Raw genomic sequence first — 67,734 nt, forward strand, 5'->3', positions numbered from 1 at the left:
AGGCATATCCCCCAGTGGGGCTGGTGTCCAGGATCTGCTGAGATTGGAGGCCCGGCCTAGTGGTGGTTTCAGGAATGCAGGACTTCAAGAAAGTGTGCTCTCCCTTTGGGATCATGGACTGGAATGAGCTTAAAAAAAAATATGAAAAAGAAGCTTCTGGTATGTCACGAGGGCTGGGAATATCCTGGAATGTTGTTCCAAGTTCAGTGTCAAGCTATACTAGAGGGGCGAGCTACCACAGAGTGTTTGGGGTAAGCTGGGGGGGTTGTCTGAATATGCAACCAGCCAAAGCTTATAGCCTGCCTTAAACTGAAGAGATCAGACTCAGTCACACACAGACAGTAAAAACCCATTTGTTGCTGAGTATTTCATTATTTCATTAGGGCCGAGTTTAAGCTTTTCAGCAAAACCTGCCCTCCTACTGAACAGAGACACACGCACGATCAGCTCTTTGCTTTAGAAGATGGGTGACTTCACAGCAGTGATGACTTTTCAAACCAGGGGCTGTTTGCTATTTAACCTCTGGCACAGGTGGGTGCTGGTGACGGCTCCCTCCCGCCAGCCGGCGCCCTCGCACACATCGCTGCAGCTCTCTGTTTGGAACTTCTTAACACGGGGCAATTTCGGCTTCCTGACCCGCCAATCTCGGTTGGTTTTACCCCAAACTGAGTTAACCTCTGTCAGCTGACATTCAAGCAAGGCCAGGTAACTTCCTGGTGGACTACTTTTCCCTGGACTACTTTTAGGTTTCTAGTTTAATTGCTAGGGATGGATTAAAACAGTCCTAAAATTAACTGTGATACTGTTCCTCCATCTGTTAAAACCCATTTGTCTATCTCCTCATGGATAAATGATTTGTCAAGAACACTTCATTTAAAAATGTGTCTCTTATAGCCTTTTTGTCTTTTTAATGTTTCTGATTGTCTCCTAAATTTAGTGAATTATATTTTTATTATGATTTACTGCTGCAAAGATTTTATCTGTCTTCAGTGTCAAAACAAACTATACAAATGAGATAAAAACTTCAGCAGTCACGACTGCTTCTTAGAAGATATCTAAAGAGCTTTTAACACTTGGGGTTTTGGGTGGCACAGAAAAAGACTTAACTTCATTAAGAGCTTTTGCAATGTGCTGGCTTTTGACACCGGCTCTTAATCAACTACAGTTTTTGCAACTAAGACTATTTTTACATTACATAGCTGTTTTTTATGACTTTGTCTTAGCAAAAGAACTTTTCCCATGTATTATTAATACAATCCCCCAACTTATTACTTATTGTTATTAAAAACACTCTGAACTCTATTCAATTATAATCAATTAAGTTTTCTAAACTGTATCAGTAAGTTGGACATACACAATGAATCTTCTCTGAACATACTAAACTGCAGTGCAGAAAATAAGAAGATAGAAATCACTAACACAGAAATTAGTGAATGGGAATACCTTGCCACCATGACTGAAGAACAAAGTTGGGACTTTGCTGGTTAGGTACAGTTGGTTACACATAGATAAGATGAGCAATAGATCTCTCTTGAACACATGACAAAGTCATAAAAAGAGAGCATTTAAAACCAAAAAACATCAGTTGTACTGACAGTGCTTTAAGAATTAAAGCCTCATTCTTGGCACTCTAGTTCAATGCAAAACTCATAATCCACATGCCAGAACTATAAGCCTAAAGAGTATAGAACCAGAAAAGGTAATCCATAACTGTACTTTTCAAGAAAAAAGCTTTATTTTTTTAAATTACTATATGCCTGAGAAAAATTTTCATTGGAACAACATTCTTAATGATATTTCTGCAGTGCTAGTGAGTTTGATATACATTTATATCACATGTGCAAAGAAGGCATTGGGGTACGTGAAAAATTTAAAAGCTTCCATCTTGAAAAAAGGAGCTTTGTCTGAATCAAATATAAAACACTAAGTACTGCCTGAAATTAAACAAAAATTAAATCATACTGTCCTCAAAATGGTTTTACTTTTAGCTTTATAAATATGTCTGTAAACAGAAATAGCTTGTGTTTTAAATAATCTGATTACAAAACGCAGAGTTAAATATTTTTATTGCTAAATGCAGCCACTTGTTCTCCTGTTTACCACTGTCACTTCAAGCGCCATGCAAACCAGCAGTCCTTCCACACACACAGAAAAACGTAATTCTCTGTGCATTAAAAGTTACTCAGTAATTTAAATTAATTATTTCGATTCAACATCTTCCATGACAAGCTAATATACTCTTAATTTACCTTTGCTGCTAAGCTGTATTGCACCAAAAATATTTAAATCTGTTTTGTCTAGACCAGGGATAGTGAAGAAACAGACGGCCTGTAGTAGTTTATCTGAAAAATGTTAATACTTTTTGTAAACTTATTTCAGCAAAGCTATTGCCAACTGACCCGTTTATCTTGGAGACACTTCTTTATCACAAGAATGTACAACTCCCAAAATGATATAACAAGTGATGACTAAAAGTGTATTATCTACTGTACCATCAAGATATTTCCCATTATATATATAAAATGTAAAATATATTTTTATATATATAATTAACACAGTCTAAATAAAATCAGTATACCAAGTAGCATGAACTCTGTTACTGAAGACAAAGACATGCATTAAATTCTAAAGATTAAAAATGTATGCAACTACAAGAAAAAAAGAGCAGCAAGTTTTAAATGTGCATAGGCTGTCAAAACAAGTTAGAATTCAAACAGTCCAGGTAAAGACCCACTTCAACCTATGCAAGTCTGCAGAGTTCATACATCCCTCTTATAGACATGAACTATATGCATGCAACCAATACAATTTAACTTCTTAAAGTTCATAAACCTTTTTAAGGCTCTCGAGATCTTCCAAAGAGTACTGATCATTCTGGTTTTCTGAAAGTAAGTCAAACAGTTGCTGAACCTGTTCTTTTTCATTTTTGCTAAGAAGGGCCAGCACCACCTGAAAGAACAGATTAAATTATAATTAGCACAGGTTGATTGACAATCACAGTATTTGACAGAGATACAAAATCATTGTATCATTTCCTTTTAAGATATGAAAATTTCCTTTAGGTTTCTGTGCAACTTAAGTACACATTCAATCTAGAAACTTACCTTAAATCTTTTGGCTTTGCTCAAGTAGAAAAGGTGTTGATATACAAGGCCAGGATCTTTTCTGACTATGTAACACTCCAACGACTGGATAAAAATCAAAAAGATTTCTCCTTCAAGTTTGTTACTTAGCAGCACCGGCAATTTTTTTGGATTGGTAATTGTTAAAAGATCTGCACAAGCAGCTTTATCCTTGTTGGTATTCACTGCATTTATAGTCTGACCAAAGTCATAGGCATTAGATGGTTCAGAAATAAGCAGTTTCTCAGAGGTCTTCAGTGGCACACTCTTTTCAACTGCTTCCTTAGGAGTAACATGATCAGTCACAACATCTACTGACGTAGCAAACTGTCGGTCTTCCTCATCATCAGATTCAGCCACCTTCACAAAGAAAATGGCAACAAATTATTTTAATGTGGACATATAGATAACCTGAAGCTTCATAAACTGCATGCATATATCCATCAACAATGTCATTAAATTAAATATAGCATTTTACTCTTGGTAAAAGAAAGGCACCTATGTTCTTTTATGTCCTACTTCCCACCAGAATAGTACCTCTCTAATCCATCTTTGAAGGTTTGTAGTCAAAAGTGTGTATTTTACATTTCCTTTCACTGCTTGGCACTCCACCGTAGAAAGACAACTGAAGACCACTGGGAGAAAGCTAAGGAGGACTGTATATACATATATATATAAAATGTGAAGTTGCAGAAGACAAGCAGAACTGAAGTCAAGTCTCCAGATGCTCATGTTTCACTCGGCTGCTGTGCCTTCAGAATAGTACAAGTACACGGCAGCTGCTGTTTGGAGTCTCACTGTGGAAGGAGAAAGCTCAGCATGGTCTAACTGCCTGAATACCCACTTAACTCCTCCTGAGTTTGCAGCCTGTATTGTGTTTCACGAATCAATTCCTAGAAAATTAACCATGGGTTCAACTACATTTGCTAAAATCTATTTCAAGCTATCAAGAGTTGTGGAATTAGTATAAACTGACTAAAACTCATCACAGGTCTCTTCACAGGATGCCAAGTTTTTCATGAAGTCTGAAGATACTGCATTGCACGGTACAGGGGAGCTAGCTTAGCCATTTTTGGAAAATACTACATTTGGCTTATTGGCATTTTGTTCTATTTTTCAACAAACCTTAGTATCGGAGAACTCTTAGCTGTCTTTTATGTAACTATAGCTTGATTAAAATGGAATAATGATAAACCTGTTTCTAATTTTCCTTACTATTCTTTGCAGTCTGTTTTCACAGAACTACCTCGTACTACAGCAGATAAGACAGGGTAGGCCCCCTGTGGGGGCAGCTGTAATTAGGGTAACATTATGATGGCAAACATAAATGCTTCCTGCCCCGCCCCTGGAAAAATTACCACTGCCAGTAATGTAGTTAGCCGGTCTCTGAACAATGCGGTCACTTCCCAAACCTCTTCTAAACATTCTCCAGGTCTCTGTCACAACTCTGAGTTTAACTAACACTACACCCAGCTTACGCCAGTTATATAAAATCCCATGAACTTGTGACAATGTGAAGTGTTTCTAAAAAACATATTGTTTCCATATTAATAGCTGCAGTTTCCATTATACCACTATTTTGAAATTACATTATCACAGTGTCACTGTACAGACTGGTAACTATGTATTTTAACTATATATTTTCAAATGAAAAGGGAAAAAAACCCCAAAACATCTTAAACGACCAGCAACACTACAATCTAAAAGTACCAGACACTGAGAAAATCCTTTCATCACCTAGTTATACCCAGAACTCTTCAAGGCTAACATTTTGATCCACTACATAACACTGCATCACGTATTTCTTTTATAAGATCCTACAGATGTTTTACCCATACTCTTGATCTTTTAAGGTGGGATTTCATTCTTCAGACCAGTAGCTCTACTACTAGCACGGGCACAGCCTGCACACCTGCTGACATGGAACCTTTGCCAGCACAGCCTCAGAGGCTTCCTGGCTGGTGCAGACTTTAAAAGCTAAACTGCTATCTGACAGCCGCATTCTGCAGAACAGGTATTTCAAAGTAAGCAGTTTTTGTTTACAAGAAGCATATCCTCAAGTTTAGTTCCACCTAAGTGTACCTTTCCCACTTCTGCTGTAGTTCTACATACACTTCAAAGCTGTTCAAGCTTTACTACAGAATGTAATGGACACCGAACATCAGATGCAAGCGTCCTCCAATGTATCCTCAAAATAGCATGAAAAATACAAGCCCACCCCAAAAAAAGGTAGAGCTAAGAAATGCAAAACAAATGCTTTAATATTATCTCTTCAAATGTGTGGCTTCTGTACTGCCTGCTTTTAAAAGTGAACAGGTATACCTCTTGTATGGTTATTTTCTTCCTTTGCTTCTGTTGACCGCCAGCTACACCACTGCTGTCAAGGTTAAGCAGTTGGGTTACCTCCTCTAGTTCCTTTTTTGCTTCAAGAACATTTGGATCTATTAGAAGTACTCTGTTGAAATCATCAACACTGGCTTGATAATTCTGTAAGAAGAAGTGAAAATAATTTTTTCATAAGCACTACACTAGAAAAGTAAATTTGGACTACCATACTGTCCTTTACAATTAATAAAAATAAAAATGCTAGGATCTTGACATTAAGTAGACAAAAATAAACTAAATACAGACAGTGTAAATTCATTAGAGGGGAAAAAAGGAAACTAAGGATGAATCTGAATCAGTGTTTTGTGACTAAATACTTCCGTATTTAATATGCAAAATGAAATCATTTGTTCTGATAAACATATTCCCTGCATCAGAGAATAGATTATTGAAGATTGTTGCTTTTAAGCATAATTGCTTACAGCATAACACTTCTTCAAGATTAATATAACGTGAGTCCATCCAGTTTGTGAACTTGCTTTGCCAATGAAAGAGAGATACACTAAACTTAGATTAAAAATACACCTAATCTTCCTGGGCTTCAATCCAAAAGACTGCCTCTTTCAGTTTCAGAAGAGAAATTTTTGGTAATACTTGAGAGGATTGGGATTATGCTATGAACTCTGGGATAAATAGGATTAGAAGGACAAACACACCAATAGAGTGGCATTAGGACAAAGTTCCTCAATAATCAGTCTTGTCATGTAATGTTTTTATTTAAAATGTTGACATTAGGAATTATGATTTTTTTAGACTACATTTTCTGGAGAGACAAAGTTAATGGCATCAATTCTGAGGAAGACTGGAATATCACATAGAAAAATCAAGACTCCCTGAGGGCTGAACTATCAAAAATAAGGATGAAACGTAGCAGTACACAGCAAAAGACCATGCAGACAGTACAAGATCAACATAATTTCTTCATGTGAGGGACCTAATATTTCTTCTTTTCCCAAGCGGTACCATAAGTCATTCATATTATCATAAAAAAATCCTCATGTACCAGCTGAGGTACTTCACCAGCCTTTCAACTGTAATAAAAGCACTATTGTACAAGTCACTCATACTGTCTTTCCTACATGGAGTATTTTGTTCAATACCGATGACCAGTATTCAAGGTGCAGAGACACTGCAGTAAGACTGTAAGTGAACTGAAATCTGCTACATCATGAAAGAACAATAAGAGAACCAGAATTAGTTAGCCTTCAGAAATTAATGCAGAAAGGGGGCAGATTGCTTTCATCAGAAAATGGCTACTGATTAAGCTAAACCATTTGAATTACAGGTGTAAAGATTCCCAACTACAGAGAAATGAGTTTCTGGAACAGACTTCTGAAAACTATCACAGGGGTCAGCAACCAGTCCTCCTGGACTTAAAATTGCAGCCTGCCAAACTTCTCAACAAAAATCATGCAAGATGTTTGTGCCCAAAGCAAGAGACCTGACTATCAGCTATAGGAGATGCACTCTGGGGTCCTGTGTCCTATGTTACAGGCCTTATTCATCACACAAGCATGATTTTTTTCCCAATCTTCCCGTAACTACATCTCAGTAAATCTATAAGAAAATCCCCTTATTTACTACATTAAATTCCACTGCAGCTTTTGTGGTTAAGTATCTGGCTATTTATATACAAATAAAACTTCCCAGCTTAGTTAAGTCTTTGCCAAACTACATGCTTTTAGCTCTTAACATTTTTCATTACAGAGTCATTTGTCAACCTCAACTCACTTTTGTTACTTTCTCTGGTTTTATGAATTACTCACATTCCTGGAGTTAGCAATAATGAAGGCATTAAATCCAACCACAACAAAACACTGGGAGTCCCCAGTTCAGACTGTTCTGAAGGAACCCATGAACAGTTTGTTTCAGGTTATGTCTTCAATAATACAAAAATTGTTTTTTTTTTCTAGGATATTCCAAAAAGCCGAAGTTATTTCTCTAATACTTGACATTCTTCACTAGTGTGTAATTCCCCTTTTTTGACTGGTAGAATCACAATATACCTTTGCTCATATTTATACTACTTTTTCATCAAATTCAATAACCTAAGGTTACAGATGATTAATACCAGGTAGCTTGGTACAGTTACATAAAAGATTTTACACAAAATTAAGACTTTTCACCTTCTTTGAAAATGAAAACAAATTTTCAAAATTTCATAGCTACTGTAACAGAAGAACAAATTTATCACAAACAAAAGATCCCATGGTTCCTATGACCTGCATTTGGAATTTTAACATGGCATGAGAATAGGCTAGTATACCGCTAAGCACAAACAGGTTGTCCTCAGGTGATCTGTAAGCTGAGAGACAATCATAATTTTTTGTTAAGCCATCAAACATAATGGAGGTCTGAGGTAAGCATTCATTTGATAGACACTACTGAAACTTGGTGGACACTAGTGAAACTTGGTGGGTGCTTGGAGTGATCACCTCCAGTTACAAAGAGCAATGTGGGAGAAAGCACTTAAGATGCTTGCTTAAACACACTTGTAAAATTTAATACAAGGTAGATGATGATAGCTACCATCATGAGCCAACAGAAGCAAGAAGCTGATAATTCAATACCAGGTAAGAGCTAACAGGTAGGGTAAGGATTGCTACGAAAGAACTATGAAGTGTAAAGGCTAATTAACATCACTGAAGGAGGAGAACCGACAGAGGGATGGACAAAAGGATCAACATGGCTCAAGTGATGGAACACGAGATTTGCAGTAACATTCAGGATTGGTCCGAGCAATATAAGTCTGCATTTATGATGATCAGGTACAAGAATGCTCAAAAAACTGTGTGCAGGACGAGGACAGTACAGACAACACCACCACTGTGTAGATGGAAGCGAAAAGTCTGAGCACCGACACTGTCCAGAGTGAGAAAGTAGATTACTGACAAAAGTTTGTAATGTGTTTGGGGAAGGAAGAGAGTGAGAATGAAGATAATTAAATCTCTGGTTTAATATGACAAGCACTCAGATATGAGCAGATGCCAAAAGACAGTTTGATATTTTGCTATGGACAGATAAATACAGACTTGGAGAGAATCCATTTGTCATCAGCAAAGACAGAGTAAACACCTTGACAGAAAAAAATAGACTGGGATACCCAGAAGAATATTAGAACATTAGAACATAGTTGAAACTTGTTTAACCAATCTCCTGTCAAACCTTATTTATTCCAATATTCTTGTATTTTCTCAAATAATTACAAGTCAACACGAAAGTTTTCTGTTGAAAAAATACGTATATAATATTTTTTTTGTATGCCTAACACTCTACAAAGTAATAAATCATCAGCATTGCATACTTTGTTTGTATTCACCCACTGACTACAACTACCTGATTGCCTTTGAAGAGGATAAGCAAGTTTAGAAGTGCTTAAGAATACCTGCCATGTTCTTTTTTCCTCACCTGTAATCCTTTGTACGCTAGTGCTCTTCTATAAAAAGCCTTAATATTAGAATCTTCTATCTGAAGAACATGATCACAATCCTGCTTAGCCTCTTCATATTTATACAGTTTCAAGTAACAGAGAGCTCTAACACAGAAAAACAGAATACACTGCAATATAAGTAAATTCTACAGTGCTGTAGTGCCAACAGTATCTGACTCATAAATGGTAATTACAGTACTTCACACAATTCAGTCTCAATGTGGTATTTTTTTAAAGTACACCAAAACCAGTAAGTATTAATAACATCACTGGATGGATTTAGAGAGGATCAATTCCTGTAATAGAAGCCAAAATTCAAGTATGACTAATGCTTTAAGTTAGGCAGATATGCAAGTATTTTAAAAGCAGGGTCTGTGTTAGTATATGATATGATAGTAAAGTAGCTGACGTAGTATGGATTTTATAGAGCCATTCTGGGTAAAAAAGTGGTCTAGATTAAATAAGCAATACTGCACCTAATTATTATGTGGAAGTCTACTCAAGTACTGGCCTAATCAAATCCTTCTTAGTTTGTGAAAGCTGATAAGATTACACATAAAGAATTATGCTGCAGAATTGGGTCAACCTTTAAAATAATACTGTTGTATGACTGTACTTTTATTTTCTCAAAATGTACATTTTCTGCATTATTACTCTTCATATTTGAGATACTGCTACTGCACATTAGTTTTTCATTAAAAACACAGCGGTATTCTCAAAAAATGCTGCAAAATGCAGTGCTAATTATAACTTTCAGTATTGCTTACTCTACTTTTATAAAGATTTCAAGATATGTATCAGTGACATTAATACTTGCTCCCCTTGGAAAATAATGCAGTTTAACAAAAAAAAAATATAAAAAATTTTTATTAGAAACACTCATTGAGTAGGAAGAAAAGTAATCCTTTTTTTTTTTCACAACAGTGACTGAAAGGATGCAAAATGCCTATTTGCAGTGAGAAAATATAACTATTGTCATCCCACAAAGCGGGGTTAGATTTTGGACCTTTACCTGTTAGTGTAGATCGCACATTCCTTGGTATTTAACTTCATGCATTCACTGTATTTATTTACAGCTTCTTCATATTTACCCTTTTTTACAAAATCATTCCCTTCATTTTTTAATGCCTTGAATTTCTCCTCAGCTTTCTCACCTACATTACAAAAGGATCACAGTGTTACATAAGAAGGTCAGTTCATTAAGGGTAGTTGAATAATCTACCCAGACTAAGAATAAATGACTTGCAACTGGAGTACCTTTATCAGTCTGCACATTGTCATTTTTGTCCTAGATCTCCCTGCTGCTCTAAGAAAGCCATAAACTACCATATCTACCTTTGGCACAACACATACTTCCCCATGCACCAGGGTAACTATTTTGATGAAAATAATGGGAATGCCACAGAAAGCTCTATGCTTTCGCCTCTTTCCGTCTACCCCTTCTGTGTGGTAGAGAGGGACTATGTATCTCCACTGAGATACCAGTTTCATTTACAGTGGTGGAGATTTAACCAGCAGGATTGAAGGCCCCCTAGATCTCCACCATCACACCAAGGCAGCCATAATTTTATCTAATATTCTTCCTGCAAGCATCTATCTATCACAATTACTGTGCTAAACTGACTGACAAATAAATCATCACATCAGTAGGGGTTAGTGATACATAAGTAATATTCCATTAACAACCATTTATAAAAGATGCTTTGAGGAATCTGAAAACCTAACTACTCTTTAAAATTAATATTGTGTTCTTCCACAATTGTCTTTCCTTCTAAACTCCACATCATTTGTTGCATATGCTTCTGGGTTAGACTACATTTTTTAGCTGTGTTTGCAGTGGAAAACCAATCCTGACTGCAGTTTCATGCCTCTGATGTGAGGAAACAATAATTAGTAACATAGCTCTAAATAAATCGTAACAGAAAAATCTACCTTTTGTACCTTGATAAAGAAGAATATGAGCCCCTTGCCAAACTTCAGGTTTTAAACACTGCACATAACCAGGTAATTTTAACCAGCAATTAAACTCAGTGTGTTCTTTTATGAAAACACAGCAGTTTGCTATGCCAGAGAACTACATGTGGACTTGGGAAAAAATTAAGTAACAACGTGAAACCTGAACAGACTTATGCAAGAAACAGAACTAAATTATAACTCAATTTGTAGGACACAAATACCAACAGACAATTGTTGCAACAAAGTGTCAGCCAACAGTAAGGTTTTACTACTGACTAAATATTATTGCTGGCATGCTTCTGGCACCAGCTATCACTGTCAGGTCCCACTGATTTAGTACAGGCCCAAGAAGGCAACCACTACCTTAGAGTCAGCCTTCACTGAAGAAAGTTATTACAGTTTTCATTTAATATTTCTAAAAACAAAGCCTAAACAAAGCCCACTCTATTTGAAATAGATTGAGTTTGTGCTTTGCATCAAAATGCCGCAGAGCACACTACATGAAGGCAGTGATGGCCAGTTTCGTTAACTTCCATAACGAGCTAAACATGAGCACTAGTGTTCTCAAAAGCCACTTATCTGTGTGCTCTTCACGATGATGATCTTGAAATCCTCCCTCTTAACAAAATTACGCAAGGTTATATAGGTCCAAATTTACTACTTCAAAGTTTTAAATAGGTTGGTTATACATTGAAATGAAAATTCAACAAGTTGTATTCTTTAGTAACAGAAAAAGCCTGGAGTAGAATCAGTACAACAAAAAGCACTTTCAAGCTCAGCATTTATGTTTAATAGCAACAATTGTGCAAGACAGCAGTTTTCTACTCCATTTAAAAAACCCAAAAGTTAAACCGAATTGCTGCCCAATCCTTAGGAGTGACGAATCAATAATGACATGCACTGACATGAACTGTAAATACTTGTCTGTGGACATTTTAAAAAGTATAGCAAAGTTTTTATCAATTTAATTGAGCTTATATTTTACATCAATATGCCTCACATTTCTTAAATGGGAAAGAATTTTCTGTAGCATTACTGAAGTCTAGTATGTACTTCTAATCAAATCATATATTAATTACACTATTATAAATTTCTAGAACTATATCTTATTCTGAAGAAATATGTCTAATTCTCATAAACACAGGTATTTGTAAGTTGTTTGCTACTTTACAACAGGTACAAATAAATTCAGTGCTATCTGAAAGATCATTTTCAGGTCACTAAATGTGTAGTGCCCAAAAGTACAGATTATTTGAGGACATGCAGTATCACAGTAATGCATTATGGAGAGATAACCCTATCACTGCTACGGATTTGGCCAGCAGTTTTGCATTGCAGCCTCCCCTGTGTTAATCAAGGAGAGACTATCTTCAGCACTACTTTTCTCTATATTGAAATAAGCTCGAAGGGGAACCAATTACTAGTCAAGTAAAAAAACCATACAGTTAAGGCCTTCGCAAAAAGAATGTTTAATGTCAATAAAAACTCAGTCAGAAAAGTTCCTTCACCTGATTTCTGGAGGAGAAAAATGGAAACCACAATGAAGAGAAAAAAAAAAAAAAAAACAGGAGGAAGAAAGTGTCCTAAAGGAGTTAAGCACGCAGCCCTTATGTGTAAACAAGTCCAGAACTAACATCTTTGAAAGGTAACTACTACATGGCTGCTGTCAAAGTCAGAATCCATTGTAAAAAACAAAACTAAACAAAAAAAAAACCACAAACCAGGAATGTTCTTCTATAGCCCATTTCACTAACTACTTGCCACCTACAAGTCTACTCTTTCTATTCTGAAGAGCTAAATAATGCTTTCATGAACAATTACATGACAGCTACAGATTATGCAACTGATTATGTTACTGAGTTCAGGTGTTCCTTTGGGTGGTGTTTTCTGAGGGGAAAACTGTGTTATAAATGCAGTATGGTGTCAAGGAAACTACTTGTATTTGTGATAGGACTCAATATACTGCTGGTAAGTATTTTTGCCCTATTTTCTTTTATTTGATATAACTTCAGAAATTACATGCTGTAAACTACATCACTTGGCTTAAAAAAAAAAATTATCATAACAGTGGCTCCATAAAGCACATTAAAACCAATCATGTAAATGACCATCATCTAACTTGGCTTTTCACAAGAGTCTCTGATAAATATTTCCTAAAGTAGTTTCTCTGACATTATTAAATCTTATGCCTTTTTTAAATTAAAAATATTTTTTAATATATTTTTGCATTAACTATACATACGATTTATCTGCAACTGTTCTTCTCTGTTGGTATCTGTAGTACTTCTTGGCTTATTCTCTGAAGTAAAGTTTCCTCCATCCCACCTGTGTAGTTGAGCAGCAACTGGGACAACTGGAATTGGTGGCAGTTTCTCCCTCCAACCGGGACCATCCTGGTCTATTAAAGTCTTTGTTATTCTGAAAGAGAAAAGCCCCACCAACATGACTTTTCATATATTTAACTCACACTAATAACTTACATGCGAACTAAGTAATGCAATGCTCCAATTTGTCAACAAAACAGCTGAACAAGACTAATTTATTAAAAGATTGTCACAGCAGCCAATGGTATTGCACTCATTTAAGATTTAGACTTTTTCCACTTTTTAGAGTATTTATGCTAGTATTTAGAAGACAAGAAGCTGACTTCAGCATGATTCATAAATATTTAAGCAAATGACTGATTTTGCAACTAAGCTCTAAATGCTGCCTATCACATGAAATAAAGAAATAGGAAAAAAAAATTGGTGTATTTATTTTGTGTACTTTTCTCAGCTGTTCAGAGGTGTTATTTGTAAAAAGTGTAGATTACAATATCCTCAGACAAAGTGCGGTACCTAAATTTGCCAATGTCAAATTAAATCTCTTGCACAACAATTCTCTAAACAACCAATGAAGGTCACAAAGTAGGTATTAAGTTGCATTTTATAGAACAGTCAGAAATTTGTCAATGAATCATTCTTTACCCCCATTTAAAAATGCAAATAAAATATGTAAGAACTGTTTAGCATTTCTTAACCAATATATAAAAAGGTCAGATATTTCCATACATGAGAGGTTTAATTCAAAAACCATTCAGGCAGAGGTTTCCCATTGCTGTGATACCTTTTGGAGAAAGACCTAAGTAAACATAACAAGTAAAGCCATACAAGACTTCATGGTTCCATTATAATTTTTGTAGGTTTGTTTTTTTTTTTTAAAAACAAACAAATATTCATTATAAGAATAATAGTGAGGTGTCTTCTAATCTCAACATGAGCTTAAGAGTCAAGTACAACCAATTATAAGTCTAATATATTTTAACAAATGAAAATTCTGAATTCAGTAGCAAAGTAAGTCACAGTGATACTATAAACCAATAAACCTGAATTTTGTATAGTAGGTGTACTGTCATCTAATACACGAATAAAAAACATACATGAGTAGACATCCAAAAAACAATAATTAAGAAGCTTGAATGTGACATGAAGAATGAGATAAAATGAGCATAAATTACCCAGGCAAGTTTTCTTGATTAGTTTTGTTCTTTTAAAATATCTGAATAACAGCTTTTTAAAAAAGAAAAAAAAAAAAAAAGCACCTCAGTATAATACTATTGCAGAGTCAAAGCACCCAGGACCAAATTCTTTTCCCTTTAGGATCTGATAGAAAAAACAATACAAGAAGTAGCACCTGTTCTAATCTTCCTTATTGTAAACCAGAAATTACCAAAATATTTTAAAGAACGATGTAGACCAAAAATGCTGTTTGTAGAGCTATATAATGTGTGATTTGTATGTATTACATAAAGCTGCATGAAACATACCATTTCTTATATTTTTGAATTTAAAGTAAATTTCTTCATACACAGAATAACACATTTTGTAATATTATCTAGTTATCTAGTTGCTTTATTTGTTTTCTAAGTGAGTAAGAATATTTTTTGGTGTGTTACCTGTATATGCCCTTCCAAGGGTACTCCTCTACCTGCATCCCTCCTAAGCAGTATTTTATAGGACATACCAACAAAGCAGCTTGTCCAAGTTCTGTTTTGCTCTAATTTTACCAAAACTTTAGGTTTTTAATGATAGCCTGAATTCAATTGTTAAGAAAAATGTGGCACACCATCATAAACTAAAACAGCCCCAAGATTTACTCAGGTTATTTTATTAGAGAACAAAACTGTATACTTCATATTAAAAAGTCAATTAATTACATTTAGATATTTCCCATAGAAAGTAACAGAATAATTCTACAGTAAACCACAGTCCTGTTGGCTTCCTGTTTATTTTTTTCTCCATTTATCATGACGGGCTTAAAAAGTTGGAGAGAAAAAAAACCTGATCTAATTCATCAAAATCAACAGAAAGAATCCTGCAGTATTTGATGATCAAGTAACTTCTTGTAATATAGTGATCTAAGCATAGTCTTTTGCAAAAATGCATACCTGTGTGACATCGTTTGTTTAAAAAGCATAGGTATCTCATGAAAAAGCTGGGACAAATACTCTATCTTGACCCAACGGTCCTGCAGTTTTGGAGCTTGTCACAAAGTTACTTGTACAGTACAATCCCCATATCGGACTTTGTAATAAAAGCTTCCAAGCTATTTAATGCAATTTGCTAACTGATATCAAAGGCATTGAGACAACTGGAATGAATCTTCAATTTAGTAAATGGAAATGCATAAACATATTGCTCCACATTAGAGCTTCTGTATTTCTAACAGTGAACAGCAAATAATAAAACACTGACTCAAGAGAAAATTAATATACACAAAGTAGGAAATTCACGGATGTTCTCAAAGGTAGGAAAATACCACTGATTAAAAGCGTGCTTGAAATGCATTTTCCTGTGACTCGGCACACACCATTAAAAGAAACAGTCCTTCCAATTTATCTAAAAATCACCTCAGGATAGCCAATTAAAGACACAATTCAACATCATCTAACCAATATGATAAACACTCAGATAACTGTTCATGCTTGTTTTCAGTTGACTATTCATAAAAATATGTACTGACACACTTAATTATTTCCTTCTGACTTCAAATTTATCAGGTAATGGATTTCTATTACCAGTTAAAGGCTTTAGATTTAAAATTCTACCTGTTTTTTATGTAAGAATTATTAGAAATATCAGACTGAACACCTATTTGATTCTAAGATTTTTGGAAAGCCTGATTAGTTAGACAAGTACAGAAAACCAAGCCATAACATGATTTATCAAATCCACCCCCTGACACAGGTAGGATGATGAGTTTTTCCTGTCAGCTTCCTAAAGCATCACCATCCACTTTTCCACAGGAACTTAAAAACAGAGAAATCCTCCAATAACAGCAGGTTGTTAAGACCTGATATTTAGAAAAATAAATAAATTACATTTTGGGGTTGTCCCTTTAAACTAAAAGGCAGTAGAGGAATTACCATTTTTTGTTAAAATTAATTTTATAAAAGGTCTGTTACTCTGGAAATGAAAAATTAATACTTTGGTAAACAATTTCAGTTTAATTCATAAATGATAATATATTTAAAAATAAATTATAGTAAAAATTCAATTATGCAGGAGGTCTATGCTTTAGAAACTAAGATTTGCAAGCAAAAATGAATTACCAGCCGAAGAGAAGAAGGAAGCAGCTGAAATAAGGTGATGGGTTGCCAGGGAGGAAAGAGTAATGAGCAGTGAAGCTAAAAACATAAGGAGGGCCTAGAGAGGAAAAAAGGAAGAGTGTTAAGGGAAAAAGGGGAAATAAGCTTATTATTAAGCAAGTTACAAGTCAAGGAGAAATACGAAAAGAGTATCTGCAGATAAAATAAGCCAAGAAGATTAAAGAAAAAGTATAATAATCACACAGATACCAGGATGAGCAGTTACCTCACCAATCTAAGTGTTCTATTATCAGTGTAGATACAAGAGATCAGTAACAATTTGTTGTGTTATCAAAAATAAGACTTCTAAGAGGAGATGATAAAGTGTCATGATCTCCTTTGGCCACCTCTGGTCAAATAGGCAGAATTTAAAGATATGGACTTTTTAATGAATAATGTAAGTTCTCATGGCCTTACCTTGAAGAAAAAAAAATCAAGGTATTAGATTACATTGGTAAAAGTCCCATGCATGTGGGGGCCTGCTCAATGATTAATGGCTGTTCTGCTTTCATAAATACTCTTTTTGCCCATTAAAAGAAAAATGGGAAGAAAAGGAAAGGAAAATCATTCACGCACTTAAGTATATACTATATGTTAATGACAGCACAATTAAATAGTGTGTATACACTATTTTTACACCATTAAAATATAATTATAGAAATTAAGACATCTCTATTGGCAGCAAGAATTAATGTTGGAAGTATTAACACTCAAGTTAAAATAACAGTCAATTGTATTTTTTACACCTCTAAGCTTTGTAGCCAATCACTGTATCAAGCTATGTCAGTGTTTCCACAACTGCAGCATACTGAAGGATTCCCACTTAACAAAAATCTCCAACTGCCACAGGAAGACTGCTAAAATGAAAAGGAAACAGAAATATCAGAGAAAATGTATGGATCTTAAAGTAAATAACTTTACGTGGTATCAAATACAAGTTAGGAAAGAAAACAAGTTGAAGCACCAGTAAAAAAAAAGCCTTTAAAACACTGTATTTTTAAAACAGCCTACTGCCGGCAGAGGAAAGCTGTGAAGCTACGGGAAAACAACTAAATGAAACGGCCACTCCTCTAGTTATAACGCACTAGTTGTGATGATACTGCCTCTGAGGGATACAAAACAGAGGGAGCATGTAAAACAAACAAAATTGAATTCTAGTTTTCTATTTGGACTGATATCAGAAAATTTGTAAGTGGAGTTACCTATTAGCACTATCATTTGCTGCTTGGATGCTGCTGTCTATTTGTAGGACTATTTTGTAATCAATGTATGCCTGTCGATACCGCTCCATAGACTCATTTGCCATTGCTCGTCGTAGAAGAGGCTTAAGGGAAAATGGCTGAAGCTCCAGAGCTCTGGAAAAAAAAAAAAACAGAACAAAAAAAAATATGCAGAATTGAAACAGAATAACTGAAACAATATTAATAAAACTATTTTATGTTATACACAACTATACAAAACAACTTTGTGAAAAGTAACATAACCAAGGAAAATGGGACTAAGTGGGTTATATTAATACCCTAAATGACATGCAGTTATAAAATTGTTAGTGCTTTTACTACAACTTACTCTACTCAAATCCCTATCTTCCATCTGAAAAACTGCTTTCATCACCAAAAAAAGATTAATGTAATGGCTGCTGTTTAAGAGCAAAAGCTATTTTTCAAGTCATGCCTAGATCTATGGGGATTTCAAGTAAATGGTGCTTTTGCCTATGTCATTTTCAATTCTTCCTCCTTACATGGATGTATGCAAGTAAAAAATACATTTATTAAGACATAAATATACACCTGTCTTTTTTGTGCTTTTACGTTTTTACCTGACTTTTGTCTGTTTACTCTTCCGATTGTGTGCATGGTCAACAAGCTCAACCCAACACTCTGCAATCAGAACTCCTTCCAAACACCATTCACTTTTGCAGCAATATAAAGAAGCAGTCTACAAAGGCTTTATTTATTACCGACTACTTTTTAGAAATCAATGGTTCTTGCTAAAGAGAAAGAGAGATAAACTTTGAAATACTCAAATTAAGATAAGTCTAGCCAATTAGATTTTATGGAATCATAGATTAATTCAGGTTGAGAGGTCCCTACTCCAACCTTCTGTTACAGGTAGGGTCAGCTCTGAGATCGGACAAGGTTGCTCAGGGCTTTATCCAGTCGGGCTATGAGAACCTCCAAGGGAGTCTCTGTACAACACCTCTGGGGAACCTGTTGAAACATCCCCTACAGTTCAAGGGGAAAAGGTTTTTTTCTAATACCCAGTCTGAACGTTGTGTGATTCAATTTTTGCCTGTCGCCTCTTGTCTTCCCACAATGGACTGCCAGTAAGAGCTAGGACATCTGGAAGCCATTCTCCTCTAAGCTGAACATACCCAGCTCCCTCAGCCTCTCCTCTCCCGGCAAGTGCTCCAGAGCTCACAAGTACCTCAGTGACAACTGACTGAATTCACTCCAGTTGATCACTGTCTTTCTTGTATTGGGGAAGCTGAAAACTGACACAGTTATCACAGGTGTTGTCTAACAAGTGCTGAGTACAAGGGGATAATCGCCTCCCTAAATCCACTGGCTGTGCTCCTGTTTATAAACCCAGAAGGCTGTTGGCCTTCTTTGCTGTAAACTGGCTTTGCACCATAACTCCTCCTAAAGCTAGAGAAACACTTATTTCTGGAATAAACATTTCCAATTTCCATTTCGTAAATATTTCCAATGTTCCATTTCTCTGTATGCTGCGAAATGCATTTGAAAAAGACAACAGTGCACAACATCATCCATACAAAACCTCTGCAAAAATGCTTGACATTCTGTAATTTAGAAGAGTATTAACTCAATTTCAGGTTCCTAACATCAAGACTGAAGGAAAAAATTACCATAAATAAATTAAGAGGAAGACGACACTGCTTGAAGAATAGCATCAGTGGGAATGGAAAATTACATTTCCAGGGTCAAATGCAAAGATAATACAGTCAGGGACCAAATCACACTACAGTGCTAAGTAAAATAACATAAGCCCTATTCTACTCTCTGTTACAAGAATCAAAGGCATTCCAAATCAGAGTCCTGAGACAAAGAAAGATCCAATCAAAGGGGTTTTTATACATTACTAAGCTCTAAATAGCTATAACTTAATAAAAGATAAATGTTCAATATTTATCTTTATATCATGAATATAAGCACTACAACATTTTTCATTTTGAAATCAAGTAATCTATTCGTAGATCATCCTTAAATGTTGTGTTGCCTAGACAGTATTTAATTGACATTGCCTAATTCATGCACATTTGCAGTTTCGCAGTTCTGCTTCCCAGTCACTGAATTATTTCTACCTCTGCTGTGTTCACTAAGCATCATGGATCCTTGGGTATCCAGCACATATACAGGACATTAAGGACACTATCATTAAGTAGTAAGAAAATAAGCTTCCAAATGGTAAGAATACAAACCCCAAAACCTTTGTATTACTGATTTCAGTTAAGTCTTACATAATTCAAAACTCCTGAATAGAAAAATATGATGGCTCTTAAGTATGCCATTTTGTTTTATCAGCCAGATGGTCCTGCATCTATTTTAACAAAATATTGTTAACAAGTCATTTTTTTTCAGAAAACTCTTCTGTCAGGTAAAATACATACACTAAGTAAAATATCTAGTTAATACAAAGGTACATGCATATTTTATTTTTAGTGGTGGGTTGTGCTGTAAAAAAAACCCCAACTGATTAATTAATATAATTTCTAATTGTCTAGGGATCCTTTTTTGCACCTAAAGCCTCAGTCTTACTAACCCCATATATGAAAATATTTAAAAATACATTTAGAAATACAGTAATAATTTAGCAGAATGCAGTGTTTGGAAGCTATTGACAGTGTCTGATCTTCTCTAACTCCTGTATCCTTAAAGGTCACAAATAGCAGAAAGGATTTTAGCTCAATTTGTGAACAGCAGCAATTACTGTTTACAACTATGCCAGGTATGTATTAAAAAAAAAAAAAAAAACAAAACAAAACAACAAACCAAACACAAAGAACACACACATATATATCATACACATGCCTGAGAACAATATCCAACACTGTGATAAGCACCTGGCTTAACAAAGATTTTACATTTAAGTTACTACAGAACATCACTGAAGTAAACCTGCTTTTATACTAAAAATTTTAATCCTGCTATGCATTTCTGTGTACACAAGATGCCTAACAACTGCCCTCATATAGTAAGATAAAGTTACTCCTTCCCTAGATTCCATGTGATTGTTTACATAACTGACAAAGATACCTGTCATTTAGAGAGGGAATCAGACTTTATTGAAGGTTGTTGTAAGTCAAACTGCAGTAACAATGTATCAGTTAAGATGTTTAATCATCATCAGGAATGTTGATCTACATGGGAGGTTGCAATTTACCTGTTACAATCCTGAACGCAGTCACTGCAGTTCCCTTCTTTGAGGTAACACGCTGCTCTGTTTGAGTACAAGATACTTAAATCATCTGGAATTTGTTCTCCTAAAAGAAGTTACAATTAAAATCAAAGACCATCACTAAAATGACATTCAAGAATTAAAGACTTGCATACTGTAAGTTGCACTGCAGTGATGCAGTTTGCTGACAGTGCAAACCTGTAAGGAGCTTTCCTTTATCATGTCATCTACAGTATGTATTTATTCAAACACATAAATAAATGCAAACAGCTCTGCCCCAAGAAAGTTAAAATATTATTTCACTCATCCTCCTATATTTTGTGTCACGTTAATTGTCCCCTGCTGAAATTACAAAGAATTTACTGCACAATAACTCATGCCAAAAATCCACGGACAGGCTAGGTTAGTTCAATTTGTAGTTCCTTTAAATAATCTAACCAACAATCCTAGATATAAGGTATTACACTCACCTAGACCAATGACATATTCAATTGCTTCGGAGTATTTGAGCACAGCTTCTCCAAACTGTCCACTCTTAAATAACTCATTTCCTTCACTTTTTAGTTTTGCTGCAGTAGGAGGAAGTGAAGTAGAACTGCCACCAGCAGCCGACTGCGACCCTGCTTTGTGCGATCTGGAGAGCTCAGCTTCAGGGCTTTCACTCCTTTGATCACTGTGTAAATAGCCATTAACTTCACCTTCATGGTCTGACAGATGCTTTTGTGGTTTTTTCTCTGATGTGCCTTTTTTTAATCCGCTCTCAGTGGATTCCTTCTGTTTCTGTGTCTCTCTGTCCTCCGCCTTACCACTGCCTCCTTTGCTATGAAACTTTCTCTGCACGTTCCCCATCGCAGCCTCCTCTCCTCTCACTGGCACGCCAATTTCTACAAGGAAGTTAATGAGCTGAGTTAAAGCTTGCATCATCAGAAGAAACTATCGTCCTGGCAAAAGAGGGGTGTACAGCGAAACAACACGGTACCAAGTCCTTCAGGCATCCTAATGTTATCAAGATTTGCATCAGAAAACACTTCCAAGAACACGAATTCTTACTTACACTAACTTGCAATTATCATTGAGAAGGTATTACTATGAAATCTCATTTCTCCTTGCTGGGCACATTGTGAACCCCTGTTCTGTAGCGACAGAATGGTACAGAGTTCACCTTGAAATTAACTCTTTAAATACTGGCCATTACAATACTGATACTTTTGATTGCCCATGACCAAACTGAAATGCTTGCATGTTAAAACTAGTAAATTTAATACCATACAGGCAGAGAAACTAGAAGGATTTAATACAAAGGAAAAAGAGGTGCTTTGATGCCTCAATACCAAATGTCAGCATACCAAACCAACAATCTCAAGGTGCACAAAGCAGGACACATAAAAAAAAAAAAAAAAAAACAAAAACCAAACAATATATATATATATCCTGAATTGAGAAAAAGGTCTCATCCAGAAGAATAATATTCTCTTCACCTCTAAAGTACAATAAATAAACCATGCACAAAGAAAAGACTCTCTAGGCAACATCTTTTCCCATGGAACACAGCTCACAACACAGTTTTGTCTGTTATGAGGTTTCTTGTATGTGCTCGAAGTCCATCTTCTAAAGAGATATCTGTTGTCAACTTCAACAATAACAGCTTGAAAAATAATAATTTTAAAGCTAACTTAGATTGTGTTTAAATGCACTCCTCCTTTTTATGAATATTTGCTAAATTTCAGAACTGTTTACTATGATTTTTTAAAATTATTGTAATAGATCTAGTAAATACCACACAATTCAGCAAATTTTTATGAATTAAATTGGGCTATTTAAAAAATATTTATCTTTAAACCATATTTATCACTTGAGATTAGAACTTCTATAAACATGTCAAAATACCAGACACTTTGTGAGGTACATAATTTTTAGTTTTTACAGCACCTAGATACTAGTTTTAAGACTCTAGGACATAAGCAATTTTCTGTTACTACTGTACAGAAAGGATTTAATTTGCTTTTGCTTTCAGTTACATAGATGATGAAGATAGACTACACTATTTAGACTGTTTAGTTCTAAGCTGATAATTCAACTCTTCAGAGCTAAAGAAAACAAAAAAGATTTTGTTGGTTTTCTTCCAATCTCTAAATTATAAATTTAGTAGGAATGCATGAGGCTTACCAACTAGAACGTGAAATAAATGTGACTACATGGACTACTGGACTGACTTGTGAGTACATGACTAGACTAGTATAGAAAAGCAGTGCAAGATGCTCAGTCTACTTATTGCTGTTAGGTTCACAGAACATACCGTATTTATTCAATAACTGAACTGACTTCATATTTGTTTTCAGTTGTACTTGAAAACACAGAGTAATCTATGAAGCTGCTTGCCTCCTAAATCTCAGAAATACTTACGGATATCACGTGAACACATGTGACACTGACGTCAGTTGACAACCTTCCCTATATTTAAAAGCCTAACCTTTCATCAATGGAACAGCGAGTCTTCCTATCAAGCTAGAAGGCATTTAGTCATCTGAATGCTCTCTATGGAAAGAAACCTCAATTTAACTGATGCTTAAGGCTAGAAACGTGATCCATCCTTTCTTCCAGGGTTTTAGCTGAGGAGACTTAGTGGATACCTACTAATTTTGAAAAATGTGTTTTCCTTAAATTTATGTGCAAATAATGCATTATTGACATGTACAGCCTAATATTCACAATTAAGTTGGAAAGCCCACAGATTGATTCAATTTCCAGATAAAGACCTACATAGGCCATGGAAAATGCAAAAGTCACAGTTGTCATGCTACATTGCCTTAAAGAACCAACAGAAAGGAGAAAGGGTGGAAATCAACCTAAGGATGTTATTCTGTTCCAGGTTGGAGCCCAGACTCGCAGCTGAATCTAAAAGCAATCTGCCAGTGCAAGCCTCGGTAGCCCCTGCTGTTGACCCAAAAGCGGGGTTGTTTACCTGCTGTGCAATATGCCAGTAGACACAGACAGCAAAGGTATTTTCTTTCTTTCACGTTTTCGCAAAGAGGTGATAATTCTACAAAACTGGCACATTGCACGAAAGAACTTCAGTGTATTCATACTCTTCAGACTACACAAATACACATTTACTGTAATGACTATTGGTTAGTTTCTTGTCACTTTGTCCTTCATGGGTTAGTTATATTTAAATTAGCCACACTTGCTATGTAAATTAGCACACATGCTCCTTACAGGTGTTGCGGAGACAAGTCTTTTTGGTCTTGAATTGAGTCAGTGGTCATGATCTCCTCCTGACGCCTTTACCTTTCCCCCAGTTATCGTAGATTTTTGCTGACCTTCTGTTTCTTTGATAATTACTCAACTTTCAGCACCTTCTGTGCAGGATGTTCCCTTTTTAGCTACCTTTTAGCTCCTCTTCAAGGGTATAATCATTAGCAAGGCCCACATCGTTTATACAAAGTATCAGGCTTATACAAGAGTCAATATTTAGTGGTCCTCCTTAGAAGACTTAAATGCAGTATATCTAATTCAAACTTGAATAGTGTCACTATAACCTAGGAACTTACTCAACTACACAGTTTTACACAGGTAACACTGCTGTCTCACTGATTCCTACAAGTCACGTACTCTGATTATGCCAGCAGCTTCATCTCAGCAGTCTTGCAGCAAGTGACACATGAATCCAGGAATGGGAGCTGCACTTCAACTGCTTGTAAACTACATACATTACAAGAATTACACGTTGTTTAACTCCCATAGACACTTTTGGAGCACACAGATGATCTCTTACATTAAAAACAAACAAAAAAATATTGATAATTTTCAAAACAAACAACATCCAAGAAATCAAATCACATGCCACTTTATCATTTTTACACCCTTTGACCCAATCAAGGGAGGAAAAACATGGAAGAAAAATGTGATGGTGAGAAGGCAGAAAAGCTGTGTGAGAGAAATCTGAGAAACACAAAATGTTCTCTAGCACCAGAAGAAATTCCTGAGTCCACATCTAAGGATAGGTATAAAATTACACAGGACACAGGGAACTGGGTGATTTATAGCAACACTTTCCATCTGTCTCTGTTATACCCTTTCTAGAAATAATTCCAAAGATGCATAATAATCTTAATTCTACATTTCACACTCAGATCAATTCCAATCAATAGTGTATGTAATTTTTGTTTTTAAACAGGTAAAATTATTTGCAAGCAAATATGAATGAATTGTGTGAATACACATTGCAATATCAAGGGCTATGATTTTTTCCTCAAGTTAAAAATAAATAGGAAATGACACTACATTACTTTTATCTCCACTGCTTCTTTCACATTCTTCTGTATTCTCCCCTTTTTCTCCATCACCTTCTGAATCCTCTATATCTTGAATAAATATTCTTTTTCCTTTGTCTCGAGTCTCAGATACAGGCTTTAAACCTTTCAGTTCCTTTTTAATCTCTAGCAGATTTTTCTGCAATAGAAAAAAACCAGCAATAGAAGAGGCCTTTCCTTATAGGTATATAAATTATAATTTATATACAGAAAATACATTGTTAAATAATCCACATAAGATCTTTAAGAACTATCAAGATAAATATTACAAATATAAGAAAAGAAAAAATAAACATGATTTTTCCAAGAGTCAGTATCAAAACAAAGATTAACATTCCATTTCTGTCTCTTAGAAACTCTAAAGATATCACAAAAATAAGTACGTACATTTCTTGAATTAATTCCTTAATAAAAAAACAAAATTAGATTAAAGGGAAAAAAAAAGAAGATTGTACTATTGTGGTATCTGGCATGGTCTGCTCAGAGAAGACATGTGGAAAACAGGCTCCTTCCAGAATCTGCAAAAAAGCCTAAAATCAGTTTATCAAAAGTTTATCAAAATTTATGTATGGAGAATTTGGTGTCTGATGGATATCTGATGGAGGAGTGTAACTGACAGAACTAGAACTAAGAGACAATTTCTTAGCAGTGTAGCAGAAGGAAGCTGTTGAATAATGAAAAGGTTTGGTCCTTTTGTAAGAACTGCAAATTGGATGATCAAACAGCCTCTAATTCCATAAATATCTTGTGATTACTCAAAAAATATACAAATGCCCTTTATAGTCCCAGACCAGAGTAAGACACACCCAACATTACGCACTATTTTGAATTTAATTTAATGCTGTACAAGGAAGTGCCATTTCAGTACTCACTTCTTCAAGATAAACAAGGACAGGAATAAGCAAAGATTCACATGGACAAAGTACCTTGAAGAATTCCAGCTACTGACAACCAATTTACCTTTATATTAGTGGCTCTGCACATAAACATTCACTCTGCATGTGTTCCATACATTCATATTTATCTCAAGAGGGTTTTGAGGATTCGCCAAGCAAAAAATGGCTCAAAAAATGAGAATTTATAATATCAAGCTGAAGTGAGGACAGAACACAGGTCCTCTCCTTTTGGGTTACCTTTACCACTACAACAGTAAAAGCTTGGCATCTCTTTAAAATTTTTTCTTGTGAACTGTGTATCAAACTTAAGTACACCCGTCCCAACAGATCTTTCTGAGAGAAATTTTCAAATAACTTTGATCAGCTAAGATACTAATACTGTAAGGAAGTTCAACAGCAAAATTTTAGGCACTTAATAGAGAAAACTTGGGTGCCTACAGGTTCTCACAATTAAGTAGTGAACAGATCTGGTCCCATTCAAGTACCTAATTTCCACTACAGGCACCTATGTAGTCTTGGGAAACTGATCACTGGCACAGTAGATCGAGGTGTCCTCCAAACTCATATTCAAATCAAACAATATACACTGTATTCACTTTATGCTACAGCTACATACAATCTCTTTCTAGTCATATTCAACTCATTTATCTTTACCTTAGCTACAGCATTTTCTGGTTCAAAACATAATACTTTGTTCAGATCCTCTATAGCTGTCTGGTAATTCTGCAGCTGACTGTGTACAGTGGCACGGCGCATCAGAGCTACAAAGGAACAAAGTGTATTATTTATGTATTTAAAGCATAAAGCAGGTAAAAATACACTGTTTTTTCTGGATTTATTAAGTGTAAAGCAGTTTTTAAAATTCTGCATTTACTTCATAATGACTCTACCAGTAATAAGTGTTCTCTTTTAATGATGCAATTTCACACAGCACCTTTCGAGATAGCGGTCATGAATTGTGAAGCATTTTTTCATATTTTTTCCAACTTTTCCCCTCCTCCCATGTAATTGTATTTAACCACACTCAAGCCCTTGCCTTCTGAAAGGATTAAATCAGCAACTTTAATTGTTTTCAAGTTGCTTTTAAGGTAATTAGTGCGGGTATTATGGAAACAATGCACTGCACAAATACAAGAGGGCTTATAGTCGTCACATGAAAAACAAGAGTTAGCCCCATGATACCACATAAGAGTACCCATTACAGATCAACAGGATGAACTGCATAAAACTTCCCTGATCCCAGAAATACTGTTGAAGTTTCTTTGGGGAGCTACTCTGTTTCCTTATTTGTACTTAGACCTAATCTAAAGCTCAGTTAAGTCAACTAGTAACAGGAATGGATATGTACCATTTTGTTTGCTAGAAATAAAATCACACATAGAAGGGCAAGTTTATGTTCTACTTTACCTTTTACGTTGCCAGGTTCCATATCTAGTACCTTCTCACAATCCTGCAAAGCACTGTCCCAGTCCTGAAGTTTAATTTCTGCTTGAGCTTTGTTATTATATGCAGCTACAGTGGGCATTACTGATATACTCCTAAAAAAAGGGAATATTGACCATGGTAGGCTAATAATTAGAAAACCTGAATGTAGAAGCACTTCACTACTGGAAGCTGAAAACAGTATTATAACAATATTAATACTGATATTCCAACCACAGTAGTGGTTAGAAACTCTCTTCTGCAAGACCAGAGGCAACCATCCACCAACTAGATTTACTGTCTTCAGAGGTCTGTTGCTTGCAGGGCTTTGATCCGAGATGTTGCAGAGAAGATGTCACTTAAACTATTACCACTTGCTGCCATCCATGAAGACTCAAACGAAACTGCCAAATGAAACATTTGAGAGTATCAAGAGTAACTACAGAGCTCTGGAGGTTATGATGAAGAGCATGGGGGACCACATGGGCTTCTCATTGATCTTGCTTATAAAAGGGAAGGAGTTAGGTAGCAGTGGATGAATTGTCCAGGTCAATGTCCAGGTCAAGCAAGGCTTTAGCTTCTATAAAAAGAGGATCATCTCTGAGCAATAAGGACAACTGGGATGCACATGACAAAGTGGTGCAATAGTATCTTTGCCAACACTCTTGCTAACCTAGCAAGAAGGACTCTAAACTATGTTCACTGGGAAGAGGGGGCAATAGGGAAGTGCTGGGGGGACAGAATACTAGAAGAGACTTTTCCTTGTGAAAAAAGCATGGCTGCAGGACAGTCTCAAGGGTTTGTGCACAAATGCACAAAGCATGTGAAACAGAAAAGAATAAAAGGTCTGTGCAGCTATGATCTCAGTGGGTAAGAGAGATATGGTGGGATACTCTGTGTGGCTGGAGTGCTGTGATAGAGCATGCAGGCTCTTTAGAAAGACTAGGAAGGTGAGGAGGAGGGAGGAGATGTGTTCTAGTCTAAGCAGTGAGTAAGTATGTGGAAGGTTTGTCTTGGAACAGGCAAGAGACTGACAAGCCAGTCAAGAGAGTTGATGGGTCAGACTGACATGGTGACATCATGGTAAGCACCTGCTTCAGACTCTCTGATGAAGAACAGCAGATGAAGTCTTCTTCAGGCAACTAGAGGAAGCCTCACAATTACAGGCTTTGGTTCCCACGGGGGACCTGTGTCACCCTGGTATGCTGGAAGGGCAAAATGAGAAGGCACAAGAAATCTATCAGATTTCTGGAGCGTATTGAAGACAATTTCTTGAAACAATCAACAAGCTGACGAGGGTGAATGCTGTGCTGGAATCATTACTCACAACCAAGAAGTAGTTGTGAATGCAAAAGTTGACAACAACCTTGGCTGCAGCATGAGATTGTAGAGTTTAAGATTCTGGGAGAAATGAGCAAGATGAACCCTAGCTCTGGACTTCAGAAAGCAAGATTTTGGCCTGTGAGGGAATCCACTTGGCAGGATTACATGGAGAATGCCCTGTAGGGCAAAGCATGCTGAGAAAGCTGGACGATCTTCAAAGCCAACTGCCTCAAGGCACAAGAATGATCCTTTCCAATGTGCAGGAAGTCAAGCAAGCATAGAAGGGATGAACAGAGAACTCTTGACAGATGTCAGTGATGGGCTATGCAGAAGGAATATAGAGACACTGGCTAAAAGCAAGTGATGGAGTTAAGAAAGCAAAAGCTTAGCTGAAGTTGAAAGTAGAAAAGGGATGTGAGGAGCAACAAGAAAAGGTTTTGGGTTTTGTTTTAAAGGTCTACGAGCAGCAAAAAAAGATTAAGGAAACTGTGGGCCCACTGACCAATGCAGCAGAGGACCCAGTGACAAAGGACACAGACAAGTTTAAGGTACTCAGTGGCTTCCTTGGCTCAGTCATCATTTGTAAGGTTTGCCCTCAGGCTTCCCAGATCCCTGAGTCTCAAGGCAGATTCTGTAGGAGTGAAGCAGTATCCACAATAGAGGAAGATACAAAACCACTTCAGAAAATAGTATATACACAAGTTCCAGATGGGGTGTTCAGGAAGGTGGCCAATGTTACTGTAAGACTGCTCTATATACTATCTTTGAAAAGTCATGGTGATTGAGAGAGGTTCCTGGTGACTGGTAAAGGCAAATGTCACATATATCTTCAAGAATGGCAAGGTGGAGGACCTGGGAAACTACAGGCCGATCAGTCTAAGCTCAGTTCTCAGGAGTATGGAGCAAGTCTTCCTGAATTCCTGTCCAGGTACCTGAAGAATAAGAAGGTGACTGGCAACAGACAGCATGGATTTACCAAAGGCAAACCATACCAATACCAACTTGATAGCCTTCTTTGCTTAGTGGCTCAGTGAAGGAAGGAAGAACAGAGGATATTGCTTACCTTGACTGCAGCAAAGCCTTTGACATGATCTCCCATAGTATTCTTATAGCCAAATAGATAAAACATGGACTAGATAAGTGGAGAGTAAGGCAGGCAGAAAACTAACTGGACTACTGGGCTCAAAGAACTGAGCCATACAAAGTCCAACTGGTGACCAGTTACTAGTGGTCCCCCTTTGTGATCAACACTTCTTAACATCTTTATTGGGGAGTATAAGATGGAATAGAAGTCACCCCAGGAAGTCTGTCAGTGATACAGAGCTGTGGGGGACCAGTTGATAATACACTGGACAGCACAACTCCAGTCAAAGGGACTTTAACAGACCAGAGGAATGGGCTGGCAGACTTCTCACGGAGTTCAAAAAAGGCAAGCACAAAATTTTCCACCTGAAACTGAATGGCTCGAGCAGCAGCACAGGCTGAGTTCCAACTAGCTGGAAAGTGGCTTTGCAGGAAAGAACCCAAGGGCTCTGGGAGACAATAAATGGAACAGGAGTTAACAGCGTGCTCTCAAGGCAAAGAAGGCATATGGCATGCTAGGTGATATTAGCAAGACTGTAGCTAGGAAGTAGCTAGAAGTGATTCTTCCCCACTCTTCAGCACCTGTGAGACAATAAGTGGAGCACCTGTGTTCAGACTGGGGCTCTCCTGTGTGCAAAAGGAACCAACAGACTGGAGCAAGTCTAGCACGTCACAGGGATAGTTAGGGAACTGGAGTACATGCAACACTTATGAGGAGAGTCTGAGATAACTAGGTTTGTTCAGCCAGAAGCAAAGGCTCAGGGGAGGTCTTGTAGCTATTTTCAATTACTCAATGGGAAGGTATGGAGAAGACAGAGCCACATCCTTCTCAGAAGTGCGCACTGACAGGACAAAAGGCAACAGACCCAAGCTGCAAAAACAGAATTTCTGGTGACATTTTAGGAAAAGCATTTACTGTAAGGGCAGTTAAACACTGCAACAGGCTGCCCAGAGAGGTTATGAAATCTCCATCCTTAGAGATATTAAAAACTTAATTGAACAAAGCCCTGAGTAACCTGATCTAACTTGGCCCTGCTTTAAGAGGCAATTTGCCCAAAATACCATTCAGAGGTCACTTCCAACCTAAATTATTCTATGATTCTGCAGTATAAATGAAATGAATAAGCACAGTGATTTCACTACCTGTATGTAGAAAAATAGGCAAGATCCATTTTAAAATCACATCAGCACAACAGAATTATGTCTGAGCATGTCCTCTGCAGAAGTTTTGAATCTCTTTAGAAACGAGATGTTTGGTTTTTTTTAAATAGAAAATACTCTTTACATTCAGCCTAGAATAGTAAGCCTCATTACAAGACAAACTGAATAAATCTACCTTGCTTATTTTTATATGGAGCTCTACTCTTTTTCCATTTTAGCCATATACAAATAACCCCTTCAGACTATTATCAATTCACTCCAAAATATATCTTATTTAAATATTTCTATATGTAAGAAAATGGGAATTTTCAGATGGTATTAGAAAAGTGCCCAGTTACAACACCATGCAGTGTCAATATCGTGTATTTCAGGTGTACAATGCCCCATGGGGTTCGAATATGGAAAGACTCTCCATTAGGAAGGATTCTGCCCATCCTTACTAATACCTTATTTATGCCACAAGAGCAGAGATTTTTACTTGTTTTTATATTATGGATTTGTAATTTATTTATTGTATATGAAATAAAGCTATGAATGTTTTTTATATTCATGTTCATGTATTTTTTAAAAAATCAAGAAAGATGATAAGGCTGCAAGTCAAGAGCAACGAAAAATACGCATCAGATGCTGCAGTTTAAACAGCCTGTGCATTATGAATATCAATGCCTTTGTGCACAGATATACATAAAAAAATCTCCAGGTAAATTTTTATAAGCTGTTCTACAAAACTCTGCCTCCTTCAGTGACAGTATGAATGATGCTTCCTAAACATAAATCTGTTCAATATTTATTTTATCGCTGTTGCACACAATTTATTCCTAGTCATTATTTTCTCCATACTGGTCTGCACTGACCACAAACACATTAACTTCCTCATAAATTTTTTTTGAGGCTATTCTACTATAATATCACAGCCCATGAATTATTTCACAGCAGTGCCATATCATTACCCCCAGTTTTCACTAGTAATTAATACCCCAAGACTCCTATATGATCTCAATTTTTGAGTGACAACTTTGACACTCCTAGGCTTTGTGGTTTTTTTAAACCCCCTATCATTTCAAAGCATGGGATTAAACACAAAATTGAGTTTCCTTTAGCATTAGTATAATGTGTGAGCAGTCAGCACTTTTGCAAGTCAGACCTCTAAGTGTCTTAAGATGGGTCATCTGCAAATGAGAAACAAACGGTCTTGTGAAAATCCTGGTTTGTATAAATGGCACCATGTTTGGACACTGTGAAAAAGGTAGAGAAAAAAAAATCTAGTTCTCCCTAGGTAGTATTCAGATACCTTAACTGAAACACTATCCTTCTCTTCCTGTTGTGCCCAAATCCATTCACCTTGAACTTTTCTACTTTTCAAACAAATACAACAGAGGTCTTGTAGCAACAATGTCTATTTATATAAATAAAGCCAAAGTCTGAATGTAGTCCACTGAGCTCTAAATCAGGCTAGCAACCTGTAAGAGTCTCATTTTTTTTAACCCTGTGCTTACATATTTTTTCCTACTACTAATTACAGTGTTATGATGAAGCTGCATTCAGTGATTTTTCCTTCTTCTAGAAAGAGGTTATTAAATCAATTTAGTTATTAGCAATTAAGACAATCCTACCAATACAATTAATTAGAACTTGTCATTACTTTAGTTTCTCAACACACTGCTTATTCTTTTATTTTGGCAAACTGGCCCTTGAACCTCAATGGTTCTGAAAAATCTGAAAAAGTTTGTGATACCTGCAGATTGCATCACATCACTATTTATCCACTTCTCTTCCTGATAAATAAAAATTATTATCAGGAAGCAACAGTGCTTTAAGTATTCTTCTGTCAAATCCTTTTGCCCTTTGTAGATAATCTAACTGTTACTAGTTGCTTCAGTAAGAAGCTGCTTTAATTACATTGCTCTAAAAATAATATTCATAAGTGACAGTCATCAAAGAACATGATAGTATTTACTCACCGAGTGTAATATGTCACTGCTTCCACATAATCGCCAATAGCAAAGGCTTCATTGCCCTTTTCTTTTTCACGAGTAGCAATAAAAATCTTCTCTCTCTCTGTCATGCCTAGAAAAAAATATTTATACATGAAAACAACTAACAACTTGCACAGATACAATCAAAATACTGTCAGCTGAAACACTTTGAATGTCATAATCTGTGTATCTTTTTTAAAAGAGCATGGGTTATTGAAAGACAAATTTGTATTTTATTTTCTATAATAAAAACATAGTCTTTTAATGGGCATACAATTCAGAGTACAAGATGAAAACTGTTGGTTAACCTCTACCATTGGTTTATAACAGCAAATGTATGCTTTACTTCTTTACCTAGTACTCTCAGTCTAAACACAACATAAATACTTTAAGTGATTATTAACACCAAAACTAGATTTTTTTTCAAACATGGCTTGAAGCTCAGCTGATCTAACAACTTTTAGCATCTGGAGGGGCTGAACAACAAGGACACTTTTAACTCTGTAATATGCTTCTTCAATTTGTATTCACATTCTACAACATGGTATTAAAATTAAAGAGAAACTACATGTTTCTAACACATTACCAGTTGTGTCTATTTTCTTTTCAATTATAGGTGGACTTGGCCTACTAAAGAATCTTGCTTTTGAGTTACTTTCTTCACAGCCTTCATCAATTTTAGAACACTCCTTTTCCACATCGAACCTTAAATTAATAAAAATAACAAATTCAATAGTGCTGCATAGCAAGACTCCTCTGCTAATAAAAAAGCATACATAAACCAAAGGAAAAGAAACATAAATGCTGTGATCAATTATCCATGACTAGTTAGGAAAAAGTTGTTTAGTTTTATCTCCTTTCCTTGTTTTGTGTTTTTTCTTATATACTACCTTCCCTCTTCATCTTCCCTCTGGTTAAAATCAACCAAACCAAGAAAAATGTCTGCCTCACCTCCTCTCTGCCTCCCCAGAATAGACAAGTAAATTTTAAGAAACAGTATCATCAGGCTCAATCCTAGCCCTATCAAACATTTCTATCAACCTTTGCCAGGATACCTAGGGAACAGCTTCAAAGCAGTTAGTACAGTAAATCTGAGAGATTTAAAAACAGTCTCAGACATTGCCAAGGCTACTCTGAAGCAGCTTTTGAAAAGAGTGTTTAGGAATTTATATCACAAATATTGCTGCCACAGTCTTAGAAAGCATAGTCCTATAAAAACACAGTAATAACCAATTCCTACGCTATTTAGAAACACTACACTCATTGTTTTTTTGTGTAGGGCAATGAAAAACAGTCTTTGGTTTCCACAATAATGACAATATGAATAATTTCTATCTGAAATGGATATATGATTTTGAAAATTTATCCAATTCAAAACCTTTTCAGGTAAGACTAATTGCTCTCCATTTTGATTCTGATCTTTTGCTAGTGTACTTTTACCTTTCCATTATACATTAATCACATTTCAAAGTAAGTGCTTTTAAAACATGAAGTGAAACACTTTGTTCAGAAATAGCCTGTACAATTATTTGAAGGTTCTGAAATTATCCTCAAAATGTTTTATAAACACAACGTGCCTCAAATTGGAAAATTTATTTCAAACAACTTCTGTTTCAGTATATTCATATCATCCAAAATAAATATATTATAAGGGAAAATTCACAAACTGCAGTATTTAGCACGCTAAAGCACTTAAAGTTTAGAGGTCAGTGGGGCTCAGTGTAGGAATAAGGATTCATCAGGTTTGTTTTTAATTCATAATTGTGGCTTTAGATACACAGAAGATAAATTACCTATAAATAAATAACCCTATAAGTGCTTTCAACAACTGATAAATTAAGCTAATTGTAATTTCTTGCTTTTATGTACCTCCATAAATTTTATATCTCAGATGTTGAAAGGAAAAATGATATCTGAAACAAAACCACTTTTTATTTATATTTTCTGCTGACTTGCTGTATTTCACACAGCTTGTACAAAAGTATAGATTAAGTTGTTCTCAGCTGTTAGCACCACAGCACATCATTTGCATTTTAACAGAACATCTATGATGAAAAACTTAAGTTTCACCGAAGTGTTCTAATTCCCTGAAATGTTGACCTTAACACTATATTTCTGGAAAATACTTTTAAAAAAAATGGTGTTCCATTATTAAACAAATAAATAAGAATTAATTAAAAAAATAAATATAAAGGATTTAACATACTTGTCCCATTCACTGTAATCCCGTGGTATGCTTTTCTTGTTTCTTTGTTTATTTTGTAATTTTTTGTTCTGAAAGAGAAACAACCAGCCTGTAAGACAGTTTTTTGAAGCGGAAATTCACAGCCTTTTTTGTTTAGTTTTGTTTCTGCAATACACACTGCTAGTAACTAACACTATTCATGACTAATCTCACTATAGTGTTGAAAACTTGGTCTTGCTTTAAAGAAAATCTTCATGTATTTCACGTATCACTGTAATCTGAGGAGCTCTTCAGTCTCAGACTTTCTCTCCATTGCCCTGTTACATGTCACAGAGGCACCAAGTAAAACTTTCAGACAGGAAACTGCCCTTCCTAATTAGTATCTTGTGCTGCCATCTTCCAAATAATCCTTTCAACATAGCAAGGTAGAACTCAGTCTTCGGAAAACCCAGCCCTGTGATGAGGTGGCTTGACACTGAGATTGAATCAGAAGCCTCATTTTACACTCGCTATTCCCAAGAGAATGCAATACACAGATTCTGATAGTCTCTGGAATCCTCACAACAAACTTACAAATGTTTGACTTCAAAATAGTGTCTGGATTCCTTTTGACTATTTCACACTCCACTCAAGATAATTCCCAATATGATTTACACTCATTCTAGCTCTTAAACAAGCTCCATCACTGAGGCTTGCCTTTCCTAAAATTTATCCTTGGGGCCTTCCTGCAATAATCAGTCCCAGTAAGATTTGACAGACTTGTTATCACAACCCATCTCCTACACTAATGGAACCTATTTCCATAGCTGACTCCTTTGGCATCTCTTCTACCTCTGTAATGAGACTGTATTTCTGATATGGCCTTCCCTGCTTGTTGACTTAAACAATACTTAATGGCAAGGTGTGGTTCCAAACAGGTATTTCACAGTGGAACAGCCAGTTCAAAATATTCCCATCTACTCTGTCCTGGCCCTTCAGCCCTCCTCTTACCTTGTAATCCATCATTCACTGAGTTAGACCAATGTAATTGTTTGTAGAGTTGCAGATTTACAATTACCTGGGTTCAAATTAACAACTTTCTTGAGATTACAGTACAATCACTAAATATCTGTACTGGTTCAACTGAGCATGTCATAAACTGGGCCAAAGAAACAAGCAGCAACCTCTTAAACTAGCTTTACCAGTGATGACACTGTAACGAGGAAATACTTCTGCAGTTGAATGTAAACACCTCAATTTGCATAATGCAAATGTGACCCTTCCTGTAAACACTTCTGACTATCTATAATGTTAGGTTACACAAACTTTTATAGTACATAACTTCAAAATTACTCTTAATGTTCTCAGTCTTTCAAGAAGCTAGACAAAATGACAAATACATTCAATGATCAGCACATGTTTGGAGGAGGTAACTCCTAAATATGGCTTCCTGAAATATGAGTTATAATTATGGATGCATCCTGGTATATATTACAAACTTAATAATTTAATAAATACCACATCTTTTTTCAAATCAGAAGTCCTTAACTTAAATGAACACAAAAATAGTGAAACTCTCAGAAGAAAACTCATAAGGTATTTACAATAATGCAACTTTCATTTAGGAAGAGAACTGCAGCATGTCCTTTTAAGCAGAAAGACCAAAGTGTTGACTCAAAAATGAACAACTGTTAAAATTCTAGGTCTCGTATTCTCGAAACCATTGTAACCAAGTTGCAGCTCCAGCAGAGTCAGGAATGTCTCAATCGGTAGTATTTCAGAGCATCTCATCCAACAGGTTTTGATGAAAAATGTATGTTTGCATGCTGTGAAACTAAAAAAAAAAAAAAAAAAAAAAAATCTGCTCCTGTTATTTTTCTTGCCAGAACTCACAGTGAATGGATCCCACAGGGTTTGAAGGCCAATGAACAATTTCTGGACCAAAGATCGAAGCACGGACTGGTTTCATTTCACATGATAGAGGATTTGGCCTTGGTTCTCCTCATGGCCTTGCGTGATAGCCTAAGAGATTACTAATCTGTGTCAACTAACCAGTACTACTTTTTAGTTCAGAGTATCCAAAATAATTTGAAGGCTATATAGATGCCATCACAGTGGATAAAACTTGAAATGTGTGTTGCATACTCTGAACTGCAGCATGAGGCACTATTTGAGGACAAAAATATTTCTGGAATATTATTAGGAAACTGTGTTTGGAAAAGGAACCTAAGTCTGCTGAAATCCCATCAGTACAGTCTTTTGGAAGTGAGTATCTTTAAATCCATGCTTTATTTCTGTCCTGGGAAAAGTGAGGCAGCAAAAATAATAATTAAGCAATGTGAACAGTTAAGAACAGAAAAACTCAAGCTGTGTCTCCCATCCTCCTATTTTGCAGGATAGATGTAACCTCACAGTCCTTGGCAGTGTGAAAGAAAAACAGGGGTGTAAGACAGAAGCTTCCATATTGTGTTAAGGAGGGAAATATTGCATAAAGTTCACCCTTTTTATATTCAGTTTTGGAAAATCCTCCCCATGACTTCATATCAATAAAAACACCATATAGAGTTATAAGCTATTAGTAGTGAATTGAAACTGTGCTTACATTTAGTATCAGCAAGAAAATCTGGTTACAGATACAAGATGTTTCCATTTTCCAAACTTGTACCTATTGGTGCAGTGCACTCTTTTAGGGTCAATAAGGATTTCCAGAATTGGCATCACTGAAGATGCTGAACTTTTTATGCATCAGATCAAATGAGCAGTCTCCAATCATATAACAACATAAAACTATGAAAGGATTTGTGGATTTCTTTCTAGCAGAGAGCAGAAATTTATCACAACTTGATACCACATTACAAAATTATGTGATGCCAGTGTAAAAAATAATTACAGTCCCAACTGATTAGTAAAACATATTTTATAATTCTAAGATTACACAAAGCTTTATCAGCAAGAAAAAAACAAACAAACAACTGATTAAGTATATTAATCAAATTTTTTTGAGATTTCATATTACAGGTATAAATATAGTGTATACTATAGAAACAGCTGCTTTTTTATTTGGTAGTGATCTAGCAGTGATATAACTGCACTGCTTTATAAAAACACTGAATTCTAAAACTCAATTTCAGGCCTCCTTTCTCTCTTCTAGGATAGGTTACTATTAGTTAAGAAGCCATCTGCTTGGACAAAAGGAATAGAAATTATATACCACAGGTAAGGCATAAAGCTGTATCTAGGTTTCCTGGGTAATAAAGCTAACACCTAAACCTTGTATGGACAACAAAAGTGATAAAAACTTGACCTAAAGATTGCTGCATTGTTTAAACTAGGAGAAAAAAAATCTTAATAAATATATTGTCTTTGAATGCAGAATGCATCCTCTTTAGTAAAATCATCTATCTTAGATTTCAAGCCACTTTCCACCATTTTACGCTTATATTCTAGCTGGATTCACCGAGTTCATATGATATTTTATTTACCATTTTCTGTTCTAGGAAATACATATGCAGGACATAAACCAAGAGTAAAGCTACAGTGGCACAGTAGCACTCTTCATCTCAGCAAAACAGGATAGTCAAGAGGAACATACATTACAAAATTTGAAAGAGGATGGATTAATGAAGGAAAAAAAAAAATCAAAACAAAAGCACACCTTAGTCTCAATACTAACCACTTAGAAAGCATTACATTGGAATTCCCAGCCTCTTTGTATACCACATAACAGATAGTGCCCAGTTTTCCCAAATGTCTTGGTCTGATGTCTAAGTACCAGCTGACAATAAGCAATAGTTTCTGACAACACAGGAACACAAAACAGGCATTTACTAATACATAATTTGACAATTTTATTGGAATAATTAACAATTAGTAAGAAACATCACATGACCTGTAAGGATCCTTTCATAACATTTCTCACTTCCAAACTTCCAAAAAGAAAAATCTTTCAGTGAATTTGTTATAAGTGTCCCAGAATTCCAAAGAAAATAGTGAGAATCAGACTGAAGTGATCCATGATAACATCTGACAATTCAAAAAAAATCCCATCCCACACCTACTTTTCTGCCAATCCCTCCAACTGCACTGCATTTAGTATTAGTAAGAAAAGCTGGTCACAGACAAAACAGATTTCAGGAAGATAAATAAAAAAAAAAACAAACCAACCAAACCACCACCAACAAAAAAACAACCAAGCAAAAAAACAACAACAAAACACGAGGAAACTAATACCTAGGAAAAAGGTATGCTGTAGTTATGAAGATCTGTTAAGTATGCTTTATGGCTAAATTAGGAAGTATGCATTAAGGCTAAAGCTGGAATACCAACTCAAGCTATAAAGGAAGGGGAATCAAACACTATGTATGTACCAGTGCAGCCCAATACAGAAGTGGCTGTAGAGTGAAACAGCTGGTGGAAAGTCCAACACCCACACTGTATGTGCTTCTGAGTATATATTTTGGACTAGCTCCCATCTGGTCTCATGGAACAAAAGCCTATTAGCAGCTGCAGAAAATCTCCTGACATAATTTCATTCAAAAGAAACCTGATTTATATGCTTAAAGGCCACTTAAAATGTGAATCAAAGAACATCAAACAGGTGTTTAAGGAGATTTGCTCCAGAAGTGAATTCCTGATCAAAATTAAAACATTGTTAAAAGACACGTGCTAGGACTATGGAGGCACTTTTGTTTAAGCATTGGTCTCCTGCAATGGAACTTAGAGGTTTTATTTTCTGATTAACAGAATAAATCCGGTAAGAAAGGCTCAATGACTAGAAGTTTGTACATATAAAATTTCCCGATTTTAGAAAGACATGTAATTAACATATGTCAGAAAACTGGAGATACCTGATTAGCAGGAAGACAGCTGCTGGAACAACGAACAGGAGGCAAGTTATCTTGTCTTTCATGCAATCTGTCTGTTCTCAGGAACTGTGTTTTCTTTTCATCTTCATTCATTTCTGTCACCCAGCTCTGAAAATAAATAAATATATGTACCTTAAAGCAGCACAGCAGATATACTTCATACTCTTCAGTGACCCTAACAACTATCCCTATAATGCAATGCTTTTAATGGGGAAAAGCAATTAAGAAAAAAAGCATTTGTGCTTTTTTGAATAAAAAGTAAGCTACAAAAAAAAAAAAATCTGTAGAGTTAAAATGGCCATTAAAGATCCAGTGACATTAATTCAAGAAACTAATTTTAAAGACCCCAACATAATCCTTTGATCATTTCCTCATTTAATCAAATTACATTCTACTTAGGCACAAGAAGATGAAAATTGATACACCAAAGTGACTGCATTACTGACCATAATAAATTAGTTATACTGTACCATCAGTTCACCATTAATTGTTTCCCATTCTTCAGCTGTGAAATCAGAAGCTGTGGCTGCAGGCTTATCTTTTCTGAGAGCTCTGTTCCTTGGATCTAAATGCTCAATACGCTTTTCACAAAACAATGTAAGTTCTGGATAACATCCCTCTTCACCAGACCTTTAAAATGCAAATATATAAAAGTGATAAAAAAGAACTAAACTGCACTGCATCCTCCATACTTCTCTCCAAGTGTAGTCTCTCTGTATAGTCACCACAGTGACTGCAAAGGACTATTTTCCCTGTTATAATTGAATTCTACTGTCACTTAGTAACATTTTGATCAGAAAATTCCAGTGAGTTAACCTTCAACCACTTTCCAGTGAACACACATGCACAGTTCAAAATTATCACCACAGTACTCACAAAAAAATCGCTCATGTAATTTTCAGCAACAGTTAAACATGTATGGCATCTGAAATTACCACAGGCAAGTAAGATGGCTTAATGACAGAACCAAAATACAGCAGCAGCATTTGAGAAAAGCCTGGCATTTAGTTAATCAAACCTTTTGGATGGTTAAAACAGGACTTGGATTTCTAGTGTTACCATTAGACACTTTTAACATGATTCGTTTAACTTTGTATTTTAATTTTTAAATTAGAAAGTCACAAAGAGGTTTAAGCCAAACAGAGTATTTCAGTATGGGTTCCTTTGAACTTTACAGAACAGGAATATAATTAGTAATGAAAATAAAAAAAAATACAATGCTTACCTTAATACCCTGAGAATCTTTTCCAGGTGCTTAATATCTGTGCATTTTTCAATGAACTTGTAGTCTAGATGACCAATAGGTATTTGGTATGTTTTAGTGGTTCCTTGGTCCAGAAAAAATGGTACTGACTCATCACCCATAACTAAATATTAAAAGAAAAAAAATATAGTGATTCTGGAGGCACTTAGTTATATTTTGAAGCAATGCTAATTTAAGGAATGACCCAGCTCACGCTCCAAAGTACTACTCCGTTATGCAAGCAGACCTATTGTCACAAAATTTCAAATTTGAAGACTTGATCATATAAACTGTTCTTGATGGAGGTTTACTGACAGAAGTATGGTTATATATGAGACATGTTTTGGAAAAATAATATGTACAAATCTACTGCAAGGCAGAACAAGTCAGAAAGACTGCTTAAAGAAAAATTGCCAAATTCTGCCTACCACATTCTCTACTTTTCTTTAAACACTATATGGTATTGCCTATTTTAAGTAAGTGTGATGGGCATGAAAGAGAAGATGGTGCAGGACCCACTACTTTTTTCTGAGGAAGGATGCTAAACAACTCAATGTATTTAATGGAATTATAACATTTGCCTTCTCTGTAGCCAAAATAAATCCAATTGTTTGTCATTCCTCCCTAACTTCATTTTCTGGGCCCCTGATTATATTACTGTACTAAACTGAATCTTTTCCAGCAAGCCTGTAACTGATGAAGTGAGGTGCTGAAATTAAGACAGTTCCTGTCTCTGATTATGTGCATCTTTCTCTATTTTGATTCCAAGCTCTGTGGAGCAGATATTCTTTTTTTTCCTCCATGTTTTATACTGCTTATTTTTAACAAGTATGATAAGGGCAGCTAACTAGTATGTGGTAACAACTATGCATGAATATAAAGCCAATTAAAATAATTGTGTTCTAATGTCTAGCATAACTACACCTAATTTGTAGTTGCACAAAAGTGTTTACAATGCAGCATCACTTAAATTTAACAGGTCATAATTAGGTATCGCATAAAGATAGGATTCTGCCCCAATAATTTATAGTTTCACTACAGGAAAAGAACGAACACGCATGGAGAGACAGATGAATACAGGAAATATTCAGACAGGAGGAAAAAGCAAGAGGGACACTCATAGCAAAACTGCACCATTTTTTCCTGTTTCAGTGTTTCCACGTCTGTTAGGAGCAGGGGGTTCCCTGGCGGGCCCAGAGCAGCTCTCAGGCAGCACCGCGCTCCGCTCCGCTCCTCCGGGCGGCTCCCCGCGGCCGCTGACCACACGGCTTTCGCTCAGCCCGCGGAATCAGGAATTTACCGGGAATTTACCTTCCGCCCGACACCCGAGGCTCCCCTCAGGCCCCAGCCCGCGCCTAGCGACCGTTGCTATGTACAACATGGCGGCCGGCGGCGCGCACGGACGCGCCCAGGCGAGCGGCCGGGCAGCGGGGGACGACGGTGCGGACACGGGGCCGCCTTTCCCCTGCGACGCCCTGGCGAGGCTCCCACAGAGCCCCGGCGGCCATGCTGCTCCTGCTGCTGCTGCTGCTGCTGCCGCCGCAGCGTGGGGGACTTCCCTACCCACCTGCCCGGCGCCGCGCTCTCTCCGGGAGACAGACGCGGCCAGGCCCTCGACGCAACCGGGGAGGGGCCGCCGCCGCGCAGGCGCAGCTGGGCCGTGGCGGAGGGCGGGCTGCGCGGTCAGGGCTGAGGGGCTCAAATCTCGCACTTGGGGTGCGGCTTGCTTTCAGTGTAGTATTTTATTTAGCTTAGAACAATCCGTCCCCCTCCCACCGCCGCTCCCCCCGGGTGCCTACAACAACTCGTTAGCCCTACATTGACCCCGGCACTGATTCCTAAAGCAGGTCTGCACCCCTGCCTGGTGGCAGCAGCTGCTCTTCTCTGCATTTGACTGGCAGAAATAGGCGCCCCCGCTGTCCACAGCCCTGCCAAACCCGTCCCTTAGTCCCACCAGACCTTTTGTAGCATTGGTATTGCCCTCAGTGAGCAACTCTTTAGCTCATCCTTCTGAGCAGTCCCGCCAACAGCAGCTCCCTTGTTTCTGCTGTGCAGGTGTAAGGTACACGCTATGCGCCTAAACCACAACAGCATGCCAGCCTGGTGAACAAACTGATAGCAACTGTGTAGTAAAAATGTTACTTATACTCAAGTCTATCTGGCTTTCAAAGGAAAACCTAGATAAGAAATGTCTTAATAGCGGAGATCTGGTAAGGCACCTAAGAAAATCTTACACAAACCTTTCCAAAACAAAATCTCAATAATGCTTTTTTATCTCATAAAATTACCTATTGCGGTTCATTTATGAGCCAGTACGCTGTCATGCAGTCTGTAACAAAGATACCTTACTATAATGATCAGAGTTAAATACGTTATCTTAACAGCATCATTACTACCATCAAAATTGAGATTTGGAAGCATTTATGGAGACTAAATTAGCATCACAGTCCAGCAGTACTTTGGAGTCCACTTTAGTGGCAAGAATATTTTAGTATTATTTAACACACATTCCAGACAGATGCAAAAAGTTTTGACTCATCAATACAAAACAACCACTTTGATCTTTTTATCACAGACCCCTGAGAATTCACCCAAAAAGCAAAACAAGATGCTATTTTAGTTTTGCGATGCTACCCAAGTATACTCATACTTTATAGCACAGACCTAATTCTTTCCTGGAGTACAACAAATAAGCACTTTGGGAATTTCTGTTTACACATTGCTTCTTAATGTTTACCTTGCCTCCCTCCCCTCTTCTTTTATAAGAAATGTTTTTTCTGACACTTCCTCCACAACTGGGTGCCTGAATTGGGTGCTCTCAAGTCCTTTGAGGTGTGCTCTTTTGAAATTCGGATCTGTGTTTCAGACCTAGTCTTGTGTAGCCTTTATTTATTTTCAGTAGAATTTATTCAAACCACAGTTATTTTATGCAGTTCCTAGGAGTGCAAAGAACATTTAACAAAGTTAAAATGCAAATAGTTTAGATGAGAGTAATGAAAGCAAGGTTAACTCAGAATACAATACCACTAAACTTAAACTACTGCATACTCTGACTACAATTTAAACAACAGCTTTGGAAATATATTGCTATAAGACAATATAGGCAAAATTTAGTATCACAATAAACTTTAATATGTCAATCTCTTAAAAGACAAATAAGAGTGTGCATTTGTACACAAACAGATTTACAGAGCAAAGTTATCAGATTAAACTGCATCATTAAGTCACTGTATCTTCAGCAGACATCATCGGGCATCAAAAACCACCACTGGAATACTGCAGTTAAAGGAAAAAAAATGTGTAGTGGTTGGAAAAAGATCAGGGAGAAAAAAGATTGAAGCACGGGGAAGAGACTATCTATATTTAAGTCACAACTAGCTACATACAAGTATTTAAAAACTCATCTTTAGTTAACACCACAACACTTTCCTTTTCTTAAAAGGATGAATAGTATCAACAATTCACAGTACGTCACACAACAGACTATCATATCTTATTATATTTTGCATAGAAAATGGAAAAAAAAGAGAGAAAGTGACAGGAAAGAAAACAAGGTGCCCAATCACACTGCAGAGATTTTCCTATAGTACTTGGCTCTACTGTATTGATTTCTGACCTTGAAGGATTCTTACGTATTTACTCAAATCTTCCACTCTGTTTCCCTTATATACCTTCTCTCCACTGACAGCTTCCCAAATGCACTGAAGTGCACATGTAAAAGGATACATCTTTTCGTCCTTTTCTTGTACATTATTCTGTAGCCGCATTCTCTGCATCTGATAGGATCTCTCGCCTTTATTTCATTTTCTGTATGACATTCTGATGTGATGGAAGAAGATAAAGGGAGTGGGTAAACAAAACCAGCATCGTTAATGCATAGGTAGCTTTCTAAAGTTGTAACAGTCAAATTCCTATTTGTGACAAACACACACAATAAAAAATAATTGTATTAATTTTGTAACAAGAGCTGAATATCAAAATACTGTGCAAAAAAAAAGTTAGCGAACTTCACTTATATTAAGATCAAAGAGGATCTTGCTAAAAATCAACAAATTATTACTGCACAGAATACATTTCACTCTTGATACAACTAGACTGTCTACTAATGAAAACTGCAGCTCAGCCCCACAAAGCCCCAGGTATATTTTATTGAAAGACAAAATATTTCACAGATTTCTGAAATGATGACTCAAAATCACCAATTTTTAAGTTGTTGACTTATCCATAGGTAAGAGAGAATTTGACTACCACACTTCAATAAAAGCTGAGTGACCATACATTTTCAAAAAAACCTCTAAGATGCACTAAATGGAAGGTCCACCTATCTGCACCACAGACACTTAGAGAAAGCATCCTCTGGAGATGGAGGACCTCCACGTAGCAACACATGCTCTAGTGAATTACTTCCACATCACTATTCATAGACACCCCATATATGTATTACCATCGCTGTGTAAATCTATAAAGAACATGAGGATGCACGCTGAAACTATGTACTCTTCAGTATAATGATTATGCATTCTTCATTATTAAAACACCAAACTTCCAGTAACAAGTGAAAAAAATTGACCGATGCCTTTTCTTTACCTCCACAAATGTAAATCATTGGCTGCTGTTTTGGAGGCTGAACATCCTTCTGTGAATCCATGTTCTAAACCAAAAAAACACACAACATGCACATGAGTTTGTTTCTGGTTTTGTATTTTTTTTTTAAATTAGTTTTTCAAGGCATACACAATCATTTCAATCTCTCAATCTAAAGCTAACAGAAGATTAAGAACTCCGTTAAAAGTAAATACAAACAAATTCCATCTGTATTTGATATACAGGACACTGGATAATTCAGGTTAGAAGAGACTTCAGACAGTCATTTAGTTCAACTTCTCAAAATTAAAGTAACATCAGGTTTCTCAGACCTTTACCAATCCAGTACAGAAACCTCCAAAGATAGAGATGGCCCAACATTTTCTATTAAACAGGATTTTAAACATTACAGCCAAATTAATAGTATTTTCTTTCCTGGCAATGGTAAGAATTTCCTTTCTAGAAACATAAAAATAAGTAATTTCTTATCTATCTCTCATGTAACAACAATGCTATCATAAACAATATAAGCCTTGTTATATTTTTTCCCCTCTGATGCAACACTAGCTAACCTAATCTACCTTTCCATTGATCTCAGGGATGAGAAATCCTAAGAACAGACTGTGGGTAGAAGAGTAATAGGAATTAAAACAAACATACAAAACAATGAGGGGCCAGAGGGAAGAAATTCCACCCTCAAAATTCTAGTATAGGTGCGAATGATTACCAAACAGATCAAAAGTCTGGTAACTCAGCAGTACTCTTCAAACACTTCTTCGTGCCCTGTAATGATTTGGATTGTTCAGACTTATCTGGAAACAAGTATTTTTTCACAGCATCAGACTAGTTATATATATTCCACATTCTACAAAGCTTTAAAAAATTCTATCCTAACACATAAATACAGTTGCAACTGTAAATTTTAAGGCTGTTACTGTAATCACCAGAGAGACAGTACATGCTTTTTTTCCCACCCAATGCAAGTCTAGACCAGAACACTAATATCTCCTTGTAGTTTTTTTGAGGTTGCTGCTTTTTGTGTCACTGTTCTGCCTGACACAGAAGACAAGAATCCCTATCCCATATGCTAGTGAACAGCATTCATGATGCTTTTCTATGAGCATGACTCTCGGATGCTTTTGCTTAATATCACAGTAAGGATTATTTCCCTTATCTTCAGTCTGTTTCAGTATAAATTCAACTGGGAAAAACTAGGGTCTTGAAAACAGAAGGATAGGCTTGACATAAATAGTTCATCCTTTGTTTAAGAGAGTCTGATCAGCACTTGACAAACCACCTTGTTAAAATCCCCATTATGCCACTCCATTTGAGAGAACTGCCGATAAATCATTAAATTCTACAGCTTTCAAGTAAGGTTTATGCTCATAGTGGCACCCTGATCCATGTATGCTACAGTCTTTTTGCGTCAATACATTACAGTTAGATATTAACAGCCCTTCATTAGCACTCGAAAACTGCAGCACCTTCTAAGCCAGAGCACTGAACTAAGGAAGACCACAGTTGCAGCTAAGTAACTTGAGCTGGTGCTGCTAATGCAGCAAAATAACGCAGCTGCTAGAGACAACAGCGACCCACGGGTGTGTATTTTGCAGGGAGGTGCCCTGGTTCCGCCGGCCTTCACGTACCCTGCACCCGTGAGCACTGCGCAGCTGACAGAGCCCAGAGGCACCCAGGCGCACCCCTGGGCACTGGAGTCCAGCCGTTACCTTCCGCGGCGACGCGGAGCGCCGGCCACGCCACTCGTGTCGAGGACGCCACGGGTACCTTTAAGAGAGGCAAACCCGCTCCTTCACGTCCCGCAGAGCCCGAGGAGGAAGGAAGGAAGGAAGGCAGGCGGGCGGGCGGGCGGGCGGCCTGCCGCACAGCCCACGGGCCCCCTCAGCCCGCCCCAATTCCGCACCGGCGCCTCCCCCACCGCCCCGCGGAGTTTTTACGCGGGAGGGAAGCCCACGAGGCCGGGCCGGGCCGGGCCGGGCCGGGCCTTTACCTGTTTGCCACGACCACGCCGCCCCCCCTGCAGCGAGGGAGACCACCGGCTCCCAAAGGGAAGAGCCCGAAAAATCCCCAAATACAGCACCCCGCCCCCCCGCGTACCACCGCCGCCGCCGGCCTCCCCGCCTCCTCGGCGCCGGCCGATGACGACACGCCGCGCGCCGGCGGGGGCGGGGCCTGGGCCGCCGCCGCCGTCAGGGGCTAACGGGAGCGTGAGCCTGTGGCGGGAACCGTGTGGGGGCCCCGCCGCACCGGCACCGGGGCCCCGGCCCGACCTCCTCCCCGCTGAATAATTCGGTTGAGAAAGTAATAAATATTTCGTTATCGCTGTTAACCGCTTTGAAAGAAAAGAAAAAAAAAAAAGTGCAGGTGGCATTTTTTTAATATATACACTTTCATATGAATAGCAGCGCCAGTTTCCTAAGAGGAAAGCGGGCAGCTGCATGGTTAAATAAAATAAGAACCAACGTACTCGGTATTTTTATTTGGCTGTACCCGACCTGCTGTACATACACGGGAAAAAGAATACCCGGTGCCGGGTCTGGTCAATGGCTGCGGAGTTTTAAACTGCCGAGGTGTTTACATTTGTAGAGGTAAAGAAAAGGCATCAGTGATTTTTTTTTACTTGTTTTTGAAGATTCGGTGTTTTAATAACGAAGAATGCACAATCGTTATACCAAAGAGTACCTAAATAGAAACAGTTGCAGTGTGCATCCTGATGTTCTTTATAGCTTTACGCACCTAAAGGTCCTTTCCTTTTTCAGAGGCGTTTTACCTAACATTCATGGATAAACCCCACGTTTCGGTATTTTAATCTTGTGGGTGTGGTATGGTATGTGCACGTATTAAACCGAATTTACAAGCCGCGATACCACATATTGTAAGCGTAAAGTCGAGTACTGAAAGAAGCTCGGGTGATGGCGTGGGTGCCCGTGGGCGCCGATCCACGGAGCGCTGCGGCGGCTCTCCCGGCCACCGCCTACACCCCACGGGCGGGTTTTTATTTTGGGTCTGAGATCGGCATTTTGTCGAATTAGCTATCTTTGCTTTGTTCCTGGCAAGCTCCGTTTAACAAGTACTGTGCTTTGCGAGCATGCTAATTTAATTGACTTAATCATTCAAAAGGTTCAATAGTTTAAGGAAAGGTATTTCTTTTTCTGTTTCCGAATACTTAATAAATAATTGTTTTCCAAGCAACCAAACGCATTGATACGTATGAGGTTTTATCAGTTGTAATGTACGTTCTCGTAGTAGCAAATGTGTAGTAATGATGTTCTCGTAGTAGCAACTCACCTTCATACATGAACTATATCTTATATAAAATAAATCTGAGGAATAATAAATAGTTGCAGTTTGTATTTAAGTTAAAAGTAACGAAAATACAGTAATGATTTTAGACAACTCACCTGTTTCTCTGTACTGCAGCATATAAATAATGCTAAATATAATTATTGGGGTGCCAGAATAAAGCAAATGCGAGAAAAACGGTATGTGAAAAGCAGAGCTATTCATCCCGATTCTGACTTCCCCGTGGCATATATGCGTCCTCTCCTCCCCCACGGTCTTCGGAGGTGCGGGTATGAATCAAGAGTTTGAAGCAGAGGAGCAAAAAAAGCCTGAACCCTACCTTTCCTGGTAAATGCACGCTAAGTAATTACCATCTCATAAATAAAAAAATAAAACCCAACTGATATTATTTCCCCAGGCTCGTTTTGTATTTTAAAATGCGTTTGTCAGACCAATAATTTTAGAAGGACTTACTAATAATACTGCCATGAAAAAGCAAGTTAATTCTGTGAAAACGAGGTCTCCGTTATTAAGAAAGAAAACTTATAATTGCTTGTTTATTGGCATCTTTTAACTGTTCCCTTGGAAAAAGAGGATGTTTTACCGGATCTTAAAGCTTCGATTACTTTAGCCGTTTCTGATAAATCCCGCCTCCTTCGAGAGGAGCGCTTTAACAGTAAAACCCCATTCTGACGGGCTGATGAACGCTAGCCCTAAAGATGCTCCTTGGACTTAGAGTAGGAGAGGATTGGGACTATGGGGGTGATCTCCACGGTCCCGTAAAATGAAACAGCTCCTAGGGAACTGGTAGGAAAGCGTGAGGAAAGGCTTGTGGGGCGAGGTGGGGAGGTGCGGGGGTCATTTTCAGATGGGAAGGAAATGCAGTCGTAGCCGAGCACAGCGTGAGTCTATTGCAGGCTGCCTTACCTCATTTTGTTTGTTTAGAAGCAATATGCTCAGTTTTTTTTTTGTTTGTTTGTTTGTTTTTTTGTTGTTGTTGGTTTTTTGGTTGGTTGTTTTGTTTTTTTTTTTTTAATTGTTTGTTTGCGATGCTTTTTGTTAATTTTTTTTTTTTTTTGGTGTGGTGGTTCTGTATATTGCATTAAATGCTACAGTTACAACTTGTTACATTTCTTGGATATTTTTGATCCAAGTCACATAAGTCCATCCGGGTTTGAGTGAAACAGAATTTGCAGCTGCTGTGTCCCACTTGAAGGAGCTAGCAAGCCGCTAATTTCAGAGAAAAGGTAATTTATTTTATAAATGAACACAACTATTAAAAATAATGTCTTCTGGTTCGTTTGCAGTAGATGATAAAAGGAAGGGGAAGATACCCCAAGAGCCTTTATCTTTTTATCCGCAACTGTTACCTTGCAGTCACATATTCTTTACCTAAAAACGTCACAGTTACCCCCGGTTTTGGACAGGTTCGCATTTCCTCAGGCCCCCCTCATCCTGCCAGCTGCCGCTGCCCCCTGCCCACCCACCGGGGCGGCTGTGAAAGGCTGGAGGAGTTGCCAAAGGGGAAGGCTGCAAACTTGCCAGACCTCACCTACAGGAACTAGGTTATGTCATTTCAGCATTTCTTTAAATGTAGGTGTTGCTTTTACAGTCACATACAATGATTTTACATCTCACCTTCAGATCTGACATTGATCTGGTAGAGGTAGGAAACTGGAAGTGTAATCGGAGAAATAACCAGAAAAATTAGAGATAACCTGGGGTGTTATATTAGTGAGGTGAAGGAAAACAATACCCAGCAGAAGGAGAACACAACGATTATTTATTTGGCCTTTCCTATAGTCCTGTGTGGCAAGTGCCTGCTTCCCCCTGGGGCGGCTGCTCTAAGGTCATCCCCCACCTGTTTGAAGCCAGCAAGTAGGTGAGTGTGTGTAGCCCCATGTTATCCTTACCAAGCTCAGGAAAAACAGGCACCTGAGTATTCTTATATATATATATATATATATATACAGATTAACTAAAACCAAAGCAAAAATTAGGTGACATCACAGGACATCTCCCACTCAATTGACAGGTGATTTAAAGGAGATGGCACTTGACAAACGCTCTGTGATCGTTTTGTTCCTGGGCCGTCGGGTGCAAACATACTCGTTAACTCTAATTAATTAGCACCCTTGTAACTCCAGCTTGAAGGCTGTGGTGCACATAAGATTCATTATCTGTAAAAAACCGTTGGCTGAGCCGTGATTGCCTAGCGCCTCCGGAGCCGCCCCTCAGCCCTAACGCCCCCTGGCAGGGAGCTGAGGGGGCTCTCACAGAGGCGGGAAAGCTTCGCCCTCAGGCACCTGAGAAGAAGCGGAGCGGGGGAGGAACGACGCAGGGGTGTTTTTAATGGTGGGCTGGGGCCGCAGGGCTGAAGCGTAAACCGTGAGGAGAAAGGCGACCTGGAGGAGCGGAATTTCCCATTCGGCGGAGCCGGCCCCCTCAAGCTCCCAGCCTGCCCTCGCCCCAAGGCGGCGCCGCTCCGCCGAGGGCCGCAGCGCGGCGGGGGCTGGGGAGGCGGCGCGGCAGCGGTTGGTAAGGGCGGGTAGTTCAAATCCAAGCGAGGGAAAGCAGCGGCGGCCGCACGCGAGGAGCCGGTGTGTGGGTGGAGAGAAGCGAAGCGGCTCCTCGCTAAGGGCAACGGGCCGCAGAGCCGGGCGGCGAGCTGCTGAGGCGGCAGGATTCCCGTTCTCTCCAGCCAGCTGGGGGGGGAGGTTCCTCGCCTTCACCCCTTCCCAGGGAGCCCCGCCGACCGCCTCAGCTACACTCGGACCTCTAGGCTCTCTTTCCTGTGCCCAGCCATTTGCCAGATGAGGGTGGAGCTGTTGCTTTGCTCGGGTCTGGCATCCCAGGTGACCGAGAGACCCTCCAGTAGAGGGGTCTCTAGTTAGCCGTCAATTATCCTCCTCTCTGGCTAATTAGATGTTGAAGTGAACGCATATATAGGCGAACTGAGAACAGTGTCTTAGCTGGGTAACGTTTCTCTTACTCCTCTCTTTTTTCTCTCTTCATCCTTTCTCACTTTAGGTTGTCAGTAGGGGTAAATAATACTTCGAATACAACACCTTTGCTTTGGAAGATCTCGAGTTGCTTCACAAACTAGGGTAAGTTACTCACTTCTTACAGGTAGGACTTAGTTATGCCACCTTCAATATTAAATACCTATGAAGGTACTAATGACTTCTCTGGTTTTAGATCTAGGTCCTCAGAGAGCAGAGCCTTCAGATAGTCAGTTTTACTGCAGGTATGATATCTGTTTAAATAACAGGGGAAATAGTTTTGTATCAACAAAACTTTGCCTTTATTTGTTTTGTTAACGACGGTGGATAGTGACAAAGACAGAAAACATCTTGTTGGAGGCATAAATATTCTCTGTGTGTTACTGGGGAATGTAAATTAGTATCAGGAACAAGTGTGACTGTCCTAAAACTCATGTCTAAATTATAGGCGCCAGGTACATTGCCCTCTGGTAGCCAATATTTTTATGTCTTCAGGACACTTTGTAAGACTAAACTTGTCAGAAATTATTCCTTGTCTAAATATCTGATTCCTGTTCTTAATTTAGTTTGGGTTGCTGAATATAAAATATTTTGTTCTGTAAACTGCCACAAAGTTTGCAATTGACTTGTAAATCAATTTGAGAATTACAAAATTAATGATAGATATGAGAAAAGAGCACAAGAATCTGCACTTAGCAGATATGGATTTTATTCCTTCCTTTGTAACTGACTTGCTATGTGACTAGCCTTCCCTGCATTTCTGCTTTATGATGTCCAAAACAAGGTTAACAATACTTTCAGAAATTACTTCAAGATCCCCAAATGAAAAGGGCTTGATGTTATATATCAAATCTAATAGATGAAACTTTTTTCCTGATAAAAAAGTGCCTATAAAACACTAGACAAGTCATAAGTGGTTTTGTTAGGCATCCTTGATGAAAGTAAGCAGCATCATGAGATGTTCAACACCTCTTGAAAGGCTTTCCCTTCTGTGCTGTATTTGTAAAATGAGACCTTGTGTTAAATTAAATCTTAAAAGTAATACGTTTTGAAAAGAAAAAAGAACGTGTATACAAACCTGAGGTGTATACAGGGATTTGCTGTGAAGAAGTATAATGGACCTTGTTTACTCAGTGGCTTCCCTATAGTTTTTAAAAGTTATTCTCTCAAAAGCAATATAGTAAGCTCACAGGCTCCCCCCGATGGATGTTGGCATATTTACAGCACATTTTTGGCTTTTGAGTTCTCAACGTTCCCTTAACTCCACTATTCTGATCTTCCCCACAGCTATAAAAGTTTTCTATGATTTTTTTAAATGTTACTTGAAACACAGGTTTTCTTAAACTATTTTATACTGTAATTTTTAAATTTCCTTTACTCTCAGTTGTTCATAAGATTAGATAATTTCTCCTATGGAATGTCTGAGAATGAAACTGTAAGTGTGAGTTTTCCTTTTGCTGTTTCTTCATCATGCTGCCTGAACGTTAAGCTTTTAAACCTGCAAGCCTGGGCAATTTTGTTAAATGTGTGGTTAGTTTGACTGTGTTTAAGGGAAATATTAATATTTAAAGGTAAGTTTGGGTATGTGATTTTTTTTTTTTTTTTTTTTTGTGGTGGGTTTGAGATTTTGAATAGCTGTCTCTAAATAACATTCAAAGTTTAAATCTCTGTCCATCAACATTTTTGGTAGGAATATTTCCTGACAATGTTTTCTAACTAATTGCAATTCACCAAAATTCAGACAGAAATGAAACATCTATTCTTTTTGTAAAATACTCAAAGATAATGCCTATTGTTACTACAGGTCTCTTTTAGATCTTCCTGTTACAAAAAGAAAAGCTATGCTGATGTGGTCCTCTGGTCAGTGTGAATAGTCAACTGGAGAGTAGCAGTGCACTGCACAGGGACTCTTCATACCTTTTTCCTACCTCTTTAAAGTTATTTTCTGGTTCAAGACAGAGAGTTTTCAGCCTACTGCCTAAAATGTTGAAAAGTGATGCCAGATGGAACACTAGACATTGTTTGGTGTTAGTCCTGCACTGCCAAGGAAGTTATCCCTAGTTCATCTAATAACTAGCTTTAAGCTATGCCCTCATGTTTCCTTTTGCGCTGTCACTTATTTGACCAAGTAAAAACAGGGAATAAGGAAAAAGCAGTGAGGGAAGACAAATGTGAAAGTGAGGTACCTGTAGAGGTAAACGAGAGAGGGAAAGGAAGCAGGCCAAACATCAGTGTTTGTTGTCTTACTGGAATTATTTTCACATACATTTCTTTCCTGGAAGAATTTTTCACAATTATGTGGATGGGTTTTTTGTTTGTTTTAATTCAATTCTATTTCACACTGATATTATCATGATTCTATAGGCCTTTATGCCAACTTCTCACAATCTGTCTGTTGTTTAATATCCTGTTCCTTTAGAACTTCTGTATGTTGTCTCTTCACAGTAGAAAACAAAACAAAGCACTATATATTGCAACAATCTTATAAAGTGCCTTCAGTATGGGTCAAAAAAATGCTAATTAAATGACATGAGATAATTGAAGAATAGTTCCCCTCATCCCCTTTCCACAGGCAATTTTAGTTCCCATTGTTTGTATTTGGTTGCTTAGGGCTTGACTAAGTCAGGACTATAGAGATATTAGCAATGTCTTGGTATTTGGTTTTAAGTCACCTTTAAAGATTCTTATTTTAATCTGTTCTGAATATTCAACTGCTATTTCTGGGCTTTGTGCTCCAAAGCACCAGTTCTAGAGGCCAGTGACATCCCAGTAAAAGGTGCTGATTCAAACTTTGAAGGTCTTGCAACGTTGATGTGAACTATTATGGGTTTTGTGAGAATAGTCCTCATACTGGCATTATTCATAACATCTTTTATGCAGTTACTGTGTTTTGTGTGTAGAAAGCAGTGACCTATTGCCACTTCTGTTAGTCTGGAGAAACTCTGCTATGCATGAATGGCAAAAAAGTACACCTGTATTCTTACATCTCCTATTTAAATGGGTACATCAGCCACTTGTAACTTTTCTAGGAAAATATATAGTAGCTCTTAAAAGTTTATACTTCCTAAGTTTAAAAGAATCTTTCTATGTACGTGGTGAGAGGATGTCTATCATGTCCCTACATGGTGAGAGGTCAGTCCATCTGTTTCTTTAAAGTGTAAAGCTTCAGAAGAACATTCAGTTTACCCACAGACCTGAGCAAAAACAGAGAGCTTCTTTACACAATAACATTCAAAAGTTAAGGCAGATAAGAATGCACTGTTCACTTTGTAACTAGAGGTCAAATTTTACTCCCCTCCAGGGACTGTAATGATTTAAATAATAGGGAGATCCATTGACTTGTGACTTCATGATTAATCCTCTAATTTTTTCTTAAGGAGAAAATGTCTTTTGTCTAAACTCATCTATTACCAGAGCTTCTGCTAGCACTTCGGGACTGAACTGATAGTGGTTGGTTGAACCAATAACACAGTGCTAATAAAAACCATGGTCCTATTGGAACAAGAGGGAGTTCTGTCACTGACTTCAGCACAAATGAGACTTTAGTTGCTGTGTTGCTTATTTGAAGTTTTTCCTTGAATGAGGATTAGCGGATCAATTAGCTAACTGGATGTATGTTTTAATTTGCCTCATTTGTGGTATACTATGCATTTTAATCACTCTTTCTAACAGTCTACTTGACTGTAATTTATCTTTGTGCTCATGTATAAGCACGGTTTCTACTAAGATTAAAATATTTTTGTCACAGCTGCTAGCTTGATAGACTTATACAAGACTTTCTAACTAATCTGAGGGTATTTTGGTGATTACTTTTATCATTTGTTTCAGAAACAGCACTAGCATCTTCATTTACAAAGTCCAAGTGCCAAGCTGAAGATGTCAGACAGTCATTCAGTAATGTTCAATATTCTTAAAAGAAATAGATTAACATCTCCCAGCAGCAATTTTAAATACTCCAATTTTAAAGACACATGTTGCACTCCAGTATTTCTGGACAGCAGATGCAATGAGTCAGTAAAAGATCCTGATGTAGAACATAAACTTGTTACACTCAGTCCTTCTTTATCATTGCCACAAGAGCATTCTGAGCACATTCATCAAAATGCCCTCTTTCCTGTGTCATCTATTGAAAATGAAATGAATGCTATCTCCTTATCAGAAAGAAGAGAAGCAAATAGAAGTACAGATTTTTTTGAAACTCCTAAAGTGGGTAGAAAAGGCTCCTCACTACGCAGGAGGCTGCTTTTATCTAAGACTGTTTCAGCTGACACAACTGTAGGATGCTGTGAAAGACAAGCTACTGCTTCAGGAAGCAGCAAGAAAAAAATATTCTCTTGTGTTTTGAGCTTTGATGAAAAACTTTCACAAACTGCTTCAGATTTTCCACAAGATAAAAGTTACAAACCTCTGACAACTAACACTTCAAAAACTGAGGACTCTAATCCCGATTGCCCAAAACGGAGACTTTCCTTTTCACAGCAAAGGACTTCCACACTAGATGAGTCCAAATGTAAGGACCCCTTACTGCTAGAATCAGAATGTTTATCTCCGATTCAATGTAAAGATGTTATTGTTAGTAATGTTAATGAATTCAGTGAAAGTGTCCTTATGAGTGTTAGTGATGAATTGCTTAGGACTCCTACTTACAGTGTGTTACCTGAGGCCAATGAGGGTAAGTTCCTGACTTCTATCAACAGTCTTGTAGAGAACTTTAACTTTCAACTATGTGATATAAACTCTCCCTCTGCTAAGCTGGCAAGTTACCCAGATCTTTCAACACCTGAAGATAGTGGATATAATTCACTTCATTTGGACAAATCGGGAGACTCATTGTCTGATCATGAGAGATCTTTCCAAGAGTTCTTCCAAAAACATAAAGAAGGTTCCAAAAGTCTGGATAGTAAAAGAAAGACAAGAAAACTTGAACGAGTTAGGAGGTTATCCACTCTTCGAGAACAGGGCTCACAGTCAGAGACGGAAGATCATCATGGCAGTCCTTCTACTTCAGCATGTATGTTAACAGAAGAAAGAAGCTTTGCCAGTGAAGACCGTGTGTTAGTTTTAGAAAAACAGCCTAATGGAGACCTAGTTGTAAGTCACAGAGATCTCTCAAGAACTCCAGCTCTGAAAATGGTTCATGAAATTTGCTCACAAAGACAAAGATCAGACCAAAATCAAATATCCAAGAATATTGATGGAACAGAAATATTTGCATTAGAACACGTTCTTGCTGGACTTATTGGCAAGAAAATGGGCCTTGAAAAATTAGATATTTTAACAGAATTAAAACACAGAAATTTAAAACATGTTCTTGCTATAGTTTTAGATGCTTTGACAGTGGAGAGTCTATGCAGGTAGGTACTACTTTTTTTTAAAAAATTTTCTCCTTCCCCAGAAAAGGGGAAAATATGCATTTCTGCAAAAAAATTGGTACACCTTCTGGAATAGTGGGTGCTGTCAACAGAATTTGTTTGTTTCTGAGAAAATTTAAAAATTATGTTAACTTCAACCAAGTGGCTCTTTCTGTGTAGTTCTAAAAATATGTTGTATGGGGGAATTAAAAAGCAAAACAAACAAAAAAACAAACATGGGAATTAATAAGTAAACTTAAAATTTACAAGTATAGTGGCTTAGTTTTAAAATATATTAAAAATTTATTTAAGCCTAGAAAGTGGTTTCTTCTCATTACAAGTTCCCCAATAACGCATAGTACTCAAAACACATTTTCTAGATTTTTCTTGTGTATTTAATTTCCTCAGTTATTCCTAAGCATGACAGTGCTCAAATAATTTTGGTTCATGAGTAATGTTCTAGATTTAAAATCAATTAATAGAAGCTGTCGCTTTTTTCAGAGAAATCAAGAGTATTGTGTGTGTTATTAGTTACAAAGGGAATGGGAGAATAGGTGGAAGTAGGAGGGCATGGGTGTTTTCAGAACATTTAACACAAAAATATGACTTCAGAAATAAGCTCGGTAAGTTGCTTATATGGAAAGAAACTTAATTTTGTAAGTCAAAGATATGCTGTGTTATTTTTATTGCAGTTGTTCCCTAGATTCTTCTATTATTCTATACAGCGGTATGTAAGAGTAAGTAAAATCTGTGTTTCATAACCATACGGTGAGCTAGTGTATGGCAGTAGTCTGTAAAATGACCAATAGTGTATGAAATCACGCAAAAATCTTTAAAAGGTAGTCTTAATATCATGACTTCTGTACTACTTGGTAAAAACATGAAAGTGGATAATCTTTTTCATTAATTTGTTCCAGCATTTGGAAAGTAAGCAAAAGCTGGCGTGAAATCATTGTACAAGATAAAAGTGCAGATATGAGAAGAAAGTTGTACATAAAACACCTGAAAGAAGCTGGGGTAAGGTTTGTCTCAAAGGTAATATATTTTTCAAGTGTTAAAGAAGACAGGTTAGGGGAAAGAGAAAACCTCTTGTAAAGCCACAGAAAGGTATCTGATAGACACAGTTGCAACCTGAGTATGTGAAGGATTCTAACTGGAGAATGGAATGTTTTGTCTTGCTTTTCAACTGTCCACAGTTTTGAGTCCTAGTTTTTCAACCATGTGAGACTTTCCTTTTTTCTTTCTTTCCTCCCCCTTCTTTCTTCTTGAGAATCCTGTAGGATTGCTTCCTCGACTGATTCTGGCTTTAGATCTTAAATGTTGTACACACCTTTGTGCCATGTTGTTCCTCATTTTCCAGTTCTCTCTAGTCTGCAGTGCTGTAGGACCCACTCTGGACTACTTCCTGATTATTTTCAGGGCTGTTTGTGGCTAACCTTCATGGTGTACTTGTGAACATCAGAAGGAGATATAGAAGTTTAAGGGGTATCTAGAAAAGTAAGCATATTAATACCAGTATATTTTTTTCAGATCCTTCATATGTGTATGCACTCACACTTCTGTGTAACCTTGTTTTAATTGTGACAAAATTTGTGTTTGCTATTTCCGTGCTTGCTATTCAGATGTGTCCTAATTCAGAGACATTAGGACCAGTAGAGAGTGCTAAAAGAAAACAGTTGTTTGGTTGGTTGTTTTTTTGTTGTGTTTTTTTTTGGTTTTTTTTGTTTTTTTTTTTTTACCCTGCTCATGGGACTTTGTTTTTAATGGTTCCTGTCTCTTGTTCCCTTACTAAATACAAACATTTAATGGGAAATACATACACTACACATAATTTCCTTTTCTAATGTGTTGTTGCATAAGAAAAACAAAAACAAGTCAAACAGCTGCAAATCTCAAATGAAATAGAACCCTAATTTACTTCCTTTTGTGTTTCTGGTGCATGTTTGGTGTTGTGTGTTTTTTGTTTGTTTTTTTGTTTTTTTTTTCCCCTTCTCTTTATAAACTTTAACAGGACTATTTCTTGAAAGCTGAAGATGCTGCCACAAGACTTAATGTTCTCAATAGATCTGCTTTAAGGCCAGTTCAAGCTCAAGCCAGAACTCCTGTAGTCCAAACACCACCTTTACATACTGAACTTACACCCAGGAGATGCAGTTCTGTTCCCCATTCAACTAGCAGACAGGAAGAATACATAAAAGTAGGTAGCTAAAAAACTCCTCACTTTCAGTTTTTAGAAAATTTTCATTTACAAGAACTAAGTAGCTTTTCTCTCCCTCTTGCTACAGGTTGCTAAAAGTCTGTTCACTGATGAAGCTCTAAAACCCTGTCCAAGATGTCAATATCCTGCTAAATATCAATTGGTAAAGAAACGGGGTCTATGTAGCAGAGAGGCATGTGCATTTGAGTTCTGTATTTTATGTCTGCATGCTTTCCATGGGTCAAAAGAATGTAACAGTTTATCTGCAAAACGTAAGAACAAAATAGATGCTCCTCCAGGAAGCACCCAAAGCAAAAGAAATTTAAAAAGACTCTAAATTTGTAAGGCTTGTAAGTCCTTACATTTAATTCCTTTTCCCTTTCTCCTAAACTCATGATCTTGTTCGTATTTGTCCTAAATATATGCATTTTGAAAGTCTCAGTCAATGTGTTTTTGCTGACTTATCAAGATAACTTCTCATGTATATATCTTAATTTAGCATATTTTTGTTTTTGAAAAAAGTGAACATTTTAAAATATTTTATGTCTTGTTTTACCTGTTGTGTAGTAGCTAGGCACTTACTAACATCTTGGTTTTTAAATAAAGTATCTTAAATGTAGTCTTCAATATCTAGCTTACAGCACCTCATAGATGTTTAAAAATGTGATTCTTGTCTTAATGACAAATTAAAATTATTTAAAAAAATATTTTTAATGAGATTTATTTATTCTTAAAGATATTTTTAAAACACTTACTGTAATTTAAAGTAAAGCATTAGGTACATATGCAAAAAATACTTTTACCTATATAAATGATGATACCTCAAACAATATATTTGTTGTCTGAATTTTACATTAAAATAATTATTTTATTGTTCTCTTAGCCTCTGTAAAGCAAGTCAATAGAATAGTAATTTCTAAATCAAGCTGTTGCTGTGTGGATATTCTATTGCACTGTTTTTTACAGAGTTTTTGTCTTTACTTAAATCTTCAGGTGATACAGTATATATTCACATATTTAAATATGCTGTTGCATTACCCTTGTTGTTGTGAGTTTACCGTCATGCTTAGTTTGACTTTATTTCAGCTCGCAGATACTAGATCATCTTCATACTTCTGCTTGAATTAAATGATTATCTACTGCTAGAAATCATCCTTTCTCTATCTGTAGATTTAATCAAGGGCATTCACTGATTTTGCTCTTCAACTAAATACACTGATCCTCTACAGAAAAATAACTCAGTCTGCCTCTTGGACCTCTAATGATTTTTTGCGTATGTTGCTTGCTTTTTTTTTTAAATTCCCAGCAATTGTAAACAGCTTGAAATACAGGCCAGAGACGTTAACACAGTACCTACTTGCTCTCTGAAGATATAATATCAATTTATCTCTCCAATTGATATTGTCCTACTTGTCCTTTCAAGGAATTAATTTGTCACAAGCATCTGGCTTATAGTCAGCTCGTGTTTCTTCCCCACTCTCCCTCTGATTTTTGTCCTATGTGTTATATTTGTGATGTTGTAATTTTACAGTGTGCATTTGTAGGTAAGCCTTATTGAGCTATTTTAAGAAGTAGCCTGATTAAAAAAAGAGCTCTCAACTAAGCAATAATCTGTGTATTTACCTTTATATTAATAGTTATTCAGATATCCCTTCATTGTATGAGAATCCCAAATAACAACTTCTGAGATTTTTAAGACAAATGGACCAGAATAATTCACTTCAGGATGTTCTAGAAACATCACGTCCTATTTATCATCTCTATTTTGATTTGTAATTTGGTTAAAAAGTAATTTGGTACTTTTAGTATACTTGATTTCTGGGACAGTAGTTCCACATAGCATTTAGAAGGAGGAACAAAAACATAGTTAGTAAAATGCCATAGAAGTTTTAGTACCAATTCTATTAACCAATCCTAGTATCATTAAAGAAGGGATCAACCCAATGTATCTGCCAGAAAATCGTGTTTATTGCATGAATAAAATTACCAACACTTTCATTCCATGCTTATTTGGTTTTGCTAAGCCTTTGCATTATTCTTGTCTAGGGTTAGACTGGTAGCACTTGAACTGGAAGACTGAAAGAGAAGTTTATATAGGTTCTGTTGAGGGGAAGGATTTTGGGGTAAGCTAGGAAATATAGAGGTATGTGTGTATATAGTTTTGGTCTGGGAAGAATGGGATTCATTACAGAGCTGGAGACTGCAAGCAGGAGAACTGCTAAATTATTTGATTTGTTTAATATTTACTTTTCCTGAATTGTTTGGAACTTTTAAGTGTTTGAAATCTGCTTAAAAGTTAATTCAGGTCAGAAAACTATTGAATTGGTTCTTTTATTCTTGGATATAAAGTAACTACACAGTTTTAGAAATGTTTCATATTTTCTATTAAAGGTTAAACTGATATGAAGAACTTGCTGGGCAGGAAGTTATAGTACACAAGAATCTGAATGCATATATCTTAACTTATTATAAAAACTTAATTTGGATTGGTTTTGTTTCTTGTCAACTATGAAATAAAAATAGGAGATGGTAGTAACTGCAATGCAGAATAATTATAGCATGTTACATTGTTATTGGCATCAATGCATTTTACCTTTGCTAAATATCAATGTACTTTGTCTCAAAATATAAAAATGAAAAAAAGAAGCTTTAAATGCACCCTTGAAATTGATGGGAGAATTACAACAGATGGTGAGAGGCTTTAGCTCGCCTTCTGATGTGCAGCATTGTAGTACAGTCCAGAAATACATGAGGTGTGAGCCTTGTTTTGAAAACTTTAGCAATAGTTCTGAAAGTATTTCTGAAACAGTTGCACTTTTGGATGGAAAGCCATATGGGAATTCAGTTTAAGAATCAGTTGTTAAGTATTCTTTTTATTTGAGGAAAAAATTCTGGTGAATTGTGTGACCTTATCCAAAGGGTTTGCTTTTGCTAGAATCTGAATAATTCAGGGAGAATAGGGTTGGTAAATTGGTTCTTGTATAAGCATTATTTGTTCTTAAAGTTAGTATCTTTGACATCTGCAGTGTCCATCCAGCAAGGAGTGACCTGAAAGGAAAAAATACTTGAATCCTATTTCACAGTTTTAAACTTTTTTCCCACTTTGGCATATTTAAAACTTTTTTTTTCCCTTCTAAATCAGTCTTGCAAAAATCCCTTCTTGAATGAAATGTCTCTTGTTCAGTTAGGTCTATCAGAAGTGTAACTATGCTCTGGTGATCAGGTGAAATGAGTTCCCTGCTGTTGTCCACTGCTACACCAGAGGTAGGGGGTGAAGTGAAAAAGCAAGACTGCTTATCTATGAGTAATGCTCCTCTCTGGCCTTGATATTTATTTTATTTTTTTTTTTTTGTAAATAAAATTAGCTTTATGCCTGACATAAGGGAGAAATGAAATAATTATCTATTAGATATGCTACCCTTTACTCACAGATTAAGTACATCACTAACACATACCTTGTGTTCTAATAGCCTCTAATCTTTTGGGTGAATCAAAATTCTTTCATATTTGATTGCTTTATTGACAGAAATTAAATCTTCAGGGTAGGAGAGTGCAGGTAACATTTTTTTGAGTTCCTGTTAGTATGCCTTTTTCTGTATAATGTATCCCTCAGTCTCCATCAGGTATCATACAGCTATAAGTGTCTGGACTTGAATGAAGCAGCAAAGAATGACATAGGTTCCTACTTCATTTAAAACAAAAAAAAAAAGGCAAAAAAAAAAACAAACCAACCCAAAAAAACCCAAAACACCCCCCCCCAAAAAAAAAAAAAAAACAAAACAAAACAAAAAAAACCCCAACCAAAAACAAAACCCAAAACATACAAACAAAAAACCCCCAAAAACAAAAATACCACCCAAAACAAACAAAAAAACCCCAGCAATCCCCAAACAACCCAAAGCCCAACACCCTGCTACCCCCTGCCCCCAATAAAACAAAAAACCTAAACAAAAATCCACTCTGTGGGTGTCAGAGAGTCTAGGGATACATGTCCAACATCTTTCTTTTTCTACAGGGCTGAAGTAATTCTGAGACCTGAGGTCAGGCCCTAACACTTCTAACTAGCACAGAAGAAGGATGGAAAAGTGGTCCTTGGGTAGAAATGACAATGGTCAAGAGTTTCCTAAAATATGTTGCCCATGATTATTTTCCAGCTCAAGAATTTTTTTTTTTTTTTACAATTGGCAACAGATGGTTGGAAAGGGAGTGAATTGTCTTTCACTCTGGAAGATTGGGATAATGACAGTAAAATGAATGCTAAAAATAAAATTAATGTTCAAAATAATATTGGGTTTATTTGCTGCCGAAAACCTCATTTTTGCAATACTTATTTCCTTTCAGACAGGCATGATCTATAGCAGGAGGAGTGATATTGCCTACGAAGGATGCCTATGGAATGTGTTTAGTTTTCTGAAGGTGATGGTTTGAGCCAGAGCTGTGGGTTTAAAGTCTAAAAAAGAATTCTTATAAGTAACCTTTTGCTGCTGACAGATGTTGCTGCAAGAATCGTACTTCATAAATCCTTTTTTTTTTTTTTTTTTGGAGCAGCAACCATAAACCTCAAGTGGTTCGTGAGAAGGAAATTGAAATTACTTAAGTCTCTGATCATTCTTTCCTTGGTGACAAGTATGAAAGTGCTTAGGCTAAAAATTGTTATAAATATTTTGAATTGTTTATAGGATAGAGAATGTGATTATGTTCTATTACAAGCTAGTTAAAAATGATGAAAAAAAAATTGTTCGTTAACTTAAAGACCTCATCAACATCTATCATATTATTTTCCTAGTCCATAAATTGGTTATTCATTAGTAACATTTAGGCCGTGTAGATTAATTTTAATACAGGAAGTAATTAATTACTTTTTCTTTCTGTTTTCATAGGCACATGAAGAAATACAGAAGTGTCAGATTAGAAAGGGACTCCTGGAGTCTAGTGCTAAGCTCTTATGTCAACTCATCAAGTTCTGTCTTTAAAACTGGATAGAATACTCTCTCATGACCTTTATGTTGGAGACCTATTCCAGATTGCTCTATTCTCTTAACCAGTTGCCTCTTTTTCTTTTTTTAGTATTGCTCTTAAAATAGCTGTTCTATACATCTGTTCCTTCCTTTAGACATTTTTCCCCAGTGTTATGATTGTGTAGAATAAATAACCCCTCACTCTTTATTTTACTGACAAAAAACCTCTGAACTTCGTCTCATCTCTTAGATAGAACCTCTGTTTCTTGGACTGTTTTAATGGCTCTTTACTGTTTGCATGGGATTCCGTTATTTGAATCAACGCAACCAGTATTCCAGGTTGCATACTCCTCAAGACCTTGAACAATATTAGGGCTTTATTGTCTCTGCCAGAAATACTTCGACCAATACATACTGAGATTAGAAATTCTTTTATAGGTCTTCTGCACACTTGCAGTTTAGTCACTAGGTATAGTACTCCGCATTCTTCTCTTACAAATTTTGAAAAGATCCCATTTTTTCCCATAAATTCTTACTGAGCCTTAAGTGAGTAACTTTGTACTACTAAGCTTCAGGCTTTTTTTCTCTCTTCATTCTCATGGTGATTTAGTATTTTGTGTGATTATATTTTTAGAAGTGCAAATTCTTTATATGTAGGGAATGTTATAGGATTTTTTGATGCAAAGCATGTAGCAGATTCAGTTATTACTTGTCAGATGCCATAACACAATCTGACTACTTCTTGGCCATGATGTGTTTATTTTTAGTTAAACAAAAACAAATCTTGTTTTTACTTTCTGACTTTCTGAGATCTGATGAGTTGAAATTCTCATTACAAAAAAACTTAACACATTTTTTTCCCCTCTTAACTTTGACAAGCCTCTGTACAGTGCTAGAACCTGCCCGACCTTGTCAGAAGCCTAAATTCTAAGGCCTTATTGAGTTGGGTGCTAATGGATGAGCGGTAAAGAAACTAACTGTTCAGCTGAAAATACAGATGGCATGGTGTTCCGAATGAATACACAAACACTGTTGAATACTGGAAGCTTCACATAAAAATAGGTCTCTGACTTGGAGACTGGAGTTCATGTGTTAAAAGCTCCTCTAATTTTTCACTTCTGCACTTTAAAACTCATTCTGAAAACAGTTCTGCAAAGATGGTTGCATCTTAATTCTTTAGGCACCTTCAATCTCTGGCAAATGGGATGTGGAAACTGCCTGTATTTCAGTTGTTTCTTTTCAGTCCTGAATCATAGTGAAAAACCTATATCTGTAAGCTGTTTAAACTTAGACATTGTGTCATGACTAGAACCAGATGAAACACTAGAAGGATAGCAACTTCTGCCAAAAGAGGGACAGCTAGCTGGGAAGCAATAGTCCCCTCAATAAACACAGTAACACTTGCTGAAAGTTATTTGGAGCTGCGAGGTTATTGCAGACTTGGTCAGCCATTGTGCAGTGGTCTTCCACTTTAGGATGACAATTAACATTTTTGCTAAAGTGCTGCTGTTGCCTCAGTGGAGGACTCCTATCTCATGTTCACTGAACAGACACCGAGGTTCTCTAAGTACTGAACTAGGTGTAACACATTATTTGGGGCCTGAAGAACACGCTTCCTAGAAGGGCTTTGTCCTGCCAGGACTCAGTAACTCAGTACCTAGCCTATGTGTAGACTAGTGGGGTACAAAATGGTTTTCCTCTGGTATGAATCCAGCACGCTTTTCTGGTTCACATTTTAATGGATTGTATGCTACACAGATTGTGGCAATAACATCATTGGATTTTAAACATGAATTCTGGTTGTGTTGAGAACATTCTCCCATCTTTGGAAATGTTTTTTACAAAAGAAGCAATCCCACTAAATATTCCAAGTTCAATTTTCCTTCATCCTTTTCTCATTGTATATTATTTTGTGGCATACAAAAACTACTATTGGGATACAATTATTCTTCAGCCTTGATTTCGGAAGTGTTTCTATCAAGAAATTGTTCCAAGACTTTGTACCCCAAATAGGCATAGTAAGAGGGAGCATGACTTCTTGAGAAAGATATGGGTCCTGTTTTCTGCTCCAAACAGAAATGCTCACTGGTATACTGTTTCACTTCCCGTTCTGGACTTTTTCCTTAGTTTAAATAATTGTCATAGAGTAGTCCAGGGAGAATGTCATACAACACAGAATGGATATCAAGAAAACTAATTGTTGAAATGCTTTGCTTGGTTTCCCATTTAAGTTAATTAACTTAAGGGTTGAACTGCTTGCCTCACTGAACGTAGTCATTGATTTCAAATGCATACGTTCTGTTGACAAAAATATTTTATCACAAGGGGGCACCAAAGATTTTTCTTATAAAGCAGAACTGTAGCTGTTTTTCTTCTTGCTTTAACCCTTACACACTAACTCAACATTACAAATGCAAAATGTTTTGAATAGCTTAAAGCAAGGGTGGCCATAATTCCTGCCTCCAGGAGCTGCATACCAAAATCTTCAAGAAAAGAGTGGCATCCTGGGAAGCAATTCAGATGGTATTACTTCTCCAGGGCCTCCTTTACAGGATGAAGCTGTGCTGGGCACACAGCCAGGTCCTACAGCAACTAGGCAAGATCACAGAATCCTAGTTTGGCCTAAACAGTGCCTGCTGGCTCAGTTCCTCTCTTAGCCATGGACCTGGACTATCTGACACTCTCCATGCTAGCCTGGTGTTGGCTACAAAATGTAACTCTCTCATGGAAGTGTTGCAGTTGAAGTATTTGAGAATTGACAGTTTCAGGAGCTGCACGATCTGGGCTTTATTTCCCAAATACAGAAAATGTGTTTGATAATAAAATCCAATATAGTTTTACAAAGTTTGGATAATCTACAAGTGCCTCCTCAATCTATCATGATTTAAAATGATCACAGGATAAATACCTTATTGCATGCATTTTATTCATACTTAATCGATGTTCTGACGGCTTTAG

The 67,734-nt window shown here is 37.0% G+C and overlaps 3 protein-coding genes across 9 annotated transcripts; 1 reads left to right on the forward strand and 2 right to left on the reverse strand.

Moving 5' to 3' along the window:
- Positions 1–1,713: 1,713 nt before the first annotated feature.
- Positions 1,714–43,008, reverse strand: SPAG1 (sperm associated antigen 1). 2 transcript variants are annotated; one of them, XM_032987929.2, is made up of 19 exons: positions 42,952–43,008; positions 41,367–41,508; positions 40,612–40,771; positions 40,124–40,249; positions 35,319–35,386; positions 33,699–33,817; positions 33,098–33,203; positions 27,555–27,685; positions 26,802–26,908; positions 25,228–25,390; positions 21,409–21,822; positions 20,924–21,023; positions 17,722–17,874; positions 13,136–13,311; positions 9,950–10,091; positions 8,916–9,042; positions 5,445–5,609; positions 3,105–3,482; positions 1,714–2,949 (listed from the first exon to the last, which is right to left on the reverse strand). In XM_032987929.2, exons 2-19 carry the CDS (start codon positions 41,504–41,506, stop codon positions 2,818–2,820), a joined length of 2,907 nt encoding a protein of 968 aa, XP_032843820.2. In that variant the 5' UTR covers positions 41,507–41,508; positions 42,952–43,008; the 3' UTR covers positions 1,714–2,817. The 2 variants fall into 2 exon arrangements, with proteins under 2 accessions (XP_032843820.2, XP_032843821.2); XM_032987930.2 differs by lacking the exon at positions 42,952–43,008 and adding an exon at positions 42,696–42,908.
- Positions 43,009–44,493: 1,485 nt separating this feature from the next.
- POLR2K (RNA polymerase II, I and III subunit K) lies at positions 44,494–48,126 on the reverse strand. 6 transcript variants are annotated; one of them, XM_042786320.1, is made up of 5 exons: positions 48,084–48,126; positions 47,615–47,753; positions 45,972–46,035; positions 45,111–45,203; positions 44,494–44,652 (listed from the first exon to the last, which is right to left on the reverse strand). In XM_042786320.1, the coding sequence occupies exons 3-5, from the start codon at positions 46,030–46,032 to the stop codon at positions 44,630–44,632; spliced, it is 177 nt and encodes a 58-aa protein (XP_042642254.1). In that variant the 5' UTR covers positions 46,033–46,035; positions 47,615–47,753; positions 48,084–48,126; the 3' UTR covers positions 44,494–44,629. The 6 variants fall into 6 exon arrangements, with proteins under 6 accessions (XP_042642254.1, XP_042642253.1, XP_032843745.1 ...); XM_042786319.1 differs by lacking the exon at positions 48,084–48,126 and adding an exon at positions 47,977–48,079; XM_032987854.2 differs by lacking the exon at positions 48,084–48,126 and adding an exon at positions 46,696–46,751 and having other exon boundaries at positions 47,615–47,630.
- Positions 48,127–56,146: 8,020 nt separating this feature from the next.
- Positions 56,147–60,155, forward strand: FBXO43 (F-box protein 43). Its single transcript, XM_009966804.2, has 4 exons — positions 56,147–57,624; positions 58,539–58,638; positions 59,633–59,818; positions 59,907–60,155. Exons 1-4 carry the CDS (start codon positions 56,147–56,149, stop codon positions 60,153–60,155), a joined length of 2,013 nt encoding a protein of 670 aa, XP_009965106.1.
- Positions 60,156–67,734: the final 7,579 nt, after the last annotated feature.

This window comes from Tyto alba, unplaced genomic scaffold (genome assembly GCF_018691265.1).
Source record: "Tyto alba isolate M040663 unplaced genomic scaffold, T.alba_DEE_v4.0 Super-Scaffold_9, whole genome shotgun sequence".
NCBI classification, from domain to species: Eukaryota; Metazoa; Chordata; class Aves; order Strigiformes; family Tytonidae; genus Tyto; species Tyto alba.

Coding starts and splice junctions, on each gene's coding strand:
- SPAG1 (XM_032987930.2), bottom strand. CDS start 42,765: ATGTTGTACATAGCAACGGTCGCTAGGCGCGGGCTGGGGCCTGAGGGG. Junction 21,024..21,408: donor TGAATATGTCATTGGTCTAG/GTGAGTGTAATA, acceptor AACTTCTTTTAG/GAGAACAAATTCCAGATGAT. Junction 17,875..20,923: donor TGCGTTCAGGATTGTAACAG/GTAAATTGCAAC, acceptor TTTTTTTTCCAG/AGCTCTGGAGCTTCAGCCAT.
- POLR2K (XM_042786320.1), bottom strand. CDS start 46,032: ATGGATTCACAGAAGGATGTTCAGCCTCCAAAACAGCAGCCAATGATT. Junction 45,204..45,971: donor AATGATTTACATTTGTGGAG/GTAAAGAAAAGG, acceptor CCATCACATCAG/AATGTCATACAGAAAATGAA. Junction 44,653..45,110: donor CAAGAAAAGGACGAAAAGAT/GTATCCTTTTAC, acceptor GCAGTATTCCAG/TGGTGGTTTTTGATGCCCGA.
- FBXO43 (XM_009966804.2), top strand. CDS start 56,147: ATGTCAGACAGTCATTCAGTAATGTTCAATATTCTTAAAAGAAATAGA. Junction 58,639..59,632: donor AACACCTGAAAGAAGCTGGG/GTAAGGTTTGTC, acceptor AAACTTTAACAG/GACTATTTCTTGAAAGCTGA. Junction 59,819..59,906: donor GACAGGAAGAATACATAAAA/GTAGGTAGCTAA, acceptor CTCTTGCTACAG/GTTGCTAAAAGTCTGTTCAC.